General features: G+C 32.7%; 5 protein-coding genes and 2 long non-coding RNA genes across 9 annotated transcripts; 4 read left to right on the forward strand and 3 right to left on the reverse strand.

Moving 5' to 3' along the window:
- Positions 1-6,183: 6,183 nt before the first annotated feature.
- LOC107942409 (tubulin beta chain) lies at positions 6,184-8,072 on the reverse strand. Its single transcript, XM_016876070.2, has 3 exons — positions 7,625-8,072; positions 7,265-7,534; positions 6,184-7,177 (listed from the first exon to the last, which is right to left on the reverse strand). Exons 1-3 carry the CDS (start codon positions 8,016-8,018, stop codon positions 6,504-6,506), a joined length of 1,338 nt encoding a protein of 445 aa, XP_016731559.1. The 5' UTR covers positions 8,019-8,072; the 3' UTR covers positions 6,184-6,503.
- A 1,995-nt stretch (positions 8,073-10,067) lies between these two features.
- LOC107942412 (golgin candidate 2) lies at positions 10,068-18,996 on the forward strand. Of its 2 annotated transcripts, none has more exons than XM_016876073.2 (10): positions 10,068-10,555; positions 10,738-11,877; positions 12,951-13,061; positions 13,176-13,241; positions 13,711-13,768; positions 15,336-15,388; positions 15,535-15,627; positions 17,779-17,904; positions 18,432-18,479; positions 18,566-18,996. In XM_016876073.2, exons 1-10 carry the CDS (start codon positions 10,502-10,504, stop codon positions 18,908-18,910), a joined length of 2,094 nt encoding a protein of 697 aa, XP_016731562.1. In that variant the 5' UTR covers positions 10,068-10,501; the 3' UTR covers positions 18,911-18,996. The 2 variants fall into 2 exon arrangements, with proteins under 2 accessions (XP_016731562.1, XP_016731563.1); XM_016876074.2 differs by having other exon boundaries at positions 13,182-13,241.
- A 1,668-nt stretch (positions 18,997-20,664) lies between these two features.
- On the forward strand, positions 20,665-27,495 carry LOC107942410 (V-type proton ATPase subunit B 1). Its single transcript, XM_016876071.2, has 15 exons — positions 20,665-20,816; positions 22,133-22,199; positions 22,408-22,463; positions 22,563-22,661; positions 22,823-22,882; positions 24,240-24,351; positions 24,453-24,661; positions 24,998-25,126; positions 25,264-25,401; positions 25,689-25,839; positions 25,938-26,020; positions 26,395-26,442; positions 26,536-26,589; positions 26,686-26,769; positions 26,870-27,495. Exons 2-15 carry the CDS (start codon positions 22,142-22,144, stop codon positions 27,053-27,055), a joined length of 1,467 nt encoding a protein of 488 aa, XP_016731560.1. The 5' UTR covers positions 20,665-20,816; positions 22,133-22,141; the 3' UTR covers positions 27,056-27,495.
- An 802-nt stretch (positions 27,496-28,297) lies between these two features.
- On the forward strand, positions 28,298-29,143 carry LOC121206244 (uncharacterized). 2 transcript variants are annotated; one of them, XR_005901303.1, is made up of 2 exons: positions 28,298-28,587; positions 28,756-29,143. It is a non-coding gene; the product is annotated as an uncharacterized lncRNA (long non-coding RNA). The 2 variants fall into 2 exon arrangements; XR_005901302.1 differs by having other exon boundaries at positions 28,836-29,143.
- A 1,242-nt stretch (positions 29,144-30,385) lies between these two features.
- LOC107942405 (uncharacterized) lies at positions 30,386-31,627 on the reverse strand. The gene is made up of 2 exons (XR_001695837.2): positions 30,959-31,627; positions 30,386-30,647 (listed from the first exon to the last, which is right to left on the reverse strand). It is a non-coding gene; the product is annotated as an uncharacterized lncRNA (long non-coding RNA).
- Positions 31,628-37,198: 5,571 nt separating this feature from the next.
- Positions 37,199-39,376, forward strand: LOC107942406 (protein MOTHER of FT and TFL1). Its single transcript, XM_016876068.2, has 4 exons — positions 37,199-37,494; positions 37,659-37,720; positions 37,823-37,863; positions 38,925-39,376. The coding sequence occupies exons 1-4, from the start codon at positions 37,300-37,302 to the stop codon at positions 39,143-39,145; spliced, it is 519 nt and encodes a 172-aa protein (XP_016731557.1). The 5' UTR covers positions 37,199-37,299; the 3' UTR covers positions 39,146-39,376.
- Positions 39,377-66,818: 27,442 nt separating this feature from the next.
- LOC121206245 (myb-related protein Zm38) lies at positions 66,819-67,761 on the reverse strand. The gene is made up of 3 exons (XM_041076928.1): positions 67,562-67,761; positions 67,337-67,466; positions 66,819-67,143 (listed from the first exon to the last, which is right to left on the reverse strand). Exons 1-3 carry the CDS (start codon positions 67,689-67,691, stop codon positions 66,849-66,851), a joined length of 555 nt encoding a protein of 184 aa, XP_040932862.1. The 5' UTR covers positions 67,692-67,761; the 3' UTR covers positions 66,819-66,848.
- Positions 67,762-72,089: the final 4,328 nt, after the last annotated feature.

The raw sequence follows: 72,089 nt of genomic DNA on the forward strand, positions 1-72,089 counted from the left end.
TTTTTGAAGTTTTAAAGTTGAATACTTTTGAATTTTGTGAAAATATTGAAAGATGATAGACTTTTAAGTAGGTTTTATGTTGAACTAATGATGAAATTAGGAGTTTAATTGATAGAAATTTTGATTTAAATTGATTAAAGGATTGAATTGTAAACAAGGTCATAAGTTTTGTATTGTAGGGACTAAATTGATAGAAATTCAAAATTATGGAAAAATAATAAAATTTTGATGGTTATGTTAAAGTTTTGATGGAAATTGAATAAGTAATATGAATTATAAAAAAGGAAGAAGATGAAAATAGTTAGGACAAATTTGGGATTTAGGTTAAAGTTGCATGGAAAGTTATTATTTTCTATAAGATAAGTGTGTTATTAATTAATTATAATTATGCTAATTTTAGTAGCAAAAAAAGAAACCGAGACGTTGAATGAGAAGGGAAAGGAAAAAGTGATCGATGAGTAGCTTAATTCAAGTTATTTATTATTAAATGTTTAATTTCAATATATGTGCATGAAAAATGAAATTGAGGTAAGTAGTGATATTTGAATTGAATGAGAATAGGATTTGATTGATGAATGTATTCATGTGTGAAATTGAATTTTATAATGATTTGTGGTGAATTTGAAATTATGATTGAATTGTTATTGTGACTGATTTGAATTCGAATTATTTCGATACCCTATTAACTAGTCGGGCTAGGGTGGATATAGTTAGCATGCCATAAGATAGGAAGAATTCAGGGATTCTTCGACCTCGAGTCGATAAGACACTTGGTGTGTCAAATTTACTTCGGATAGATTCGATGAGGTGTTGGTCGCCACTTTGTTTCGGCTTAGCCAATGAGACGTTGATCGTCACTTATTTGCTTCGAACTATCCGAGGAGGCGTTGTCCGCCACTCTGGTGTGTTTGGTTGGATCGTGTATCCTCCAAAGTCCGAGTGATGTTAATAGGGGAAATATATGTGAAGAGAAAAATCAAATGAAATTGATAAATTGAATTATTGAATGAAATGAGAAAGTGATATTGTAAGATGAATTGAGAAATGCAATTTATGCTATGAGATTGAATGCATAAAACCAAGATTCATGAATTATTCATATTTGAATGTGAATTGGATATTTATATGTGATTGAGAGATGAACCAAAGGTTCATGATTAGTTGGTAATCTTATTGATGATATATTGAATCAAATAATGAAAATGATACAATGGAAATATGATAACTTAGTATGAATTATATGTATGATTTGTTAATTATTTATGCATGTTTATAATATTTTATATTTGCTATAGTTTGAATTATGGTAATACCACTGAGTATTTCCAATATTCAGTGTACGGTTTGTTTCCGTGCGCAGGCTAGGTAAAGTTGAAGTTCGGTACACATCCGAGTCAATCCCAACCTTAACTTAATTTTTGGTGATGAGTCTATCTTTTAGAAGTGTGGCATGTATTAGGTTTTGTTTAGTCACCTTAATATATTTATGTTTTGGGTGTAAGTAATTTATAACTTTTATGAAGTATTTGAAATGAATAGATGAATGTTATTTGATCAAGATTTATAAGTCAATGTCTTGGGCATTAAATTAGGTGTGTTTGATATGTGAAAATAGCTTTAAAATGGTGAAAAATCATGTTTTCACACGGCCAAGTCACATGGGCATGTGCCCAGGCCGTGTGGTAAAGTCAGAATTGGCCACAGGTTAGTCCCACGGCCGTGTGAGAAAGTTAGATCTGTCCACGGGCTGGCCCCACGACTATGGGAGCCCCACAGGCAGGCCACATGGGCAAGTCCTAGGCCACACGGGCGTGTGCCCCTATTCTCAAAGAAAAGTTTCTAAAGTTCCCGGTTTAATCCCAAAACACTTTTTAAGTATATTTTGGGCCTTGTAGGTCCATATTAGGGACTTAAAGGTGGAATTTGAGAAATTTTAAATTAAAATATAGATTTATGACTCGGTGTAGTTCGTTATTAGCGTCTAATTTTGGTAATGCCTCGTAACCCTATTTCGACAACGGGTTAGGGTTAAGGGGTGTTACAAAAAAATTTAAAAAATTATTTTTAAAAATTAAAAACATAAAACATATAAAAAATATTTTTAAATTTTTTTAAAAAATAAGTAATTGCTGACATGATATATATGTGGCAATAAGTCAGCAAAGTTCAAACGTTAATTTTTCCATCCATTTTGGGGTGATGTGACAAAAAACACATATTCAATGGTTAAAAGAGGCAAAAAAAAAATGATAGCTAAAATGACTTTTTTTTTATAAAATTGAAAAGTTAAAAAGGTCATTATAGCTTTTGTGAACTATATTAAAAGAATTGTTTTCTCATACATTAAATATTAGAAAAGATCTAATTATCATGACTTGAACTTTAGACTTTAAATATCAATACAGAGCACTTAATCACCTGCAAATTAAAAGTTTTATTATATATGTATTTATTCAATTTTTAATATTTTTAGTAGAGAAAATAATTGTTACACTGCGAGTGAAGCTTGTAGACTTCAAAAGTAGGGTCATTAGGTTGACAAGTTTCCTATAAAAACATAGTAAAATAATAAAAAATAAATATTTTAAAAAGAGATACATAACATAATTTTAAAATTACTTGTGAAATAAAAAAAATACATTGTGAATATACTAAAAACTTAACACTTTTTAATAAATTAAATATGATCAATCAAACTAATTCCAAAAGTATACTTTTTAATTTTTACTATGTTGCTTTTTACAGATGCCTATACAAGGTATACTTGGCTCTACTCCTTGAAAAACAAGTCTGAAGTTCTTTATGTGTTCCCTCACTTTCAAAGACAAACTGAAAGAGTCATTGAGCATAAACTTAAAACACTACAGACAGATGGTGGTGGGGAGTTTCAAGCTTTGAAAAGGTACCTAGCTCAACAAGGGATCATGCATCGCCTCACATGCCTCTATACTTCAGCCCAAAATGGCTTGGTTGAACGAAAACATAGGCAAATTGTCGAAACAGGGCTTTCCATGCTGGCTCATGCCTCTATGCCTCTAGTCTACTGGAGTGATGCTTTTGCTAGTGCAGTATACTTGCTTAACAGATAACCCTCCCATCCTATAAACCATGCTTCACCACATGAAAAGTTGTTCAAAACCACACCACACTATACCTTCTTATGTGTATTTGGGTGCCTGTGCTTTCCTAACCTTAGGCCTTATAATAACCACAAGTTGCAGTTCAGGTCCACTCCATGCACCTTTTTAGGCTATTCTCCATCTCATAAAGGATACCGCTGCCTAGACTCTTTTGGAAAGGTGTATGTTACACGACATGTCACTTTCAATGAAAAAGTGTTCCCTTTTCACATTAACCATCTTAAGCCTACTAGCTCTCTACTACAACCAAAGTCCAGCTCTAAGCTTCTTGTCCTATTGGCAACCTGTATTGAACCTACTCCTTGTGTTCAAACATCAAATCACTCACCCACCACACTTATCACTTCACACAATAGTAGACCTCTTTCACCTATATCCTCACTTAATCTTAACCCTCAACCTCAATATACAAACCCATCTATTTCTTCTTCTACTTCATCCGTCTCTCCACAAGTTAACTCCATACCCGATCATCCACCTTTATTACCTGTTCCATGTAACACTCATCCTATGGCCACACGTGGCAAAACCGATGTATTTAAACCAAAAGCTTATATAACCATTGCACCTTCTTCCCTTGGTGATGTCCCCACCAACATTCATGCTGCAATGTCACATGACTCTTGGAAGGCTGCTATGTACAGTGAATTACATGCGCTCATTAACAATAACACATGGAGGTTGTGCTCCTTACCAGCAAACAGACGAGCTGTTGGTTGCAAGTGGCTTTTTAAAGTGAAGTCAAGGGCAGATGGTACTGTTGAACAATACAAAACACCTCTAGTAGCAAAGAGGTTTTCACAGAATGCTGGCTTAGATTACCAAGACACTTTCAGTCCGGTAGTTCGTGCTACTACCATTCGCATAGTTCTTACTATCTCAGTCATGAAAAACTGGTCGTTAAGACAAGTTGATGTCAACAATGCTTTTCTTAACGGGGAGCTGGCTCAAGATATCTACATGGAACAACCACCAGGGTTTGAAGAATCTGGTCCTAATGGAGAGAAGCTTGTTTGTAAGCTGAACAAAGCCCTCTATGGGCTGCGCCAAGACCCTCGCGCATGGTTCCAAACACTCAAACAGTATCTCGTTGATCAACTTGGTTTTCGTGCTGCCAAGGCGGATCTGTAGCTATTCATACGTACTGCATCCGACAATATTCTGTTACTCATGGTCTATGTTGACGATATTGTTCACACAGGTAGTTCTAATTCAGAGATTGACAGAGTTGTTCAACTACTTCATACAAAGTTTGCTCTCAAAGATATGGGACCCCTTACTTTTTTCTTGGGCATCACTGTTGAACGATCCTCTAAAGGACTGTTTCTTAGCCAACAGAAGTATATTCATGAGATTTTGGCCCTAACAGGCATGACTGCTTCAGCGCCCACACCAACACCTATGGTGAGTTTCCCGAAATTGGTGGCGGATGATGAGAGTCTACTTCTAGCTGATGGCTCTCTATGTAGAAGTATAATTGGCAAGCTGCAATACATGTGTATCGCTCGACCTGACCTGACCTACTGTGTCAACAAACTAAGTCAATACATGAATGCTCCAAGAGAGGTTCATTAGAGAGTAGTCAAGCGAGCTCTACGCTACCTCATTGGCATCATTAATCATGGACTCTTCTACTGAAAAAGTTAGTTTCAGCTCACTTGCTATTCAAATGCTGACTGGGCTTATTCAATTGAAGACATACGCTCCACAACTGGCTATGTGGTTTATCTAAGATCCAATCCCGTTGCATGGTGCTCTAAGAAGCAGGTCGTTGTATCTAGATCAAAATCCGAGGCAGAATATAGAAGTCTCGCCAATTGTGTGTCTGAGCTCTTATGGATCAAACAGTTGTTAGAAGAGGTTGGAGTGATCACCTGTCAAACCCCTGTAATTTGGTGTGATAACACGTCTACTGTGTCCGTGGCTGCCAATCCTACGCATCATGCTAAGGTAAAACATGTCGAAATTGATCATCACTTTGTCTGAGAGAAAGTGCTTGATGGCACATTACAGGTCAACTATGTCCCTTCTGACAAACAGATTGCTGATGCCCTCACAAAACCAGTCACACCCAAGACATTTGGCTCTGTTCGACAGGCGCTTCGTGTGTTGTCCAACGATACTGCATCTGCTCTCAAAGAACAAGAGAAAAGCCAGGAGAATGTTAGAGTAACTAATAAAACTAATAAGTTAGTTAATTGCAGTTAGCAGTTAAGACTCTGTTAAGCAGTTGACAGTTATCTCTATATAACGTGCATATACTGCATACATGGAAGTAAGGTTTTTACAACAGTTTTGTATCTCATAATTCACTTCTTAATTCAATATAGAAGTTATAGTGAATGTTTAACACTGTTATATAGCTACTTTTCAATCGACTTATTAAATTTTTTAATATATTAAATATGTTTAGCTTTTTTTAGAGAATCATAAATAAAAAGCAAGCACTAAATTGATAAAGTTGAGAGAAATATTAGAACTTAAGCCAACAGACTTACCTTATGTGCAATTCGCCGAGCGAAGACACCATCAAGATTAATATTGATGCGGCTTGGAATAGAGAGGCAGAGACAGCTACTTGTAGAGCGATTTTGTGACGTAATGAGGGAATGGTGCTTACCAGCTTTGTTAGTTAGATCAAGGGTGCCTTTAATGCTCCTTCCCCCGAGGCTCTTACTATGTCATGCGCCATTTAGAACGCCCTTCAGAGGGGTTATTCTAGAGTTGTCTTAGGGCCTTGTTGTGCCTTTAATGGACTTATCATTTTATGGTCGTATTGTTAGGGAGGCCTTGATACTTAGTGACATGTTTGATTGTATTTGCTTTACTTTTACTCATATGTCGGCCAATTGTGTTGCACACTTTTTGACACATTAGATGATGAATAGGAGTATTACCTTATATTTTAGTTTGAATTATTCAAATTTCATCCACCTATTAATGTTAGATAACATTATTTGATCAATGTAATTCTCGCCTATGGTTTACAATAGTTGTAACTATGATTTACGAAATGTTAAATTGAGTGGGGAAAAAAATCAATGAGCAAATGTTTGTAAGCATTGCAATTAATAGTTTGAGAAGTTTCAGTACTACTATTAGTAACACACACATCAAAAGCAGGAACTGAATAAAGCCATAAATTAAGGGGCTTCCCCTTCAGATAAGTAACAAAAGTTATACCAATAAATGGATAACAAAGTGAAACATTGCTAACTTCCTAGTGCTGAATTAAAGAGAGGAAGCCTTTAGGGAAATACTAAAAAATCATAGGCATCCGTCACTGGTAGTGGCAATTCATTTGATTTTCAGCAACATTTTCAGTACCAATTTATTGCTGCACGTAACTTCACTAGAGCATCTTCAATTCTCAGCACCACCATCATCATCTTCGTACTCGACATCTTCATCAGCTGAGGCATCTTGGTATTGCTGATACTCTGCAACAAGGTCAGTCATGTTACTTTCTGCTTCAGTGAACTCCATTTCATCCATTCCTTCTCCAGTGTACCAATGCAAGAAGGCTTTCCTTCTAAACATGGCTGTAAACTGCTCACTAACTCTCCTGAACATCTCCTGTATTGAAGTTGAATTCCCGATAAAAGTCGAAGCCATCGAAACCCCTTCAGGAGGGATGTCACAAACACTGGATTTCACATTGTTTGGGATCCACTCAACAAAGTAGGAAGAGTTTTTGTTTTGCACATTCAGAATTTGTTCATCAACTTCTTTGGTGCTCATTTTGCCTCTAAACAAGGCTGATGCAGTAAGATAACGACCATGGCGTGGATCAGCGGCGCACATCATGTTCTTGGCATCCCACATTTGTTGTGTCAGCTCAGGGACCGTGAGTGCACGGTATTGCTGTGATCCTCTAGATGTTAATGGAGCAAATCCCACCATGAAAAAGTGAAGCCTTGGGAAGGGGATTAAGTTTACTGCTAATTTTCGAAGGTCTGAGTTAAGCTGACCCGGGAATCGCAAACAGCAGGTTACACCACTCATTGTTGCAGATATTAAATGGTTCAAGTCTCCGACTGAAAAAATTAAACATCTATCAGATGGGGTTTCACATAACATAAATTAAGGAAAGATGAGATGATTGAGTTAATTCAGTTAGTTACAGCTTGGGGTAGTGAGCTTTAGAGTCCTGAGGCAGATATCATAGAGTGCTTCATTGTCGAGAACCATGCATTCATCAGCATTTTCCACCAGCTGGTGGACTGAAAGAGTGGCATTGTAAGGTTCAACCACAGTGTCCGACACTTTTGGAGATGGGAAAACGGAAAATGTGAGCATCATACGATCAGGGTATTCTTCTCTTATCTTTGAAATAAGCAGGGTCCCCATTCCAGATCCTGTTCCTCCTCCAAGTGAATGGCACACTTGAAACCCTGCAAAAGGCTCAAGAGAAGTTGCCAAATGAGCAAATAGGTAAAAAGGATAATATGAATGAACCAAAGGTAGAGTCTAATAAAAGAAACCTTGTAGACAGTCACAATTCTCAGCTTCCTTCCTAACAACATCAAGTACTGAATCAATCAACTCGGCTCCCTCAGTGTAATGACCCTTAGCCCAATTGTTTCCAGCCCCGGACTGGCCGAAAACAAAGTTATCAGGCCTGAAAATCTGCCCATAGGGGCCGGTTCGAATACTGTCCATCGTTCCAGGTTCAAGATCCATGAGAACGGCTCGTGGCACGTACCGGCCACCACTTGCCTCATTGTAGTACACATTCATTCTTTCTAGTTGCAACTCTGAATTTCCGATGTACTTACCAATTGGATCAATCCCATGTTCACCACAAACAACTTCCCAAAACTTAGATCCAATTTGGTTCCCACATTGCCCTCCTTGAATGTGTAGTATTTCACGCATTTTGACTTAGGGTGAAATGGGAATTTAAAAAAAAAAGTTTTTTGTTTACTAAAAAGAACTGCTTCCCTTAGAGGGCTTGAAAATAGCAAGCGAATGGAGCAGCTATTAATAAAGACGTATTTCACCTTTCAGTTGTAAATGAAGGGTTAAGATGGGGTTGGGAAATTATGATCCGACGGCTAAGAGGTGTCCGACCACCGAGAGAGAAAGTATGTCAATTAGTGAGATGGCTTGGTTCGGGGATGACTAAAAGTTGCCATTTGGAGTTGGTTAAGTGAGCGTCGCCGGCTATTTATAAATGTAAGGCCTGTTTCTATTAGTTAATTAATGATGGGCAGTCGTCTAGACGAAACTGACATGACATTGACGCCCCTAATATCTCCTAAAATTTTATTGTGGGCAGTGATTAGAGTAATAAAATATAAAGGAAGTCAGACAATCCTTCAACTGGAATCCGATTATAACTAGATTGATTAAGACAAAAATAATATAATTTAATTTGATAAAGGTCAAAGGTAATTAAATTTATGGTTGACCAAAAAGGCAATCTTGCCCCCTGTAAGCTACATATGCACAACCTGATTGAAAAAGTAAGCTATATGATGTCATGGAAAATTATTCTGCTTCCAAGCATAGGTATTGGGCTACCCTAGAACTAAAACATAAAAATCTACAAGTCAACACCATCCTAGACTTTATTAGATCCTGCATCAAACATCTTATTCATTCCTTTTATCATATCAGTGTTATAAATGTTATCTTCTTCATTCCTTTTATCATATCAATGAAAGAAGGAAAACATGGCGATGGAGTTGGAGTGAAGAAGATGAAAGAAGGAAAAAATAAAATAAATTATGGAAGGTGGGGAGTTTGATTGGTGTAAGGGGATGATAAAAAGGAAAAAAATGGAGAGAGATGTCAAAATGGAAAAGTATATGCCATGTGGCACATTTTTATTTGCTAAACTTTTTTTAACGTCTATAAACCATAAGTTTTCATACTTTAGATATTTAAATCTTCCCAATATTTGAGCAAATCTTCAACAAGTCTGGTCATGAATATGTAACTTTTTTTCTTTTTTTTAGTATTATAATGCTCATATTTGATATTTAATTTTTACATTTTAATTCAATTTAGCCATTATATTATAATGGTTAAATTGTATCATACTTCTCCAAATTATGGTTTAAATATCAAATTAACCCTTAAACTTTACAATATTTTAATTAAGTAATCAAAGTATTAATATTATATCAACTAAATTATTTTGTTAACCTAGTTGTAAGCTTAAGCATTAAAATGTTAGCTTAGATTTGACATAGAGCATATGTGGTTAAGAAATAAACAATGTCATTCAATTTTAAGAGGGTTTTTTTGTTTTTCTTAGCACAGTACACCCAAATTGTTCTTTAGATACGTACACATGTTTAAAATTTGATCATTGTATTTTAAATATGTTTCACGTCATATTCAAGTCAGCATTTAATACTCAAGTTGATGAATAAGTTAATGAAAAATCTTGATTGATACGACACTAACACTACGAAGACTCAATTACAACATTTTAAAATTCTGATGTTAATTTAAAATATCAATCATAGCTTAGGGACAAAATGAATTAACCCTAAATATTAATATACAAATACTTTAAAAAATATATAATGCAGTTTCAAAAAAAATATTTAATACCAATAAAACTTTTGTATTATTGACAAAGGTTAATACAATAAACTTTGAATATTCAAGTTTGAGTCTTATCATGCGTGATTATCATATGTAATATTTTAATTTTATCGTGAGTAATTATTATGTGAGAATTTCTACTTAAATAGAGCTAAATAAAACTTGATTTGATTTGAAAAAAATTATTTAAAATTTAAAGTTAATTGAATTAAATTATTTAATTTTTTATTAAATCAAATAAATAATTTTATTTTTTAAAATAAAATAAAATTAAATTTTACAATTCAAATAATTTAAATAATAAATAAGAATAAAATCACTAGTTGATAATTTAAAAAAAATGTGAAAATTGATGAATTTCAACAACAAAAAATACAAAAATTTCAGCGGGCGAACTCGGGATAAGCCCTGCCAATTTTGGATCGTGGCATTTAACACCTTTTAAAACGATAACAGTCCATCCTACTAGAGGAGCGGTCGGCCCGGTGCCGGAAGTCAGTCACAGTCGCGCACGTGAGATCAGTCGTTGGTGTAGAGCTTTCACGTGCAATTCATTTTTCGATAAACTCAGGCCTTCACCATCACATACTGACATACACCCATTACGCTGGCATTTATAGCCTTCGACCGTTCAAACTTCAAACCTACGTAACGACGTTACCCGCGCTGCTCCTCTGTTTCTGCAATAACCCACGCTCTCACTAATTTGTTCCTTCAGCATTTACTCCCCTTCACCTCCTTCCCTACTCCAAAACGGGCGTTATGCTAATCTAATCTTAAGAAAAAGGAACAAGCTTTATATGGCAAATTGGATCTCTTCCAAGCTCAAAGTCGCTGAAACTCTCCTTCAACAGGCAAGTTTTTCCTTCCTTTTCATAGTTCTTTTTCTTAATTTCATTTTTAGTGTTCATTTTGAATTTTATTGATTTGGTTTCATTTCATTGCCCCCCCCCATTTTTATTTTTAATAAAAAAAATATGGGCTTGATTTAGAGTAGTTGTAACTTGAAACTTGCATTATGTGATGGACTATTCAGATCGATCAGCAAGCGGCGGAGTCGCTTGGGAAGAATGAAAAGCAATTATCCGATGAGATTACATTGGACACTCCAACGAAACCCAATGGGGGTGTATCTTTAAAGGATCAGTTAAAAAGGAAACCACAAGATAATAATGATTATCAAGGCAAATTGTTCAGTGATCCCATTTCTAATATGCCTAGTAATAATAATGATAGTAAAAGTTACAATTCAGTTAATATTACGAGTCGGGAAAAAGAAATTTCAAGAACAAGAGCTTCATCGAAACCTAATACCAAGCTTACGGATAGTGATTGGACTGAACTTCTTAGTACACCTAGTCAGGGGACGAGTTCTAGTACTAATGGGGTATTTGGGATTCGAAGATTGAAGAAAGATGGCGGGACCAAAGGACATTTAGGGTCTCATTTGTCACTGCTGGAAGAGAAGTGGAAACAAAAGAGGAATGTTAATGGCAGTAAGTCTGTAAGGAGATCAGATATAGTTTTGGGAAATAAGTTGAATGGTAAGCGGAGCAATGGTGAAGAATCAAGTGCTTCAGTGAGGCCATCTAGTGTTGATAAACAGAATGATGGTAAGAATTCGGAGGAGTTGGAGTTGGATCACAAGGACACTCCCGCAAGCTTTATGGTGAAAATGAAAGATTCAAGGGATGAAGAAAATGATAGGAAATTGGATTCTAAAGAGCTTCTGATCAATTTGGAAGGGTTTTCACTGTCTGCGAACAAGAACCAGTCAACCCAAAAGGTGTTGGATTTGGGAGAAGTTGATGGGGTACCTGATGCGCTGATAGGAATTGCTGATGCTCATGGTCAGTTCAGAACAACTGTAAGTGGGAAATCCAAGTCCATTGGCTCATCCAGAAGTTCAGGCTTTGATGGTGTAAAAGGGGCCTCTCAGCCATCAAGTGATGCAAGCTCTGATTTGGATCCAGATTCTGGCTCAGCATCTGACTCTGAAAGTGAACATGAGAGGGAGGAAAGGAGGAAGAGGAAGGAGAGGCTTATGGCTGAGCGAGCAGCAGTTAAAGCTGTGGATGCTATCAAAGAACGAGAGAATACGGTTGCCAGATTGGAAGGAGAGAAACAGAGCCTGGAGAAAATACTTGAGGAAGGAGCCAAGCAACATGCACAAGAGGTAATATTTCATGGCTTTTTTCAATATTATATGCACGCATTCATTTTTATTTCTTTTTTTGTTGAGTTTGATATGGAAATATTTTGTTCTGACCATCAGGATTCTTTTCTCCGAAAATATCCAGGTTATACACTTTGAAAATGAAATACTACCAGAAATTTGTTGTTCACAAGAAAAATATGATGCATTAAGCTTTGTTTTGTAATAGAGGGTTGGGTGATTAGGGGCTGACCGTAGTGGCATGCAATTGGAAACAAACAAAACTAGGGCTGCGGGTGCCACCAAACAAATTCTTTATATTGTTAGTAATAGAGTGTTTGACTTCTCTAGAGGTTACTCACCCCATTTGCTTCAATGCCTTTAAGATTTGAATCTACAATGTAGCAGGAATAGAAAAGCCTGGAAGTATAGCCAGTTCTAGATTCTTCTTTTCCTCTTTCTTTCATTAAGATTAGCAGCTCTATCTGAGCTACATAAAAATTGTGATGCCTTCTGTTTTCCTTTCTTAATTTGATGTGTGCCTTCAGTTTTCCTCTCATAAGTTTATGCTTGCAAGTTCTAAATGCCTACCAAGTTGAAGTGGAAAAAAATCATGCTTATCCACGGATTTTATCATCTTCGTATATTGCTTTATAATTATTTTTACTATTTAAGGAATTATTATAGTTAGATCATGGTTTTATTTTGTATTTGGTATCCATGTTATGGTTCGGAGAGTAGTCTATTTTGTATTAAGTACATAATTCAATTTTTTTTCTTTTTTTGGGTACAATTACAATATGGGGGAGGGGGATGACAATACCAGGGTTTGAACCCTAGTCCCTGGGTGCCAACAGAAGCCTCAACCTCTGCTCCAAAAAAGTGTTGGCAGTATATTTGGTTTATGAATATTGAGATTTGAGCATTGAATTCTATCCTTAGTTTTTTCCTTTTGTCCTTTTACTTGATTTTCATTCCTTATTTCCCTTTATCCTCTACTTCTTTCTATTCCCTTCCCTTGCTCTGTGGTTGAAGTTGTCTGTCCAATGTTCAATTCTAGCATTAATGGCTTGTAATCTTCTTACTTCCGTCAGGCTTCAGAGCTGCAGACTACTACAATGGAAATGATGGATGCTGTTGAGCTAGAAAAGCAGAAACATAATGATACTAGAATGGAAGCTCTTCAGCGATTAGCTAAGCTAGAGGTGCTGCAACAATGGTTTTAGATCGCGACTTCACGTTTCTTAAACAATTTTCTCCATATTTTTGTTGGTCTATTGCATTTGGACAGAAATTCATGTTTCTAATATTGCTAGTAGTTGCAGACCACTAATGCTGATCTTGCAAGATCACTTGCTACTGCACAGAAGAGACTTGAAGTAGAGGTATGATACTTTTAAATATCAATTGTCTGGTTGGATTGACCCCCTTTCTTCATTCTTTCAATTTTTATTTGTCAGAAAATTTCTTTGCTCTCTTTACGATATGTCATTAGTGCCTGGGTTCTAAAGTCTGGTTTTTATCCATATGTTAATTTGTTTTTGAACCATGCTTGTTAAGATAACAGGTTAGAAAGACAGCACATAAAGGAGAAATATAAAGAAAACCAGTGCTGTTGTTTTGTATATCAGTCTCGATGCTGTTGCTTTGATATCAGGATTAATTTTAGAGTGATCGATCTAGTAGTGTCTTGTACTGGCTTGGTTCTTAGGCCTGACCAATTTACTAATTGATGACTTCAGGAATTGATAGATATATTTTAAATGTAACTAACACCACAATGGAAGCATTTCTAGCCTCATCCTGCCATAACCTTATATATGGTGCTCATTGCATTTTAGCCTTTTGGACCAGATTAATCGGGTAGCAGATCTCCGGCGACAAATTGAGCTGGAAGAAGCAGCTCATGAAGGTATCTTTTATCTTGATCTGAGAGTTTCTTTAAAGTGTGTGTGGAAGAACCTCTTCTCTTTTCCAACATCAACCCCAATAAAGAGGACAAAGAAGAAAATATAAAACCACTTGCCTTAAATGAGTTTATGGAGGAAAAAAGAACAAAAAAGAATTAAATATTTATTGTTGCATCTAGAGTTGTGATAACATTTTGGCTACTAATCCTCTTATGGTTGATGGGAATTGGCACAGTGAAAAGTTATTTTTTGAAGCTAACTGATCATTAAAAATTAAAAATTAATGGAACTTCATACAGACCTGAAACTTTAGGTTTCAGGTGCTTTTGGTGTAAGACTAAGCTATTTTTTAGAGTTCTTTCCAAAGTGTCAATTGCCAAGCATTAAATTAAAACCAATCACTGTTACAAAAAGGATCTTCAAGGTAGAAATCATTTTTCTTTTTCTTAAAAAAAAAAAAGAACAAGGGGAGACATATCAGGTTTAGTTTTGACATCTGAGGGTGTCTTTTTGCTTATTAGGGGGTGGGAGCCCTCCAAAATGCTGTTTTTTTCCTTCTTACCAATTGTAACTTGGAACTCTATTTTCTTTCCTGCATCATCTTTTCCCTTTTTATTAAATTAATTTTAATTTATTTTACAATTAAGCACCTTGTGGTTTGTGGTGGAATAAACTACCACTTGAGGTTTGAGAAGCAGTATTTAACTATGAGTTACTACTTGAACCTACCAATCTAACACAATTAACTTGTTCACCCCATTTCTTTGTTGTGTTGTGGCTGATCCTTTTCTCTTTTCCTTGATCTGATCTTTCTTTTCTATCTCAATAATGCCCCAATCTTGGATTTAATTGCTCCCTTGCAACCAATCTTTGTCCTCGCTTTTGCTACTACCCAACTGAAGAGACTAGATTTGATTGTTACCCAATAGCTCTTCCCTGATCTGTTTTCACTTTTCACCTTCTCTCTCGAGAATATAATTCGCTCACATAAGAATCTTCAAGTCCTTTGAGAGTGGTTAACTGTTGGTTCTTAAATGATGGGATGCAAAATCTTTTAAGCCTCACTGCAGTTTTCTCTTTTCTTTTTTGGGCAAAATTTAATTTTAATTAGATTTTCTGGCTTTTTTGGTATTCAATAGTAGTGTCTTTTCAATAACTTGAATAGATGGAAATGTTTTAAATGCATTTTATTTTTCATATTGACAATGATGATGTTGCTTACATCTAATTGTTATAATTTAGGGCAACAACTCTTGGATATATCGTATACTCGCTGAGAACAAGATAATTATCTTGTTGAGATGAGAGCTCCATTCTTTTGTGCTGTCAATAGAATCAATTATAACAAGTCACACATTCATATTCTGGAAATACAGACACATAAATTTTGCGATTGAACTACCAAAATAGTATGGGCTAAGAGGTTAAAGGGCTTGTGTGGTGCATGAGACTCCTGCTTTTTGGGCCTAGGGAATGTCATAAGCAGTCTCTTGACTAATAGTATGCTGAAATAAGGACCTATTTCTATTGGACTTTACAAGTTACTTATACTTCTTTTTCACCTTGTAGAACTAAAGAGGAGGATTGCCAGTAATCATCAGAGTGGAACTAATCTGAACCAAGTTAAGTAGTTCCTCGTATCATATTGGATCTATAAAATACTGACTACAGAGACTGCTATAATCTAGCATTTTCAGCAAAAATACTTTGTATCAAAGGATTCTTTGGATAATCTTATCTGTTAACTTTTAATTTTAAAATGTTGTAGTTAGCAGCATCAAAGGGAATTGAATTTGGATGTGAAATCCTCGAGGCAGAGTACTCTCTTGTCGCTGATAAAATTGGACAGTTGCAAGACAAGGCTAGCTTTCTTTCTTATTCTCTCTCTTTTTGCCCTCTCTAGATGTTCACATTCAGTTATATAAATTGCAATGATATGGCAAGTTACATAAAGTTCAATTACGCCATTCAGCCATTGTTAGCTGCATGTTCCTTTTTTTACTAGGATGGACAAGTAGTAATATGGATATAAAGATCAACATCTCTCAACTTAATAGTGCTCAGTCATGCATTTGTATCCATTTAGTTACTAAAATTATATGAAAAATCTAGCATATAGAATTAAGGTCATATTAGTCATTCCTGTTCCTACATTGTAGGAGTGAGGCCCATTTTTAAATTGATTTTTGGGCGCTTAAAAGTAGCAAAATACCTGTTCTTTTTTAAGCCATATCATCTTTCCCACTTTTCCTTTTAAACCCACTTTGGGAAAATTAAGCATTGCATATCCTTGTAGCGAACAACTCCAAAAAGCTAGAAGATGATGTTGAATGTTGATGTATAAATTAAAGTCAAAGCTTAAAACTTATATAGGACAACAGAGAGGATTCTTTTTGTACCTGTAGGAGAAAGGAAGTGGTAATAGTTGTAGAACTTGGGACACGAGGGAAGGTGTGCAAGTAGCCTTTAGTTTATGCATACAAAAAATCCATGTTGACTTTTAACTAGTGGTTATGTTAGAAAAGTCATTTCTCTAAGAAAGACATAGATGGGTCAAAACTCAGATGCAAGAGGCAGAGAGAACATCAATTTTGATAAGGTGTGCCCAGATAAATATATCTTGTTTATTATATTTTTATTATCATTTGTGGTGTCTTTATAATTCACAAATTAATTTCGAGAACTTGGCTGTAAGTCTTTGCTTGGTATGTAGGATGAAAAGGAGTGAGGATGGAAAATTTGTTAATTTAATGGTTAAGCTTCAAAGTAAGAAAGTGGTTTTGAATCTTAACCATTTGGTTAACAAATTTTCTATCACCACTCATTTCTATCCTTGATAATTAGCAAAGCTTTAGAGGCAAACTCACTCAATCCTTTATGTATTGGCTAAAGTATTAAAAGTCTAGATGCATTCCAAGTGGTATCAAGGGTGAATGGTGCACTTAGGTGCTAGAAACCTTATATTGCTTGAGGTGTAATATGCAAAAAATGTGCTGACTTGAGTGAAGGCATAATATAGACATGTGTGTGTTTTTGTGTGCATATATATAATAAGCATAAGATATATAATTATGATAATAAACTCTAAAGAATGATTCAGTTTATCTACTAAACATGCAAAATTTTCATTTTCTTTCTTTTGTTGGGCCATATCCATGATTTCCTTACAGTTTTGTGTTTGTTGCTGAATACATAAATATTGAGAAGTAGAGATTTTGATATTATCACCTATCTTACTGGTAAAGTAAAGCTAATGAAAGTAAAAGACATTAAATAGAATTTCGATTGGGTAAGCTTTTTTTTTTTTTTGCTCTTGCATTAGGAAAAAATGTGCACCCACCAGAACTTAGGTGCACCAGGTGTGCGCCTCCCTCAAAAGGGTTTGAAGTGCTTTTGATGTTTGGTGCTAAGGCACAATGCCTTGACAACACTGTACATTCCCCAATTTCCCAGATAAATTCCTAATCTTCCTTGTAGCCTTTTAAGACCTTAAGGCATTATTATGTTCAATTAGGTCTGTATTGTTGATAAAGTTGTTTAAGTACTTTATTTTTGCAGATCAGCTATCTACATGGTCATTGTCTTCGCTACATACGCATCTACATGGCAACATATGAAAATTCATCCTAAGTTGGCATTTATTTGGCTTATAGCCCTAGCTTATATGGCATGCAGATGCCACAACAGTATCTTTAAATCCCTTATTTAGCCACATATGTTGCCTTTGTAAATGCTGATATGGCAAGGTAAATGGTGTCATAGATGCTGATATGGCTAAGATAACAGATTTTTATTGGTTTCCATCCTGATCAGGGTTCTGTTAAACAAAAATAGTCCTTAAAGGGTTGAGTTTGGTACGGTAGAAATACAAATGTAGGGGTTTATCTAAGAAATTTAATAAGGTACAATGACCTTTTTCTTCTGAAAAGAAATATAGCCTATTATTACTCTATTAGCATGGAATGGTTTTAGGTGTTTTTGTACTTCAATTTGATTTGCTTGTTACAAACAGGCAAGACAACTGGAGGCAAGCATTGAATTGACAAGGAAAGCTGTGGAGGACCCAACAGAAGTAGAAGTTGAGCTGAAACGAAGGCTTGGACTGCTGACTGATCATTTAATTCAGAAACAAGCTCAGGTCTGTCCTTCAAATTTTGTGCTTGTGAATGATTCTGCTTAATAAGTGTAACATTGATGTTTTTCCTGTCTAGTAAGCATTAGGTGCTTAAAGTGCAAGGACAGAGTGAACCTTAGCAACCTAATAAGTAATATATCTGTTTGTGTGTCTGTATATTATATCGTACATAAAATGTTTTCAGCTTTAAGGCAAAGATGTGAATTACTATTTTATTTTGCTTTACTTTAGCTTAAATTTGTTGACTTTATAGCATGCAGGATGACAAACATTAGCAGAGAAACAATTAATTTTGGCTCCAAATATTAATTGGTCACTTGCCAAAATCTGTGGAATGATTAACCCAAGCATCTTTCTGCAATAACTCAATTCTGCAACACCGATGCCAAATGGTGAAATGCATGCATTTATTGAATAACATGAATAAACAAATTGATATTGAAGAGTTACTTCATTTGTTAAGCTCCTCGCTAGATTAAATAGCAATCTTTCTTTTAGACTCATTCGTCCACTCTGTTTTTCTTCTGCAGGTTGAGGCACTATCCTCGGAAAAGGCGACATTGTCATTTAGAATTGAGGTACCTAGTTTATGAATTAATTAGCATTACTGTTTTTTCAGAACTGATCCACTGATCTTGTAATTTGTACTTGTGAACTTCTTTAGGCAGTTTCAAGGATACTGGAAGAGGGCAAGTCCACGAATATGAATAATGCCACATCAAGTGATTTGGAATTAGGAACATGGGGTCTCTCAAGTTCAAAGTTGAATCCTGTTCTCAAAGACAAAATTCGTTCCGGAAAACGGCAACTTGGATCAACGATTAAGCAGTTGGATGCTATATTTTTGGCAGGTGCAATATTCTTAAGAAGAAATGCAACAGCAAAAGTTTGGTCTTTGGTATACCTCATTTGCCTTCACGTTTGGGTCATATATATTCTAATGTCACATTCCCGACCATCAGATGAGGAAAGATCTGGTGCTGTAATGTCCCTTGGTAAATATCAATAGAAGTGTAGGTGTGTATTTTGTAATTTCTGTATTTCTTGACACTACTTTCAAGAGATCTATGTGTAGGGTGTAATAAATTTTTAATTTGTGCAGTTTTTGGCAACATTAAATCTACACAAGAACCACGTTTGAGTATAGACGATTACTAGCAATCAATTAACCAATCAATGAAGTCAAATACTTGCATGGGAATGAATTTTTCATTGCCTGAATCAAGTAGTCAACTGAGCCACATGTAGACTGTCAAAGATATTAACTTTTTAGTCGATATTAATCTCGGGATTAATATATTATTAGAAAAAAAAAATTGTTAAATTTTAACAACATTTGTATTTATGTAGGTCAAGTGTCTGAACCAAATCTTTCTCCTTTACTCCCTACAAATGGATTGAGTGCCCTATCATCGAGTCCTGGGTCGTCTTCATCTTAATCTAAAAAAAAATGTTTGATTATTTGAATACGAATTTAAATTAATTTAAACTTTTTTTAAATTCGAATTAAAGAGAAGTACTCGAAATTAAATTGATTTAATTGAAAGGTTAATATATTTTAAACTAATATACCTTTTTAAACAAGTTCTTATGCTTAACTTTTTACCCATAAAAGTTGTTTACTTTAATATTAACGTAAAATATTTTGAATTTTTAAATTAATTTGCATTTTATATTAATGTGGATTTGATGAAATTAGTTTATTAAATTAAAGCAAAATAATATTTTTAAAGTAAAATAAAATAGTATTATAAAACTTCTTGAAAATGCTTATATGCATAATACACAAAATCATTTTTTTGTTTGAAAATACTAATTAGTTCTCCTAAAATATATTTTAATTTATACGTACAGCAAAATACAATTAAAAAATAGTTAACTCTAAATCTAATTACTCGTTGTTATTAGTTGCTTTCCAAACCCACCTTAAAAAAATAGTACACCCCAGTGGTTTTTTCTTTTGATTAAAATGTGTCATAAGCTCATATATTGTTTATAAATTTAAATTTAAATTTTTACATTTTTATTTTTAAGAATTTAGTTATTTTATATTTTATATTTTAAAATTTAGGTTTAATTAGTAATGTTATTATTATTTTTTATTAAAATTATTTTTTTAATTAAAAAAATTAAATTTGATAGAATTAAAAAATAACATTATAATAAATTTAAATTTAACAAAATATTTTTAACACTTTTAACAGTTAAAACTAAATTTTAAAACTTAAAAATTAAAAAATTAAATTCTTAAAAATAGATATATAGGGATTAAGTTATAATTTCATGAAGAGTAGAGAGACTTTCTGTTAACCTTTTCTTTTCGTTAGATTATTACCATTTATATCGCCGTAAGCAATAAATAAATATATTTAATGATTATTTACTATTATTTAGTAAAAAAATACACTTATGGCTATCCTATTTTCATCACTTTAGTTTTTTATTATATTTAATCACTCAAAATAAGATAATTATATGAATTAGTCACTGCTGTTAAAATTTTTGTTCTTGAGTGACTAACATGTTTCATTTTTTGTTGACTTTTGACTAAAGTTTAGAGACCTCTTTATAGTTAGTCTAAAATTTTCCCCTAAACTTTATAAAAAGCCCTTAATCTTTTGACTCAACAAAAACTGAAATATATTAGTCACTCAACGGGCTAACGTGCCACATCTCTAATCCGATAAAAGAGAACTAAATTTTAACGGTAGTGGCTAATTCGTACAAATATCTTATTTAGAGGGACTAAATTGAGAAAAAAACCTATTTTAGAGTCACAGGGTATAGTTTACCAAACAAAAAAAATTCATATTTGATTTTATGGTCCGCAAATTGCAGTAGATCTCACTTTGTAGTTTATCCCCTTCTGTCTCTTTCTTTCCCTGCTTCTTGTGAAACAGAAAAACACAAAAAATGTAAGTTCCTTTTGTTTTTTATTTTCAATTTTTTGCTTTTCTTTTTGTTTCAAATATCATTTTCCATTCAATTAATTACAATTTCCTTCAATTCAATTCCTTTAAATGAATCGTACTGGATTCAGTTCCATTCTAATTCGATCTGTTCGTCCTACCGATTTACATTTTTTACGTTGTTTAATTTTCCTTTCTGTTTAATTTTTTTTTCTAATTTTGATCTATTTTTAATATGAGAAGTTTTTATTTTTCTTGTTTCTTAATTATATTTGCAAAGGACGTTTCATTCGGTGCTTAGTTTCTCTCTGGACACGGGAATTAAATATAAAAGGAACTCTAGTTTTCAATTCTAATTGGTTTGAACCATTTCTGATAACTGAGGTTTCATGATCTATAGTTTATCTCAGTAGTTTAGTCAAGTCCGCTTTATATGGAAGCACTGGTTTGATTTTTGTGAATTTAGAATGACGTGATTACTGCATTTTGATAAATAATAGACTCCAGATTCTGATTAGTATTAACAGTGTATTTGGAATAACTAAAGATTAAAGGAAGCCATTTTATTGAATGGATTTCAAGTGTAGCAAACTATGTAATTGAGATGAATTTGAAAATTAATGAAATCCATTTCTTCTACATAAATAGGGAACCTTTTTTTTTCTTAAGCAATGCTTCCATTAGTAATTTTCTTCTACATGAAGATTAGTGGAATCCATTTACTTTTAAGGTGCGGCTTGATTTGTTACTTGTACTACTTAATCTTCAGGTTGTGAATTCTCTGTCGTGCTCCTTTATTTTTGTCATTCGTGATTTATTTTATGATAATCCCCACCCCCCCCCCAAAAAAAAAGGAAAATGTGTTTAGATACAAATGGAAACAGTATTTTTGAAGATTTTGAAATGACAATGAATCTTTAGGAGAATAAAATGCTTTTTTACTTGTATCGTATAAAGAACCTTAATCTATAGCTGCTGTTATATTTAGACATTTAATAGTTTTAAATCAATTGCAACTTTGCTTTCTACTGATTCATTTGCTGTTATACTCAAAGAAATAGCAAAAAGCCCAAGTATAAAAATCAATAATCCAACAAATCCCCACTGTTTAACTACTTTTCAAGCTTATGGAATTCGCTAGAGTGGTTTAGAGAATGAAGCTTGATACGTTTAACAAAATTTCAAGCTTAAAGCTTCTATATTTTCTTTCTGAAGCAGTTGAGAATGAAATTACAATTACTTTTTTAATTATTTTCTTTACTTTTTGCATTTCCTGCCCAGAAATGAATTTTCTGTCTCATTGTGGCTTTCTTTCTTGACAGAACTACAAAATGGGTATGGCAGAAAACACTAACGGTATGGAGGAGGGGACACTGGAGATTGGCATGGGTAAACTACTTGCTTTAAACTAGTTGCATGATCATCATAGGAAACTTTGTTTGCTTTTCTTTGAGTGGTTTATGTTTTAACTATGTATTGAATGCTCTGTCTAATCTTGAGAACTGCCATATGCATTGTGACAAGCAGGATTTATTGCATGAAAGAAACTGGTAAAGTTAAAAGAATAATTATATTACTTTTCTTGAGTTGATTACAGAATATAGAACTGTTTCTGGAGTTGCTGGGCCTTTAGTAATCCTTGATAAAGTGAAGGCAAGTTCTGTTTTCCTCACTCATTATCCGGTATCATTCTCAAGCTTGTTTAGTTTCAATTTCAACTTCTTACTGTTTGAGGTTTCATGCTTTTTCTAGGGACCAAAATATCAAGAAATTGTTAATATTCGTTTAGGGGATGGGACAACCAGACGTGGTCAAGTCCTTGAAGTTGATGGAGAAAAAGCTGTTGTTCAGGTATTTTCTGTCTAAAATTCTCTACCTTTCCTTTGTAACTATGAATTCCTATTATATGCACCTTTATATCATGCAAAAAGGAATAATGTCTGGTGCTGCAACTTCACTAATAGCATATTCTTTTATCCTTCATAGCTCTAATTATATGTCACCTTGGCTAGGTTTTTGAAGGAACATCTGGAATTGACAACAAATATACAACTGTGCAATTTACAGGAGAGGTATGTGACGGCCTAATTTTCTCTTTTACGTTCAATCCTATTCTTGCATCTCCTAATTTGATTTGAAAATAGCTTACCTTCAACACACCTGGAAATTAATTGAAGTAGCTGCTTCTTTCTGTTGGGAAATTTTTAATTAAGATGGCCGATTGGCATCATTTGTCTGATTGTATGCATTTAGACATTAAACAGGCATGCTTACACGTTTCTTGAATCTTGATATATCTGGTTCTTTAGTAGACCAAAGGGAATTAAGTCCTGCAATTACTAGACCTTGTCGACGTTTTCTGTCTTGTGGTGAGCTAAGGTTCTCTTTTGGCATTACACTGGCTTTTATATTGTAATATTTTTTCTTCTAAAGGTTATGACATCAGGCCATGTATTTCTCTAGAATAAAATTAATGTTTGGCATTTACTTCTAATTAGAGGTTTAGTATATAGTTAGGTTAGCTATCTAATTTCTGCTTAGAACCATGGTTTGTAATCCTTAAAAAGAATGGAACACTGAGCATGTGATATCCATTGAGGAATCATTGATTGTAATTGGCACATCCTCTGTAAATGTTAATAAGTAGCAGGCTGTTACTTATTTGCTATGTTTCTCCAACTCTTGTCAAATAACAATGTCTGGCTCATATTTAGGCATGAGTAAGGGGATATCTTAGATGTACATTAAAAACTTAGAAAAAAATTGGAAATACCCATGTCAGAAGCTTACCCCATAACCAACACTTATATCCGAGTTTGACTAACATAGCTTATTCGGGCTTCTTGGGAATGTTTTTGTTTTCCACTTCCAACCATTCTAGTTATAAGGTTAAGTTTATGCAATCAAGCCTTTAGACCATTGTTTATGTTTATTGGTTTTTTGGACATGATAATCATTAGGAATTGGCAGCTTATACTAACATTTGTTTGCTTTCTTGTTCTTATGCCCATAGAGAAACAAGCCCCTTGGCATCATGATGTGTGTAATTTAGTTGCCATGCCCTGTAGAGGTTTTACTAGTTATTTGTTAGTTTGTAAATGAGGAATATGCCCAAATGTATTGAGGCAAGCACGTACAACAAGTAGGGGAAAAAAAGAATAAAGGAAGGAAAAGAGCAACTGCATTTTGCAATGTCTTTTGAGCTTATTTTAGAATTGGTGTCTGCTACTTCCTGGTTCTTGTGAGTTGTGAATCAATTATTGTGTCTAATGTTTGTATTAACCAGTAGGAAGCTAAGGTAGAAAAAACTTGGGAAGGCAAGTGCCTGTTTTGAGTGCATTTTGAAAACTATTTATTTTACCCCCTTTGAATTTTTCTGCTTTTTTGAACTTATTTGTCTGTATCCCTTCTCCTGACTCTATTTTGTAGGTGTTGAAAACTCCTGTCTCTTTGGATATGCTTGGGCGCATTTTCAATGGGTCTGGAAAGCCTATAGATAATGGTCCACCTATCTTGCCTGAGGCATATTTGGATATCTCTGGTAGGAGCGTTGTGGACCAAATGATAATTGAACAGTATAAGTTGCTTGCAACCGGTAGTTTGTTAGCTACATTACTTATCCTTTAATCTTTTACTTTGTAGGGAGTTCTATTAATCCTAGTGAGAGAACCTATCCTGAGGAAATGATACAGACGGGGATTTCAACAATTGATGTCATGAATTCAATTGCTAGAGGGCAAAAAATCCCTCTCTTCTCAGCTGCTGGACTTCCCCATAATGAAATCGCTGCTCAGATTTGTCGTCAGGCTGGTTTGGTGAAACGTTTGGAGAAGACTGGAGATCTGCTTGAGGTAAGGTTCACGTTCTAATATTGCTTGCCTAGTAATAAGGTGACATACTTGATGGTTTGATTGAGTTAATGTGCTAATTGTAAATCAACTATGAAATTTTAATGAAGTTCTTTTCAAGTCTCATTTTAATTTTGTAATATGTCACAACCGGTTGCTTGTCCCTTCAGAATGAACTCAAAATTGAAGATACATACAAAAATAAAAAATTTCATGTTGTGTTAGTTGCTATCAGTTGCCTCTAATATTTCTCAATACTGAAAACATGAGGCCTTTGTCCTATACATGGCTGTTTCTTTCTACCTTCTGATAAGTTCACAGGAAGCTGATTGATTTCAGGATGGTGAAGAAGATAATTTTGCAATTGTGTTTGCGGCTATGGGTGTAAACATGGAGACTGCACAGTTTTTCAAACGTGACTTTGAGGAAAATGGCTCAATGGAGAGGGTGACCCTTTTCCTAAACCTGGTATAATTCAATTTGAGATACAAAGGCCTTATTCATTTCCTTTTAAAATGAGAAGAGTGGGTTGGTTAAGAGGTTGCATCTACTTCAAAAATCAATTTATAGCTGGAAATTAGCTTCTTCTACTTTCTTCTCTACAGGCTAATGATCCCACAATTGAACGTATTATTACTCCTCGTATAGCTCTCACTACTGCAGAATACTTGGCATATGAATGTGGGAAGCATGTTCTTGTGATCCTTACAGACATGAGTTCTTATGCTGATGCTCTCCGTGAGGTAACAAAAAACAACCATGTCTCATTAGTGCAATCTCTTTGGTGCGCAGTACTACTACTAGCTGTTGATAGCAGAGATGCTTGAAAGCATATATCATTTTTTCACTATCTCTGATTCTGATTGCTCATACATTCTGGACATCTAATACATGCATTTCAGAAATTTATGCAGCTCCCAAAGCTTTTATTTGAATGTTGAAAGTTTATTGTCTCTAATTATCTTAATTTCATCTTGTTCTATAGAATGTTATGCCATATGTTTGAGACAAACTACTATTGCTAATGCAGGTCTCTGCTGCCCGAGAAGAAGTACCTGGAAGACGTGGATATCCTGGGTACATGTATACAGATTTGGCCACAATATACGAGCGTGCTGGACGAATTGAAGGGAGAAAGGGTTCTATCACACAGATTCCAATTCTTACTATGCCAAATGATGGTAATGCTTTTTGTAGCTATGTCTACTTTTTGCACTGCCATGCTTGCTTTAATGGTAATTCTGATTCACAACTTGATTCTATTTATCTCTTTTGGCAGATATTACACATCCCACTCCGGATCTTACTGGATATATCACAGAGGGGCAAATATACATTGACAGACAGCTCCATAATAGACAGGTAATGTCAAAACTAGCCTGTACGAGCTATCAACCTATTTATCTAGGATGCGTGAAGGTTCACAAATTATCACCTTGATTTTTGTCAATTTATGCATAAATTTCGTTGTTAATATGGTCTTTTATGTTGGAACTGTTTTTTCTCTATCTTTCCATTTCCTTGGCAAATTTCTCAGGGTGACTTCGGTTGAATTTGGCTCATCATAGTGTGTGATTGATGGCTCTGTACCTTGTTTGCTTTACCGGTTGATATCAAGTCAACAATATTCCTCTGTTTTCAAAATGGATTTTGATGTATATGTTTTTCTTCTTTGTATGAATAACAATTAAGTTGATTTCTGTCAATTAATATTTTCTTCTTTCCTAAATGGACAGATATACCCACCAATCAATGTGCTTCCATCGCTGTCTCGTTTGATGAAGGTGAGGATAGCATCCATCAACATGGAAATTATACAAATCTTAACTTACTATGAAGAGTAACCAATTTTCTTTTATATGTATATATTTTCTCAGAGTGCCATTGGTGAGGGCATGACACGCAGGGATCATGCTGATGTGTCTAACCAGGTCTGATTGCATCGTTGTTGTGGTATAATTTCAATCCTCAATTTGATGTTAAGGAATCTAACCTTTGCTTTTGTTTCCCAATCATTTCACCTTCAGCTGTATGCAAATTATGCTATCGGTAAGGATGTGCAGGCCATGAAAGCTGTGGTCGGAGAAGAAGCACTTTCTTCTGAGGATCTGGTTTGCTCTCTTTTCCAGTTTCTCTTCAATTTTCACGCATCAGTTTTTGGTAAAGTACTTGCTTAGAAAGAACCTAATGTGATGTCCCTGAATATAACAGCTATACTTGGAGTTCTTGGATAAATTTGAGAGGAAGTTTGTTACCCAAGGAGCATATGACACCCGCAACATCTTTCAGTCACTCGATCTGGCGTGGACTCTGCTTCGCATATTTCCTCGTGAACTTCTCCACCGTATACCAGCGAAAACTCTTGACCAGTACTACAGTCGAGATGCAGGTAATTGAAGGAGGCAAAGTGATGCCCTTAGATTGCCTCCTCCTTGGTAGTGTTTAAAAGAAGTTTATTTACCATCCGCTTCATCTGCTCGAATAATAATGGTTGAATTCCAGTTAGGTTTCCCCATGAAAGCTCTTGGGCTAGTAAAACAAGTGATCAAATATGACTTCTTTTATCTAGAGGAAACCAGGGTGGCCTAAGAGGAGGAACTGTAAAGCCCCCCTTGTGTTACTTGTTATTCTATATTCCTATTTATTTTTTCAACATTTTGTAATTCAGTAGATTTGGATTTCTATATCCATATCCAAACACTGACCGAGACCAGTGCGTCTCAACTGCATTAGCTGCTTTTCTTCTCTTCTATTTATTTTCATAGTTTTGCTTTGTATTGTATTGGTTTTTATGTGAAGATGAAAATAAGGGAGACAGTAGACGACTTGTGCTGTTATTTTGAATAATGTTTTTTTTTTGTCTTTTTGGGCAATCATAGAAACATTGTTTCATTTATCAAAGACTCGGGCCCATCGATTGCAGTACAGATGGAAAACAAGAGACAAAGCAGCCTAAGCAACTATATACATACAAAATGGCTGCAGCACTGTATAGGTCAACTCGACCTCCAAAGGCAGCATTTGTTTAATCAGAACAATGATTAGACAAATCAAAAGCCTACCTTATGGTTATGCCATGATTTAGGCTCAACCATCAAATGACCAACGATGCATTGAAAGTGGTGAGACGTTGGTCAACCGGAAGGATGATCCTTCCGAAAGGATTATAATATATAAGCAATGACTCTCAACCAATGATATAAGCAATAAGTACCATACAACCATGGCTTAAGATTCACTTCATTATTTTATTATCCATTAATATCCAATAATTACCATTCAAATGTGTAGGATTCATTTATTAAATATTATAGAAATCAATTTGTGAATGATGATTAAATATGCATTGGATATTATCGAATCTTATCCGAGACATTCGCGCCAGCTATCCTCTCTGGCTCCTTTCCATCGGATTGCATTAATGCTTTCTCAGGTCATTTTGAATGTCTACCTCACTAGCTCCTTCCATTTTTAATGTGCAAAAGATTTTCCAGTCCTGATATTTCGTTTCTCTCACATTTCCTTCTCGTGCGTGAACTTCATTTCCCACCGGCATTTTCACTTCATCATCCTCGTCATCATCTTCGCTATGGCTAAGGTTTGCTTGATCACCAAACCCCTTTTTGCTGATGGGTAAGGCACGAATCTAGTCACCATAAATCTTTTCCACCTTGATTTTTTTGTGGTGGACCTCCAACTTTTAAAGGCGTGACCTAACCTTCCACATGCATAACACAAACCTTTCATGTTCAAAGACTACCGTAATAAGATCGTTATCAGTTTTGCGAAGCTTGAAGTTGTTGTTGGGTTGAGGATTTTCAACTTTAAGACCCACATTTGGTCCCATGAGCCTTTGGTTCTTTGCTAGATGTAGATGTTGAAAGATGAACCTCCTTGATGCTTCCTCTCTTTGAGGATCAAGTGATCAGGTGGCTGACCCAGTTAGCTTCTTTTGTTCCCTCTCTCTATTAAACACAAACAGTAACATGTTTCTAATTTCAAGGTCCCGCATTTCGCAAGGATCTTCAACCGCCCATAGCCATACCTATGTTTTATTTATTTATTTATTTATTTCACAATCATATAACACTTTGCAGATCAACGAAATTCCCCTGATTCGACCATCGACTTTAACGTATGATTCCAACTCAAGTGTGATCAATGTTTCATTTTCTAGGTCACCCGGCACTGTCTTTTTATGGCTTCTTTGCTGTCGTTGTCCAAGGTCATGCAAACCAACGCAAGAAAGATGAGGAAACTAAAAAACGCTTTAGAGAAAGAGAAGCCAAATGTAGGTGACGGAAAGAGGATTATAAAATGTTGTGAAAAGGGAGGGTCATTCAAAGTATGAGAAGGTCTTAGAAAGTTCCACTCAAGGACGAAAGCTTGATGGAAAGGAAAATTGCTTTATCAGGAAAGCAATTTTTCTCCTTCTAAAAAGTAAGTACTTGAGTGTTATGTTGAATAAAATTTGATTAAAGAGAACAGAAGTGATTTATTCCAATTATGTTACAATCCCAAACAAAATACAAATTGAATCTCGCAAGCATGCACATCTACATTTGATTCAAACCTCTTTCCATATATTCCATTCTAAGTATTCTTTTCTTTTTAGAATTAGGATGAGTGTAATTGCTGGCCTGCTTTTAAAAAGTTGTTCACCGAATCATTTATATTAGAATTATTTTTTTTAAATTAATTTTTATACACTAATAAAAATATTGACACATCATAAATAACTTAAATATGGATAAATGCATAAAAATATTTCTGTAAAATTTTAGACAATCTAAAAAAGAACCATTTAAGTTAATTTTTTAATTTTGCAAGATTTGATCTAAGAAACTAAAATTCAAGTTAATTAAAGTAAAAAATAATTAAAAATATCAAAGTAAAGAAATATAGTCTATTGTATAAACTTTTCTGAAAGGGTCATGGATTTAGATATCATGAAAGTTACTTCTTTTTAGTTAGAAACTTTAACTCTATTTATTTAATTTATTATATTTAATTTTACATAATAAATGATGAGTAATTTTATGGAGAAAACCAATAAGTAATCAATTAAAAATTTGAAGTACAAAAAAAATTTGATATATTTAAAGTTGTTCACGTGTCAAAAGAAAAATTAATAAAAAAAATTATAACTTACCTAAAACGCACCAATACCTTACTATATATAAAATATATCTATTCTATTATTTAAAATCTTGATTAAGTTGATTTCTAAGAGAAATTACAAAAAATATATATATAATTAAAATACATTATATTATTTAAAGGTATTTTAGTCTATTCATTTTAATAAAAAATCAACAAAAATATATATATGATAAGATTTAAATCCACATCAATCTGATTAGTAAAAAATTTAATTTACTAGTCAACCAAAGCTTCATTTAATATATTTTACACATTTTTATTTTAATATAATAATTTATTATCTCTATTAATTGTATATATCATTTAAATTGCTTATTGAGTTAGATGTCACAAATCAACTCGACGTTAACTCAAAATTGATGACAAAATCATAATAAATAATTATAGTACATTTAATATTATTTATCCGATGTATTTATGTGTTTAAATTTCATTTTACTTATAATTTAATCTATTTTTTATTCTAATATCGTACATATTTGATGTGTTTTTATGATTAATTCGTTTCAAACCATATATGTACAGGCCCAAATTTACCCGGCCCGTTTAAACAAAAACCAAAAATAATAAAGATAGTCCATTTTACATAAAACCCAAACACAAGATCCTACCCATTTTACAAACAGACCCTAAACCCCTAACCCAATCGGCCCAATAGGCCCAATGTCCAAATTGGGTCTCAGCTAGCCGAAACCCTAGCTAGCCTCAGCGCCGCGCCTCCCCTCTACTGCCCATGTGCTTCAGCAGCGCATTCGACACTCGAGGATAGGCTTTGCCGGTCCTTTGCACCAAAACGGAAGCCTCTCTCGTTGACCCTCCTCCCAACCTGCAAACAGACCATAAAGGGGAACAGAAAGTGCAACACGCAAAGGCAAACAAAGAAAACATGCAGAGATAGACAATAGCAATAGGAAATCAATCGATTTTCGGCTATAAAGCCCAAACAAAAACAGATTGTATGGTTACGAAAAAAAACACAAAATATTGAAATAAAAAAGGCAGTCAAAAATCAAGAAGGTGATTTCGAGTGCCTCTCTTTTTTTCTTTTGAATCTGTTCTATTTGTTCCCTTTAGATTTGGCATGTATTTTTAGCATAATAGAATAAAAGAGAAACGAAAAAGAAAACGAAGCTTTACCTTCGTAAATATGCCATAAGACTTCTTCTTCTTCGTCGAAATCGGAGTAAAGAAAAGGTCTAAAACGGAAAAAAACGGGTCTGAGGCTCGGACGGTTTGGTCGCCGTTCATGGTGGCCGATCGGCTCCTAGGGGAATGTTGGATTTCGGCTGAAACGATGAAATAGAGAGGCTAGGGTTCTTTGGTGTCTGTTTGGCTGAATAAAGGCATGATTTGGCCTTTATGAGGAAGCAAAAAAACGGCACCGCATAAGCCAATTCCCATGGTATAAAAACGACGCCGTTTGGAACCCTGTGACCCGACCCGATCCGGTTCTTTGCCCCTGGGATCCGCGTGTTTCTGCGCTGAGGGTATAATTTCACGATGGGCCCTCCCCTTTTCGCATGAGCATTCAATTGCCCCCCGCCTATTTTGTTTCATTTTTTAATTTGGTTCTGAAGTTCGCATGCGTTTGCAAATGGGTCCGTGCCTTAACGCAGCGTTTTGGGACCCGACAAATTTCCAGCTTTGATCCCTCCGCTCCTCTGCGATTATCGACTTGATCCTTTTCTTCTTTTTTTTCGTTTTTTTTTTATTTTGCCCCAGGTTTTCGTGTCTGATTTTTTTCAGTCCTGCATGAAACGATGCGCAAAGGACTTGAGGAACAATTTCCTGATCAGTCCTCAAACCTTACTATTTTTATTTTCGACCCCGTTTTTTATTCAGTTTTAGTTTTTATCTCTAATTTCATTTTTATTTCAATTTAGCCCATGATTGGTTCGATTTTAATCCTTTTATTATTTATTTATTTATTCATTTTTCATATACTTTATTTATTATTATTTCTTTTGTTTGTTTCTCTTTTATACATATATATTGTTTTTTTAAATTGTCTTGCGAACTATGTGTTTAAATTCGTTTTCACTAATTGTATACAACTTATTATTTTAAGATTCATTTGATATTTTATATGTTGATTCACTTTAATGTTTTTGCTTCGTTTTTATTTGTACAATTATTTTAAAGTATTTTTTTCATATCATGTTAACGTTTTGTGCAATATCTCGTTTAAATATTTTATATATATTTATACATACATTATTTCAATGGAGTCTTTTGTTCATTATAACTTTAATATCCTTTTAGTTTCCTCCATGTGTGTGTTAAACCTTTTAATAATCTTACTTTGTTTTTTTATAAGAATTATTATTTTGAAGTTCTTTTTTACATCATATTGTTTTAATTATTTACATAATATTCCATTCAAATGTTTTTATGTTTGTACATGTATGATCTATAGTCAAACTAGTTTAATCCTATATACGTATTTAATCCCATGTTATTCTCGCATATATTTTTCCTCCTAAATTTATTTATGTATATATACATGTTTTTAAATCTATATATGTAAAAGTGTTTCCTAATCTCACATTTTACAATATGTTTTTACTCTCCTTTTATATTCTATGTACATTATTAATCTCACTATATTTTGCATACGTAATTTCTTTTAAATTTATTTACATAGTATGTATTGATGTTATTTAAAAAAAAAATCACACACATCCTATTTTTTTTACATTATTATTATATGTATATACATATATATATATATTGGTATTTATATTTGATTTATACATCATTTAAATTCGTGTGTTTATAGATATAGTTTTCTTACTATATATGTTATTATTTTTTTTATTTTTTTTAAATCTGTTACATATACGACTTATAGAAAAATTAACTTAGTCTTATATACATTATTAATTTCATGCAATTTTTTTTACGACTAATAACTCCCAAATCTATTTATATATATATATATATTTTGTGAACCTATTATGTGTATTTCTCTAAGTTATATCTTATTATGTATCATTGCTATACTTTCACATTCTACATATTATCAATTTTTTCTTTATTGAGTGTATTTTAATAAACATTTTTACATGCATATACTATTTGATTTAAAAAATTTCATTCTATAACGCATATTTTAATGAATGCATATATATCCTTAGCTTGTTTTTACAAATAGTTTCAAATTCAATAATCCATTTATAATATATTATGTGTTCACTCTTTTAAATTTGTCTCATACATTTTTAAATTCTCATTTTGTTTTGCATATTTGGCATTTAATTGTGTTGTATTAGGCTATGTATATTATCGTTGTGTATTATTTCCGTTTTGTATTTCTATTATATGGATCATTCTTTATTCATGCTTAGAAAATTGATAATATTTTCTTAGATTGGTTGAATTTAATTGTTTATTTTGTTAGTTGATTAAATGTATTATATTCATTCATCCATCATAGTACTTCATACATGCCTATTATCTTACGGTTTTTATTTTTCCTTTTGGGTTTACAAATATCACTTTATAGTTTCCAACTCTTTAAAATTAATTATTCCATACTTATTTCAAGTCAAATTAATGCATTCCAAGCTGGTTTTATAATTACTCGTTTAAAAATTCTCTAAAACAAAGGTAATGTTTGATATTTGAAAATTTGGGAATCGTGCCCTACCGTGCTAGGTTTCAATTTCCTGTTTATTCAAAATAATCAAACATTCCTTTAGAATTTCACTTTTTTTAAAATTCTAAAACAATGCAATGTTTGTTGCTTGAAAATTCGGGGAACCGTGCCCTATCGTGCTGGGTTTCGATTTCTCGCTTATCCAAAATCATCAAACATTCCTTTAGAATTTCATTCGTATTTTTTAAATTCTAAAACAAGGGGATGTTCTATGTTTGGGAATTCGAGGAATCGTGCCTTACCGTGCTGGGTTTCGATTTTTCGTTGGACTAAATGATTGGGCATCTTGTTGTAATTTTCAACGTATAAATTTTTGAAAGTCGAAAATTTATCGTGCTCTTGAGGGAATAAAGGATCGTGTCCTAGCATGTTGGATATGATGTTGCATTCCTTTGAAACAAAAGAATTTTGACGATCAACTTGAGCTATTCAAATGTTTTCGAGGAAACCATATTTCAAAAATAGTTTCAAATCTCAGACATAAGGACAGTACTTAATCAATTTGGTACCAATTTTGGGCTTAATGAGGGTGCTAATCCTTCCTCATACGTAACCGGCTCTCGAACCCATTTTCTCAAATTTATGTAGGCCAAAATTGATTTAAATGGAATAAAATGTTTTATCAGGTGTGCCAATCACATCTAAACAAAAATATTGGTGGAGACTCCACGTTCTGTTTTCAAAAAGTAGATCCCCATTTTTTAAAACAAAAAAATGGTTTCGACAATATGTTTTCTTGTTTATTGTGTTATTTTTAAGCACACATTTTTGTTCTAAATCTTTGGTTTTCACATGCATATGTGTGTGATAGCATTTCTAATATATATATTATTTTATTAGTGTCTAAAAACTAAGGTTTTTAGATTTTTTTTTTTAGTATTCTTCATGTTCATTTTATAGTCCATGTTCAAGGCTCGTTGCTATCCCTCCCAATAACATATCTTACCACTACATTCAACACTTGTTAATACTATGATTTTCAGATAATTCTAAGAAAAACTATTACACTTTTTAGTATTCTTCATGTTCATTGTGTAGGCGCGAGTGGAAAGTAATCTTTAAGCAAGTACTTAAAGAACCTGAATCTTGCTGCTGATACATTAGCTAATCTGATGAAAAATTCACCCTTTGACATGATGTTTTCGGTTATCCAACTCGAATCCTACTATTAATTTACAATTGATGCTGTTTTTTTCTTGTTTAAAAGAAATATTTAATTTTAACCTTTCCTAATATTAATAGTTGAATTTAAAAAAAAGTATTCTGAACTTTCAAAAAAAAATCAATTTAAACTATTTTCACACACAATATTTAACTTTAGGCCCTTAAATTGTTTAATTTCTATTTCGATCCCTTAGATCTTAACACAAAATTTCTGGCTGCATTCCATGTATGGAACAGTTGTCAATTTTTTTACGTTTGCGTTGAGTGGGAAAAAAGGAAAGAGGCAAAAGAAAAGGGAAAAAAAATGAAGAAAAAGAAAGGAAAAGAAAGTAAAGACAAATTTGAAAAAATATATTGTACGTTGATTTTCATATTTTTTCCACGTATTTTCATTTTAAAGTAATATGGATTTACTCATATTTTTTATTCAAACTATATTTAAAAAGTTTGACACGTGGGTTAATTTGAAAATAAAGTTATTGAAATAATAAATTTTAATTTTAAATAATTTATATTATTATTTAAATCACTAATTAAATTGATACCATGAGTAAATCAATTAGAAAAAAAATAAATTAGATTATTTGATATTATTTTAATTCTTTTTATTTATAAAAATCAATATATAATTGAATTTGTATTTCCTCTATCACGTTTATATCTATAATTACTATTATTTAAATCCTTAATTGAGTTGGTGAGATGAATTTTTGTAACGAAAAAAATTGACCATTAAATACATTGAATCAAAAAATTAAAATATATACATATACAATGAAAATTTCAATTTATTTTGTAAACTTACCAAATATTAAAAATTTATTAAATTTATATTATGGTATATAATAATTTTATTATTATTAATTAAAAATAAATAATATCAGATCATATTTTGTATTTATTTATATTATTTGTTTAATTAATTAGTAATAACCTTATAATGATAATATATATGTAACTATTAGATTGTACTAAAAAAATTAAATTTATGAGTATATAAAAGTTATTATGATTTTATTTTTAAATAAAATGGTTAAAATAAAGGGTCAAGATGATAAAAGAATTTTGTTAAATGGGAGTGTTTTCTCACTAGAGCTTAAGTTTTATATTTTAATTTTATATTTTTTAAAATTTAAAATAACAAAATAACATAGTATTATATTAAATTTATATTAAGATAGTATGTTTGTTACATTAGATTTTAGATATAGAAAATGTTAATTTAATGAATTTGGTAGTTACTGTTGTTTAGAATTGAAATTTTAAAATTCTAAAAACATATTGACTAAAAATAATCAAATTCAAATACAGAAATTAAACCTATAACTTACATATAGTACAAAATTAATAGTAGATTTTAATCAAATATTATATTTAAAATTTTCCTTTTAAGCTCATTGAATCTTAACCTGATTGGTATGAGTATTGTAGCCAATATGAGAGGATGTGAGTTCGAGTGCTTGAAGCGCATTATCTTCTTATCTATGGGTTGGGAATGGACTATGAGTAATTTTAAACATGCTGTCAAAAAAAGTAAATATAATCAATGAAGGATGATGACAGAGGCTAGCAGATGCCTGGTGAAAGAGTTGTGCACTTAAACCGGAGAATTGTAGGGCTTTTTGAAACTTTGAAGAATCTCAGTGGGTTGTGAGAATGGAAGATTCGAATAGTTAAGGATTTTAGATTGAGGGTTACCAGTTCTCACACTTTTCATCATCTGATGCAGAAAGGAGAGAATAAATTCGGAAAAGGCTAAACTGCTATTAGGACTGTTTTTTTTTTTGCTTTGCGTGTTTAGGACGTTTTAGTTCTCCATTTCTTAATGTATGTTTTTTAGGAATGTTGTTTATTGTTTTAAGAGCCCCAAGGCACCTCCCATTCGGACTGCTGGTAGTTTGACAGCTGGATGCGATGCAAGGTTTTAGGCTTTGTTTAGTCTTTTCAAATTTAATAAATGCATCGGGTACTTTGATAAAAAAAAATCCTTTCAACCTGATTGAATATTAACTCAATTGGTATAGACATTACAGCCAATATAAGAGGACGTAGGTTTGAGTGCACCGAAGTATTCATATCAATAGGTTGAGAAGAGATTATAAGTAATTTTAACTATGCTTTAAAAAAAAAATTAATCAGAACTTATAATCAACACTGCAAATTTTTTTTAATGAAAAATTATGTTATACAAAAATAAAATTTAAAATTCCATAAACGGTTATATATAGTAAAGAAAAAGTTTAATATATAAATAAATCACACATTTGTTACATTTTCAATTGCAGAGTACTCCAAACATATTTTATTCAAAAAAAATTATACTTTGAAATTTTACAAGCTTAAATTAGGAATATTTTAATAACAAATTTTTCCATTGAAAATTTGGGAATTATAAAAAAAAATAAATGTAGCAATTTGTTGCATAATTTGGTTGCTTTAGTAGGCTACAAAAAGAAAATGAAAAGCAGGGAGGTTTTTTTCACAGCTGGGAGGGAACGCACGTGGCAGTAACTGCCTGCAAGAACTTTTTAATGGCCTATGCATGCCACCTACGTCACACTAATCTAACCCCACCCTTCTCCCCCCTTTCACACCTCTTTATATACTCTCCCTTCTTTCTTCCACACTGCACCCCACCCCCACTCCTCTTTCTCCCATGGCTGCCTCCGTTGATCCTCTCGTTGTTGGTCGTGTCATTGGCGATGTTGTCGACATGTTCGTTCCCACCGTCACCATGTCCGTCTACTATGGTTCCAAGCACGTCTCTAACGGATGTGATATTAAGCCTTCTATGGCTATCAACCCTCCCAAAGTTGCCATCGATGGCCTTCCTGACCAGTTTTATACTTTGGTTCGTTTTTTTTTTTTACCAATTGGGAATTGGGTTCTCTTTCTGCACTGTTTTTAGTGTAATTTGTTTAAGAGAGAGGGAGGGTATGATTGTTTAATGCTTGTTGATATGTCTCTGAGTGAGGCTGACAATTAATGATGCATGCTGATGATGATTTAAACCAGGTGATGACTGACCCTGATGCGCCAAGTCCCAGCGAGCCAACCATGCGTGAATGGGTTCACTGGTACGTTGTTTTTTCCCCCCTTGTTTTTGAGAAAATATTTTGTAATCATGTTGCTGATCATTTCGTAAACCATCACGCAATTTGCTTTCATCGCTGTTTCAGGATCGTGTCTGACATTCCTGGAGGAACCAACCCCACTCGAGGTATAAACAACTCTCTATGTATTTATATTGTCTTATTATACCCTCTTCAGAATATTGCCGTATTTTTAACTTTATTATTTCGATTGATTCTGCTGTAAAGAAAATAAATTTTAGCAGAATTATTTATGATGATATTTACTGTGATTTTCTTTTCATTCTCTTTTATCTCAGCCAAGATTAAACCAATTCTTGCATGCATGCATGCATCCCGAGGGAAAATTTTCCGAGACAATTATAATCTGGTTTTCTTATTAAATCAAAGTGGGTTATATCTATTTTTAGAAAATTATGAGTACAAAATTAAACAACAAAGTTGTTTGAAAAATCATCTCATACTAGGTTAAATGACACAAGAAAATGTGTATGTGTTTACTAGAATAATTAATAAAAAAGAAAAAAATGGGTGTTGAAAATACATCTAGCATAGAGCTTAGATAAACAATTTGCAATGTGCAGCAGTAGAATTTGAGTTGAATTCATTGTTAAATCTGTCAAAGATCCAATACAACCCTAACAAATGTTGTCCGCCCCCAAAATTCCTTTTACTATGTAATCTATATATCACTGACACTCACTGCAATCTGCATCTGCATCTGCATGTAATTAATATAATTAAATATCTTATTTTGGCTCTTTCTGCAACCCAATATTTTCCTATTTGTATTTGGGATTGCAATTGCATGCATCACACATCTGACACATGGTTAGTTGTTTCAACAACAAGTAGCAGCCCATCCATGCTTTGGATTCTCTTGTATATATGCCACATGCCATGTAACTACACTGTCCTCGTGGCTTCCATCGGGACACAATATTGACCCACCTTATATAATATACTCATAGTTGAGATGGGATATATAAGATATTTATAGTCTTAATAACTCTTATCAATAAAATAGGAAGATTTAATACGGACATGTTGTAAATTGAACATATAGTTTGCCCAACTCTAATTTGCATGATGTGTCAGGCTTGTGATGTTTAATCCTAAATTATAATGATATAAGGTTGGGGGTTTAAGCACATTAGTTTACTATGAGTGGGAGATTATTCAATTTCAGGGAAGGAAATCCTGGCATACATGGGTCCACGGCCTCCAGTAGGCATACATCGCTACATACTGGTGCTGTTCCAACAAAAGGGCCCGTTGGGTGCGGTGCAGCAACCGGCGACAAGAGCTAACTTCAGCACTCGATTTTTCGCTGACCACCTCAACTTGGGACTGCCTGTGGCTACTGTCTATTTCAACGCCCAAAAAGAGCCCGTCAGCCGAAGGCGTTGAATCTCCCACGCACACTTCTCACTCTACATATATATAAAAAATATATAAATATAAAACTGGTTCGACTCTTTAACTTTATAAATTAGCTTTGGCCAAGTGTAGTCCTAGTACGTACGTTTGAGAAGTGTATGTCTCTTTGTTGGGTTTATATTTGATGCTAAGTTATCGAACTTTTATGCCGATTAACTGAGCTTCCTTATTCTAATTTGAGTTAATCAAGTCCTTAAATTATACTCTCTCTTTTTTATTTGTCAACGTTTAATCTATAATATATAATATATTTGGTGCATTTGTTGTGATCAAGATGATGAAGACGATAGGATAATTAACATTCTTTAATCATGTTTCTGTCGCACGTAAAAAGGGATAGATATCTTTTTAGGATTTATATTTAATTCGCTCACCATTTATTCATTGTACAATATTTATCAATGGATTCCCGGATTAGATGATGGTACAAAAATTCATGTAATTAGATCACCGACTAAATGATGACACAAAAGTTTTTAAAAATAGTGATTTTATTTTACTTTTAATAACAACAAAATTATATTAATTTATTAATAATAGATGATAGAAAAAAAGAGATAAAATATTAAGGAAATCTTTGTATTTAGAGAACAATTGAATTTCGGCTCATTTATTAAAAGAATGAATAAATTAGTTTATATATATTTCGAAATGTATAAATTAATTTCTCCGTCCCATTAAAATGATTATGTGGAGCATTAATTTAAATGGTTAAATAAAAAATTTCTAAAACTTCAAAATATATATATGTAAAAGAATCTAAAAAATTTACAAAAAATGGTCATTATTTTACAAACTTTCAAGTCCAAACCTAAAAATGGTCATTCTTTTACAAGATTTTCTTCCCTAATTTACAAAATTCAAAAAAAAATCCACATACTTGATTGAAGCCAAAAATAAATAAATAAAGAAAAACTTGGTTGAAGCAAAAAAAAAAAATCAACTATTACTCACTTTCAAATTTCTCGTGTTTATGTTTTTGTTAATGTTTAATTTAACTTTCATTGCCCATACTTCCAATTAAAAGGTAGATAAAAAAAATATTTAATGTTTACTTTCTTTTGCTTTAGTGAATACTTATTTTTGTATATCCATTGTTTTCGTATCTTCTAATGGCATGTAATCATCGTTATAAAATTTCGATTACTTATTTTCGCATCCCCTTCGTTGTTACAAACTTTCACATTTAAAGATCTTATTGTTAAATACCCTAAAAAGCTGTTTGAATGTTACAAAAAAAATTTAATTTAATATTTCTTATTTGGGTCTGTTATCTTATTCGGATCTGTTATTAAATCCGTAAGAGATGTTACATTACCAAAGAAATGACATGGGCTTGGTGATGGCTACATGTGTACAACAAGATTGGAAGATGGGTAATTCCTTTACAACAGAAGCACTAGCTTGTAATCGGGCGCTTCATTTGACCACTAACTTGGGGTTTCCAAGGCATAAAATTGAAGGAGATTTCTTAAGCATGTAATCAAGAAACTCAAAACTAGTACATTTGACAGATTAACAAGCGAGCCTCTGGTGGAAGATGGTAAAGCTCTACTTCGAAGGTTTTACCATTACTGACTCTCTCATGTCTTTAGATAAAGTAATATGGTGGCTCGCAAACTAGCGAAAGAGGGATCGATGCAGGACTATGGCCAACATTGATGGAAAAAGGAACTCAAATAGTTGCACCCATAGTTCTCAGCAAGTAAGTAACCCCGGAACCTAAGGAAAAGAGTGAAGTTGATGAGTGGATTAAAATTTATTAAATTAATTTCGTTAAAGTTGTTAATTTTTAAGTTTAAAAAATTAAACGATTTGTAATATATTTTTGGATGGATCCATGCATTTTTAATTTGAGATGTCTTCAATGAAAAAATTATCTCTTAGCTTCTAAACACACATTAAATTTCAAGCTTGAGAGCTCAAGATACAGCCGTTTTGGTGAAGAATACGCAAACAAAATTTTCTAGATGTAATTAAAGTGATAATAATGTGTTTTAGACTTTAGTTAGCTTTTAAATTGAGTTCAATTTTAAAAATTAAATTTAATTATATATAACCCAATAATATATTTATTAAGTTTCTATTTTAGAGATTTATTCATTTCAAATTTTTTAAATATTTCAAACTAATTTAGCTTTAAGGAAGGGTTGTTTCCTTATTTTTCAAGTAGTTTAGGTCTATACATATGGTATTATGTTTTCTATAGCCACCATAGATGTATTTGCTTGACTTTTTTGTTTTTAATAAAATACTCTAAGGGATCTTTTCATACAAACTAGTTTCTTTCATTTTTCTTGATAGAACTTTTGTTTCAATTCTTTAAGATTGTAGAGGAGGTTCATCATAATTCCAGCTTGCGTAATTCAAGTCAATTGGGAGGGTTGATTAAAGACCAATATAGTTCTTTCTTTGTTTGTGTAAGTCCAATAAAGGAGGCTAGGTTATCTATCCAACTATTTGTTATCAACTAGTGGTGAAGCCAGGGGTTGGCAAAGGCTTGGTCCGTCTAAAATGATTTTTTTTATTTAGGTCCTTTTATAATTTATAAAATTTTAAATTAGTAATAGTAAATTTCACTTTGGCCCCTCAAAAATGATAAAAATTGATTCAATCCTTAAAAATTATAAAGATATAGACTATTGAAATGGTAAAATACATTTTTACTATCATAAAAATATACAATTTAATTCTAACTCCCCCTAAAAATTTTTTTTGCCTTTGCCCTTGCGATCAACACTATTTATCTTCTTTCTTCTTTTCATCAATCATTCAATCATCTTTTGTTTCTTTTCTTTAGTTCTTTAATTATTTATTTTGTATTGATTTATTATCTGATTTTTGTTGGAAATTTTCATATTTGAACCCAATAACTTTGGTCTATAACTACTCTTGCAAAAAGTTACTTAGGTTGTAATAAAAAGTTATAAACTTCGAGTTGATTGTTCTGGCTCTTAAAGTTTAATCCCGAGTTTCTGCATCATTTGGTGTTAGAGTCTAGGTGTCGAAACCATTCTTTTGAAAACGGAGATCGACTTTGTTTGAAAGTGAAAATTAAAACGAGAGTCGCCACCAATCTTTTATCAGGTGTGATCGGATCACCTTTGTTTTAATAAATCGATTTTAGTTTACTAAAACAGGGCCTTTGGTCTACGAAACTTGAGAGAATGAGTTCGGGAGTCGGTTACGTGCGAGGAAAGATTAGCACCCTTGACACGCCCAAAAAATTGGTATCGAATTGATTATTTAGTGTCTTAATGTCGAAAATTAAAAATCGGGAAGGGACTTGAAATACGATCTTTTCTATTAATACTGATTTTAAAATTCTTGAATTAGCTTAAATCGATTTGTTTAAAGATTTCCTTATCTCGAGATATCGGAGTATCACATCCCGTAAGTTAGGACACAATACCATGAATTCCCGAGCACAAGGTCGTCTTTTAATTTAAATTGGAAATCCGTGCATTTCAAAACTCAAAAGGATATTTAGCTATTTAGAACCAACAAGAGACCCGAAACCCCGTAAGTTAGGGCACAATTCTTCGATGTTTCAGAATGCGAAACATTGCCTTATTTATTGAAATTAGTAAAAATATGAATAAAAATCTTTAAAGTAATGAACTACATAATGATATAAAATAGGCGGGAGACAAAAATAAACGAGTTGGAAATACATTGAAACAAATAATAAATATGACAACAATATTAAAACAATAACAATGCATGCGATATATTAAACGTAATAATAGTATCCAATGTGAAATAAAAACAACGAATATATACATAATACAGATATTAAGAGTATGTACGTAAAATATATATATATATATTTATAAATAGTAATAGTGTTAGAAATATACTATATATAGTGTTTGAAGTATATCCATAAAATAGTGAAAATATAACTAGTAATGTTAAGATATATATAATATATACATATGTATAAAATAGATATTAAAAAAAATATGTACATAACATATATGAATATATATAATAATATTAAAATAAAATAATAAGTGATAATAGTGAAAATAATAGGTATAGTAATAAATATGATAATGTATGAAAATAATGCTATATATAAAAGTATATATATACTCATATAATAAAATATATGTACTAGTATTAACAATAAATATAATAGGGATAAAAATAGATATAATAATAATACGTACAAAATATGGTATTAAAAAGCATATTACATATATGTATATAACATAATATTTATATATGTACATAAGATGATATAAAAAATATATACATGGAACAACATAAGAATTATATGTAAATAATAACATTAAAATATATATATAATATATAAAATAAATATAATATATATTAGAAATGATAATAATATAAAAACTATTGATACGCTATATAAATACATACATATATATAAATAATAATGATGTTAGAAATATACAATGATATTAGAAATATATATAAAATAGTATAAAAGATGTATAACTAATAATGTTAAAATATATACACAATAATATATATAACATACAATATTGAAAACATATATACATAATATATACGAAAAATATATAGATATACATAATATAATATTAAAATATTTACATAATACATAAATATTAGGGATAAAAACGACTAATAATAATGCTACATAAGTATATACATAAATATATTAAAAACATATACATATATATATAAAAAATATATATACACTAATATATAGTAATCATGATAATAATAATATTAAAATATAAAAAGTAAATATAATAAAGATATTAAAATAAAGTAATAAATTAACAACATATATAAATATATATATACATATACGTATGTAAAATATACATTACTACATAGTAATATTAATAATAGTAATAGATTGATATTAGTAACAATAATAATAATAGGAAACAACAGTATAAATAATAGCAAAAATGATAAAATTAACTAATTTAATGACAAAATAGCTAAACCATAAAAAAAGATTAAATCGAAATTAAAATAGAAAGTTTGGGGCGAATTCGCAATAAAAACAAAAAGAAAGGACTTGATTGGACGCGCACAAAATAGATGAGGGCTAAAAACACAATTATTTCTCCCCTCAAAACACAACACAACAAAAGGGACTAAATCACAAAGCGTTACATACTTTGTGGCCAAATTAAAAAAACTGAAAAAGTACTTGATTGTAGAAGCATGAAAAAGCGGAGGGGCTAAAAGTGCAATTAGCCCCTCTAATGAAAAACACCCGGATCCTTGGAGCGGGCCGGGTCAATAAACGAGTTAGGCCAAAACGGCGTCGTTTTGGGGTTTAAAGGCCAACCCCAAAACGACGTCGTTTTGGGGGGCTATAAAAGGGCTAAAATTTGCAAAAAAAAAATCATTTGGTGAGGAGAGAGAAAAAAAAGAGAAAGAAGGAAGAGAGAAGGGAGGGGGAAGGAGATTTTCGGCCATAGGCCGGTCACCGGTCGATCGTCGAACCACCTTCGCCGGCGTCGGTGCCGGCCACAGTACACGTGGCCGAAAAAGGTAATTTTTCCTCTCTTTTTTTATGTTTTAAAATATTATTTTTATTTCTATTTATGTATTTAGATAGGAAAGAAAAAAAAGATTCGAAAATGAACAAAAAATAAAAATAAAAAAATAGTAGATTCACCTCAAGGTTTGATCTGATTCGATGATATTGCACTGTTTTGGTATTTTGGAATTATTCTTGTATTTTAACCTACTAGTATTGATGCAAAAAAAAATTCTCTTTGTATTGATAGCCAAAAATTCTTTTTTTTTTCTTCTTTCTTTTACATGATTTTTGAATGGCTTTTTATGACCATCTTTTACATGATTTTATATTATTTCTTTTTCTATTTCTTTTGTAGGTGATGGTGGGAGACAATGGATATCAAAAATGGGAGGAAAATGGGGCAAGTGGGAAAGTGGCTAGGTGGTTAGGGTTTCTTCCTTTCTCTTTTTGCTGGAAAATGTTTAGTACTAGTGGGCTAGGTTTAGGGTTTGTGAGTTGGGTATGTAATGGACCATTAGGTTTGGGCTGTTTAACAATTAGGTTATTTGTAAATGGACTGGGCCAAAATTGGCCTATAACAGCTGCCCCTCTTTGCTCATTATCGTGTAACGGGAATAGAGCAAAGACATAAAGAAAGGCCAATTTTGCCCGGTCTTGCCAAGTATTGATTTCTCTAGTGCTCTTCTTGTTTAGGTAGTCTCATACTAGTCCACCGCATCTTGTAGCTTTGGTTCAATCCACTGCATCTTCTGACATATGCCTTGTAGCTTCAACCTACTCCGATGTAGTTTCAAGGGTATGAAATTTGTGGCTTCGATCTACTTCACTGTAACTTCTGAAAGGTGAGATCTACAACTTCAGTCTGCTCTTTTATCGCTTCAGTGAGATAAGGTTTGTGGTCTTTTCTTCTGCGACTTCAAGGGAACAAAATCTGATGTCTTCAATCAGCTCCAATCTTTATTCTTTACTCAGCATGTGATCCTGATCTCGACTCATTTCTCGCAATAGAATTGATTCCGTAGAAATAGTCATTAAAAACAGAAATTGAAAAAAATAGCTCAGCACGTGAGCAAAGGCTCAACTCACTTCTCGCAATATGAGTTGATTTTTGAAAACAGAATTTGCAAAACAGATTTTGAAAATACCTCGGCATGTGACCCGAGGCTCAACTCACCTCTCGTAATATGAGTTGATTTTTGAAAAGCATAAATTTAAAAAAAACATTAATTAAAAATATCTCAGCGTGCCCCGGGGCTCAACTCACCTCTCGCAATATAAGTTGATTTTTGAAAAACATAAATTGAACAGAAATTGAAAATACCTCAATGTGTCTTGAGGCTCAACTCATTTCTCGCAATATGAGTTGAGTTTTGAAACAAAAATTAACAATGCCTTAGCGTGTCCCGAGGCTCAACTCACCTCTCGCAATATGAGTTAATTTTTTTGAAAAGCATAAATTAAAAAACATTAATTGAAAATACCTCGGCATGTGATCCTGAGGCTCAATCCACCTCTAGCAATATGAATTGATTTTTGAAAAACATAAATTGAAAAACGGAAATTGTAAATACCTCGACATGTGACCTGAGGTTCAACTCACCTCTCGCAATATGAGTTGATTTTTTTGATGAACAAAAATTAAAACTGCCTCAGCGTGTCCTGAGGTTCAACTCACCTCTCGCAATATGAGTTGATTTTTTTGAAAAAATAGATTGAAAATACCTCAACGTGTCTTGAGGCTCAACTCACCTCTCGCAATATGAGTTGATTTTTTCCTTTGATTCAGTACAGCTATCATCACATCCTCTCGCTCTACTCGAGTACCTGTAAATGTCATGCATAACGTTATCATGATATGCATATGTTTGTCTTAAATGCCTTTATGACTACACGATTATGTTATGCGCCTTTAGCTGTTTGTCTTATGTCCTCTTTCGTCATGATTTTTGATGATCTGTATTCATTGCTTTGACTCTTGACTTTCTATTTAGGCCCTGTACCCATCCTCAAGCTTCATGAGTAATCTACATTTCTCAGATATCACTCTTTTGCCCTTGGTTGAACTTTATCCTTGCGTTGAGGCTCTTGTACTTATCAAGTTCTTATCCAGGTAATGCTTAACATTTCTTTTGTTTAGAGTATGTCATTTCACTATTTATCATGAAAATAAACGACATAATGAGATGCATGAAAATGGTCAGGTAGGGACAAAGGGATACCTCACATTTATTTCTTTCAAACGTGGCAAACAAAGAAAGTCAACTAATGATAATGAGAAAGTGTCATAAAGAGAAAACGGATCGCATTTTCTAGCATGGCTTCTTGCGTAGAAGATTTCGAGCTACTGAAAAATGCTTCAAATGCTGTAGTTTCGCTGTTTAACCCACCGTTCAACCGTCTTGCTCTTTAAGCCCGGGTTTGCTTCATTAGAATGCCCTTTCGGGTTTTCATCTTAATCTTTTGTGTTAATCAAGATGCCCTTTTTGGGTTTTCACCTTAATCCCTCTTTTTTTGTTTAGGCATAATATTTCTTCACAGCATCTGAATTCACTGGATTAGGTAACTCATTCCCATCCATCTCAATGAGAATCAAAGCTCCGCCCAAGAATGCCTTCTTTACGACATATGGTCCTTCCCAATTTGGTGCCCATTTTCCTCGTAAGTCCTTCTATATTGGAAGAATCTTTCTCAGCACGAGTTCTCCTTCGTGGAATTCTCTTGGCCGTATTTTCTTGTCATGGGCCGCGATCATTCTCTTCTGGTACATCTGTCCATGAAAAATTGCCTTTAAACGTTTTTCTTCGATGAGGTTTAACTGGTCATATCGAGCTCGAACCCATTTTGCCTCCTCTAGTTTCGAATCCATTAAGACTCGTAAAGAAGGGATCTCAACTTCGATAGGTAGCACAGCTTCTATTCCATAGACCAGAGAGAAAGGAATTGCCCCCGTAGATGTCTGTACAGATGTGCGATATGCATACAAAGCAAATAGTAGCTTCTCGTGCCAATCTTTATATGTCTCAGTCATTTTCTTAATAATCTTCTTAATATTCTTGTTGGCTGCTTCAACAGCTCTGTTCATTTTCGGGCGATAGGGTGACGAGTTATGATGCTTTATTTGGAACTGCTCACACACTTTCTTCATCATCTTGTTGTTCAGATTCAAGGCGTTATCTGAAATGATTCTCTCAGGCAAACCATATCGACAAATGATTTCCTTTTTCAAAAATCTGCAAACTGCAGTCTTTGTCACATTGGCAAACGAATCAGTTTCTATCCATTTTGTGAAGTAATCAATAACCACAAAAATGAACCGGTGTCCATTAGAAGCTTTTGGGGAAATTGGCCCTATAACATCCATGCCCCACATAGAAAAGGGCCACGGAGAAGTCATGACATGAAGGGGCGAAGGGGCTACATGAATCTTATCGCCATAAATTTGACATTTGTGGCATTTTCTTGCAAAACTAATGCAGTCGCTTTCCATCGTCAGCCAGTAGTAACCGAGTCTCATAATCTTCCTGGCCATAGTGAAACCATTGGCATGTGTCCCACAAATTCCCTCGTGGACATCTTCAAGTATTTTTCTAGCTTCAACAGCATCTACGCATCTCAAGAGCACCTGATCTTTTCCTTTTTTTGTACAGGATATCCCCATCAAGAACGAATCTCGCTGCTATTCTTCTGATTGTTCTTTTGTCTTTCTCATTTGCTTATTCGGGATACTTTTGATTCTTAATATATTCTAAGACATCATGGAACCATGGCCGTCTATCCAGCTCTTTTTCAATGCTGAAACAATGTGCAGGGACTTCATATATGCTCATTTGAAGAGGCATTATTTCTGTTTCTCTGTTTGCTTTGAACATTGAAGCCAAAGTGGCCAGGGCATCAGCCAATTGGTTTTCTTCTCGTGGGAGGTAATTAAAAGTTATTTCTTCAAATTCTTTAATCAGCTCTGCCACTAGATCACTGTATTTGACAGTTTCGAATCTCTCACTTCCCAATCTCTACGGATTTGGTATATCACCAAGGCTGAGTCTCCGTATACCTCTAAAGTTTTGATGTTTCATCCAATCGCTGCACGAAGTCACATGATACACGCCTCATATTCTGCTATGTTATTGGTACAGAAAAAGTTCAACCTGGATGTGAGTGGGTAATGGTTCCCTTCTGGCGATACTAATACTGCTCCAATCCTATGCCCCAATGCGTTCGATGCATCATCAAAGCTCATCTTCCATGACTTCTTTTTTGATGACTCATATTCTTTTTCTGCAATGCACATCAAGTTTTCATCCGGGAAATCAAATCTGAAGGGCTCATATTCCTTTGTCGTTCGAGCAGCTAAGAAATCAGCTATTGTGCTCCCTTTTATCGACTTCTGACTTATATAGGCAATGTCGTATTCCGATAGGAGGATCTGCCATCGTGCTATTCTTCCTGAGAGTGCCGGTGATTCCATCATATACTTTATTGGATCTAGCTTTGAAATTAACCATGTTGTATAATACAATATGTATTGCCTGAGTCTTCGAGCTACTCAAACCAGAGCGCAACAGTATTTTTCAATGGATGAATACTTTGCCTCATATTCAATGACTTTTTACTGAGGTAGTAGATCGCATTTTCTTTCTTTTCTGACTCGTCGTGTTGCCCCAGTATGCAACCCATTGAATTTTCGAACACAGTCAAATACAATATCAATGGTCTTCCCGGAGTTGGCGGTACTAGCACTGGAGGACTAGACAAATATTGTTTTATCTTATCAAAGGTCACTTGGCATTCCTCATTCCATTCTCCCGGGTTATGTTTTCGAAGAAGTCGAAAGATTGAGTCGCATTGGTTGGTAAGTTGAGCGATGAATCGGGCGATGTAGTTTAACCTCCCTAAAAATCCTCTGACTTCTTTTTGCGTGTGCGGAGGTGGTAACTCTTGAATAGCTTTTATTTTATCCAGATCAACCTCGATACCTCTTTCACTGACAATGAAGCCTAGCAACTTTCCCGAGGTATCCCAAAACGTACATTTGGCTGATTAAGTTTTAGCTGAAACTTTCTCAGCCTTCCGAACAGCTTCTTGAGGTTCACCACATGTTCTTCTTCCCCTTAGGACTTAGCGATCATATCGTGGACATAGACCTCTATTTCTTTATGCATCATGTCATGGAATAACGTCACCATAGCCCTCTGATATGTTGCCCTAGCATTTTTTAGCCCAAATGGCATCACCTTGTAGCAAAATGTTCCCCACATTGTTACGAAGGTAATTTTCTTCATATCCTCAGGGGCCATTTTGATCTGATTATACCCCGAGAATCTATCCATGAAAGAAAACAATGAATGTTTTGCTGTGTTATCTACCAACGTATCAATGTGCGGTAAGGGAAAATTATCTTTAGCACTTGCTCGATTCAGGTCACGATAATCCACGCACATTCGTACTTTGCCGTCTTTCTTTGGCACTAGGACTATGTTACCCACCCATTCTGGATATTTGGAAGCTTGTAAGAAACCCGCATCGAATTGCTTTTTGACCTCTTCTTTTATCTTCAACAGCATCTCAGGTCTCATCCGTCTTAGCTTTTGCTGAATGAGTTTGCATTCTGGTTTTAACGGGAGCTTATGAACCACTACATCTTCATCAAATCCTGGCATTTCTTGATATGACCATGCGAATACATCTTTATACTCGCGGAGCAAAGCAATAAAATTATGCCTGGTGCCCCCTGAAATAGAGGTCCCAATCTTCACTTCTTGCTTCATTTCTTCAGTTACCAAATTTATTGTTTCAACGGATTCTTGATGAGGCAAAATCTGTTTATCCTCTTATTCCACCATTCTTAGCAAGTCAGGAGACGAGACATAGTCTTCAGCATTTTCTTCGGCTTCGAATTCTCCTAAACAAGCAGCCTTCTCAAAATCAATTTTAGGACTCATAACGAGTTTGTTCATGCTGTTGACATCTGAGCACCTGAAAGTTGAATGAAAAATGAGACTATAGAGGGGCATCTAAGTATTGGAACCAACAAACGAAATGTTATGGCATGGCATGAGGCAAATGTGAGGACAGGCTATGAAATGAGAAAATGATTATGAAATTAGTGATAATGCGAAAGATCATGACAAAATGCATCTTCATTGATATTCATTTGAATGATAAAGAGCGAATGCAAGCTCTTACAAAAGAATTCTATTATATCTAAGGACACAATAGCATGTTAATGTTTGAGCATTACTCTGAAGACTTATAAACTACAAGAAGGTCCTCGGCAGTCCAATTGTTCAATATGAAACCCAGGGGACAAAGGCGTATCTTTGAGACATCTTTACTTGTGTCGGCTCCTTTGTCAATGACATTTATACTGATGTTCTGAAAACCCTTTTCGATCATTAACATTGTGCCTTGTGCATTGTCCTGCCTCGGGTATATCATTCCCGCAGACGTAAATGTTCTTGACAAATGAGGGAATTCCATATGCTCCCATTCTGGTTCTCGGCCTAAGGTTCTCGCGATCCTTCTTTCTTGATCTTTCTTCCACTGTCTTCTTCTTTGACGCATGTCCGGCTGGAACCCTAAATCGTATCGGGCCTTGTGGTGCATTGGTTTTAGAGCCCTGACTATTCCTTGCAGATATCTCCCTAAACCTCTTCTCGCTTAAGCTCCCCTTCCTACAGTCAACTTGACACCCATTCTGGTATTTCTCGACAGTTTTGGCACTGAAATTCTATTTCCCTCAGCGACAAAAGTGGCATTGACAAATTCAAGAGATCGGAAGGAACATTCCACTGTGTCTTTGCTTCTTCAAGATATGGCGCATCAGCAGAGATAGATGCGATAATGTCTTCTTCTCCCTCGACAGTGACCAAACAACCATCTATGATGAACTTTACTTTTTGATAAAGAGAGGATGGAACTGCTCCAGCAGAATGGATCCAGGGCCTTCCCAGAAGGTAGTTATACGAGGGTGTGATGTCCATGACTTGGAACTCGACATTGTAAATGTAAGGGCCCACTTCTAAAGGGATATCAATCTTTCCCATAACTTCACGCCTTGTCCCATCGAATGCCGTTACCGTGGAATGATAGAGCCTTAAATAGGACAGATCTATCAGAATTCTGGAAAGCATGGCCAAAGGCATGACATTGAGTGTCGAGCCATTATCGATAAGCACATTCGGTATTATATAGCCCTTGCAACGAGTCGTAACATGTAGTGCTTTCACGGAGCCTCTACCATTGGGTGGTATTTCGTCATCACTAAAAGAAATAAAATTATCCGTATTCAAGTTGTTCATCCATCTGTCCAGCTTCTCCACGGATATATTGTTTGCCACGTAAGCTTGATTCAACACCTTCAGCAAAGCGTTCCGGTGTGGCTCTAAATTTCGCAGCAGAGATAAAACCGAGATTCGTGCTGGTTGCTTATTCAATTGTTCCACCATATTGTATTCACTGTGTTTGATCAATTTCAAGAACTCCTGTACTTCTTCCTCATCCACAGGCTTTTTAGTTTCTTGCACGGGTGGAATTCCTTACTCGACTTCGGCCTCATGCATCACTGTTTTCCCTTTTTGCTTCCAGTCACTGTTCTTCTTCACTGGTTCGACCTCTTTCGAATAACATCTTCCACTTCGGGTAAAATGACCTACCTCTCCAACATCTCCAGTTATGGCTTTGAGCTTTTCATCTTCCGGTGTGACGATATTGATGTCATATTTCCATGGTACGACTTTATCGTCCTTGTACGAAAAAAGAGACGGTACTTCGATTATCATTTTTGGTTTCACCGACTCTTTCGTCGCGTCGTAATAAATTACTAACAGTCGATCCGCGCTATAATGGAGACCTGATGACTGGTTGTCAGAGGTGCATACTTCTCTTTCGTTGGTCTCTTCCCTCTTGTTAAGGACCTTAATCTCCTTATTATCCATCCGGTCTTGAAGCAACTTTTTAAATTCCTCACAAGACTGAATGTCGTGTCCTACAATTCCATGGAAATTGCAAAAACTTTGACCTTCTTCTCCGAGAATTCTATCAGGGTGACAAAGCAATCCTTTCTTAACCAGTACCTCCCAGATTTTCTGCAGAGGCATCTTTATTTCTGAAACACATCTTCTAACTTTCCATTCGTCCTCTTTCCCCACTGTGCTCACATTCCCTTTAGTATGGTTAGGGAACGGGTTCCCAGTTGTGTTACTAGCACTATCGAACCGTAGGATACCTGCGTCAATGAGTCCTTGAACTCTCCTCTTAAAGGCTAGGCAATTCTCCGTGGAATGCCCCTGGTTCCCCTCGTGGTATACACAACTAGCGTTTGGATCGTACCACTTTGGGTATGAAGGTTTAAGGGGTGCCATGTAATGGGGAGAAATCAGTTGTTTCTCCAAAAGTTTTGGGTACAATTCCCCATACGACATAGGGATAGGAGTAAATTACGTTCTCTCAGGATTAGGCCTTGTTGGTCTTGGTTCGTTTCTGGGCTGGCTTTGAGTGGGTACCAAGTTTTGTGGGAATATGGTGACGGGTTTTTGGTTGTTCGTGGCATATACGGGGTAGGAAGGAGGTGGTGCTTGGTAGTAAGGGGTTTGAGGGGGATAATAGAAATTTGGAGGTGGATAACTTCGAGGTCGGGGTTGGTTTGGATATGGATTAGGGGCATAACAGCTTTCTATTCCCACCATGTGGGCTTCTGGTTCTTTCTTCTTCATGGGCACTATCTTTTTTGAACCTTCTGAACCTTCCATTCTGCCGCTCTTGACGACATTCTCTATGAGCTCACCAGATATTACAATATCCGTAAAATCCTTCGTGGCACTTCCCACTAGTTTGTCATAAAATGGCATTTTTAAGGTGTTGATAAAGAGAACGTTTATCTCGGTTTTTGTTAGTGGGGGTTCCTCTTGGGCCGAGACGTCCCTCCATCTCTGTGCATACTGTCTAAAGGTCTGACGACTTTTTCTCCATCATTTGCAAGGTCATCCGGTCTGACACCATATCCGATACATGCTTGTACTGCTCACAGAACGCTGATGCCAAGTCTTTCCAGGATCGGATCTTTTTCCTACTAAGCTGGTTATACCATCGAAGAGCCGATCCTGTTAGACTATCTTGAAAACAATGTATGAGTAGCTTATCTTCGTTCACATAGCCGGTCATCTTTCGGAAGAACATGATAAGATGTGCTTTTGGGCATCTTGTCCCATCATACTTTTCAAAATCAGGCACCTGAACTTCAAAGGTAAAATTAGATCGGGTACCAAACTGGGTTCTTTGGCACCTAGTGCGGAGAAGACTTCAGTACCTTCTATCGCTTTGAGTCTTTCCTCTAGACTCCTATACTTCTCATTTGCGTCATGATTATCTAATTTCAACCTAGCTATCTCTGCTGGGTCGTCCAAATCTAGAACTAGTGGATCAGCAGGACTAGCCCCTGGGTTCGACACGAACATTCATTGTCCCAAGTTAACAGGTGGTACAGGTCGTTGCTTGAGCCTGTAGGTTCCCATTGAGTGTATCCTCTTTGTGTTGCATGGGCGTGCGGTGGAGTAAATCCTGGCGGATGGGGCGGATCTTGATCGAGATTACCCCTTGACCGTGGTTCCACAACGTCAGGGTTCATAAGTCCCTTTCCCTTAACTAAAGCTGACATCATTTCCATTATCTTGGCCATTTGATCCTTCTGTTCGAGTGATTCTTCTCGCGATCTCACCATTAAGTCTCTTGTCTCTTGCTGCGATTTGGCCAGTCGTTCTTGTAATTACTGTAGCGACGTAAAAATTTTAGCTTAGCTTGGTCGCTAATTGTGGCGATTTATTGAAAAAAAGTTTGAAATTTGACGTTTGATTTTTGAAATAAATAGGGAGTCGCCACCGATCCTTTTTCCTAGGTGTGATCGGACACCTATTAGATCTCTTATTAAAACAAATAAAAGGCTAAGTTTAGGTCTACGTTGAAATCCAGAGAAAATTTAGGGTTCGGGAGTCGGTTACGCACGAGGAAGGTATTAGCACCCTCGCGACGCCCAAAATTGGTATCTTATTAAACACATGTTGTCTTGATTTTCAAAAATACGAATTCAATTTGACATTTAAGTGTGATCCGATTGAAGGAAATGAGAAGTTGCAAGTTTTTTTTGTTTTTTAGAAGGACGTCCCGTTTTTAACACGAGCTGATTAATTTCACCCAACATAGCGATGAAATCGATGACTTAATGTTAAAATTGGTACATTGCCTTATTCTTAAAATTAAAATGTAAAAAGTTTTTAAAATGATAGTAAAAAAAATCCAAGAATATTATTGTCAAAAAATGCGAACAATGATGGGAATAATAAAATATATAAAATAGAAAATATCAAAATATCAAAATATTAGAATAATAATAATTAATATTGACAAATAAAAAATAAAATAGAAATAAAAAGATGTACATAATATATATTAGAAATAATAATGATGTTAAAAAAATACTATTAATAATACTACATCAATATGTACATATATAAAAATAAATACATGATAATATTAAAAATATGTACATAATATAGTGTTAAAAATACATACATAATATAGTTAAGATATATACATAAGATAACATGTAGAAAAAAAATATATAAATAATATAATTTTAAAGATATATAAATAAAATAGTATAAAATATATATATACGTAATATAAAATTTAAAATATACCTAATATATTAAAAGAATATATATAATATAATATTAAGAAATATAATAATAACAAAAAAAAGAGGGAGAGGGTGGGTGATTTTCGGCCACAAGGCCGGCCATCGTCCGGTCGCCGTACCGCCGCCGGCGCCACCGTACACGGCAGCCGGACCTCAAAAAAACTTTTTCGGTAAAAATGGGTAAGCTTCCTCCTTTTATTTTTTACTTTCATATAAAAGAAACAAAATAAGATTGAAAGGAAAACAATAAGTAAACAAAGAACTTAAAATGAGAATAGACAAAGAAACCTCTTTTGCTTTGATCTTTGATTAATCTCCAAAAAAACTAGCTTCTCCAAAAACTAGCATTCACAATAACTCTTCTCCTTAATTACTTTAAAAATAAACCTCTCCAAAAATCCCTTACAATAACTTTCTCTCCCAAAAACTCTCCAAAAAAATCCCCCTGGTTACAAAATATGAGAAGGCTTATATAACCATTTACAAAATATTTTTTTATTGTTTATATCTTCATTTGTAGGTACAAGTAGTGGTGGAGCAAGTGTGGTTAGTGAAGTAGGTAATGGAGCAAGTGTGGCTAGTGGATTTGGTGGTGGAGAAGGTGTGGCTAGTGGAGTTGGTGGTGGAAAAGGAGTAGCTAGTGGAGTTGGTGGTGGAAAAGGTGTGGCTAGTGGAGTTGGTGGTGGAAAAGGTGTGGCTAGTTGAGAAAAGTTTAAGTTGTGGGCTAGGTTTTTTTTATTTTGATTTGGGCTTAGGGTTTGGGCCATTGGGGTTTTGATGTAAATTGGGCTTTGGGTAGTTAAGATTTTGAGTTTTGGTTAGGTAAGGCTAAATTGGGTTTTGATGTAAATGGGCTAAAATTGGCCTACAACAATTACCTTTGAATTCTTTCCATCCTCTCAATCCTTTCGTTGAATTCGGCCTCCATTACTCCAGCTTGTCGGCGCGTTCTATACGAATGACGTGGTTCTACTCTTGTGGTATTACAACTGCAAATTGTATATTTTAACCTTAGCGAATAATTATGGGACATGTACATGCAATGAATGAATGCAAAAAGAGGCGTTGATTCCAATTCAATTTCATTAGAAGAACTTCACTAGAAGAAAAATTTCTTTCCATAGAACGGATGATTACATATACGACTTCGCCCTAATGCCCAAAGTCTTAACTTTCCTAAGAAGTCAAGCTAAGCTTCGGCCTCGGTCTGATTCTGACTCGTATTTTAAGCTCAATATATCAGCCTGAACTGCCAAGGTTTGCAAGTGATCAGCTGTCTCCGGAACCTGAGCTCTAGCTTCGCCCATGACATAGTGTCTATCTCTAATCTGGTTTTGAGAGTGGTGAAGCTGTTCTCTGTAATGGTCGTTGTTTGTCTCAAGAAGTTCCACTCGAATTTTGCTATCTCGCAGTGCGGTCTCGGGTTCTTCTATTTTCCCTTTCAACTCTTTAATCCTGCTCAGACTAGTCTTTAGCTTAATTATCGAATTATGGCTACGATGTTGCTGAAGTAATCTTTCCAATTCAGCCACCCGAGCTCGTAACTTCTCCTTTTCGTTTTGGGTTTCTAACAAACTCTTATTCAGAGTGTCCTCTCGTACTCGAGCATCTTGAAATCTTTTCTCCCAATGGTCGGCTCTAGTTTTTTCCTCTTTAATCTCTTGACGCCATTGTTCTGACGTTTTACCTAATCTGGTAGTTTTTATCGTTATACGAAGCTTCTTGTAATCGGTTTTCAAACTATCTAAATCTTCCTCGGCCTTGTTCTTTCCTTTCCTTAACTTCTCGGCCTCTAGCTTGTGGATATTGACGTCTAACCCCAACTTCATTTTATCTTCTTCTAGCTGCTCTATCTTCTTCCCTAACTCTGAGTTTCTTTTCTCAAAATCTTGCTTAATGATCTCTAACTCAGATGGGATGACCCGTAAATGCTCCTCTATCGGTTGTGTGTTCCCTTGATTCTGCCTAGGGATGTTGTCGTTGACTCTCCTACCCCACCACCATTCATACTCGGGGGTCGTCATCGGGCCTGCAGTGAATCCTTTCATTCTTCGAGTTTGGTTCCATGCATCTGATATCTCGCGAACCCTCTTTTTATAATTGCTGTCTTTATAGGGGAACTTACATTGTGCCAACCCTTGTGTCACCTGTATAAACTGCCTTGATCGATACTGCCTTAACACCATCAGTGGAGCGTATCCAATGGCTCCCCATATTCCAGCCAGAGGGACTCAGTCAAGATCACCGCACTTATATACGATCTCGTCAGGAATCAACCACGGAGCCTTCCATTCAACGTCTTCGGCCCGTAAATTTTGGAGAATAGTTATCCACCTCTCTTCGTAGATGTCGTCCCGCCTCGATGTGGCCATAATTATCTTAATGGGGAATAATCCTTAGAGAATACCCGATAGGAGACCTTCTCCACCTTCCAAAAAGACTGTGGAACCAAGCCAAAAGAAGCTGGGCACAACCAATAAATCTTCCCTCGCCCGCTCTCCGGCATGTATTCAAGGATCGGAAAGTTTCTGCTAGGATTGCCGGGACGGGTGTGGTACCTTTATCAAGTCGATCGAATAAATCTGAGACGACTTCATCTATGTGTCCAAGTGCTTTCGAAAAGACGATCAAACCGTAGAGACTTAAGGCAAAAACATCAACCCTTTTCTTCGAATCCGGGTGCGCAAGAATAAAATCCCTCAAACTTCTCCAAGGAATACATTTATTATCTCCTTTTTGCTTGATGCGGGCCGCAACCCATTGCTCGCTCATCCCCATGATATTCATCAATTTCTTCAAAAAGAGAAAGACATTAACAGGTCTTGAATAGGCCCTATCGGCTTGAATCTTCGGGCAATTAAGTAATGCCATGTATTCCTCCACCGTAGGTACTAAATCAACTCCTCCGAAAGTGAAGCAACTGTAAGCGGGGTTCTAAAATTGCGCGAGGGCCCGGAACAAGTACTTGTCCACATTTACATCGAGCAAATAGGGTAGGTCGCCGTAGTTACAGTAAAAGAGTTGTTTGACTTCGCCATTCCAACTATTCCATATATCCCTTAACTCTTGCAGGTCGTTCTGAGTTACACTGATGCGAATGAAATCCCACAACTCCGATTCATATCCCTCGGTCAAACTATCTCCTTTCTCCTGTTGCGTTCTCTCAGACCACACTCGGACGGCCGCATTATCCTCCATTCTATCAAGAAATCCTTTTTCCATGCTAAACTCTTCTAATTAGTAACCGAACGTAAATCAACACCCTTTTATGATGAAATGTCATGCGAAAATGATCAAAATACAACAAGTTAGTATTATATACAAAGAATAGAATTCAAAGCAAATAGTGAGTAAATAAGCACCTAATCAGGTAACCACTAGGGTTTGGTGTGGTTCTAGCTAGGGTAGGCTCCTAGGGCTCATTACATGTAGTTTGGTTCTAAAGTAAAAGTACCTGAACCAGCAGATTCCTCGATCCTCACCCATTATAGGTTCATATAGATCGAGTTCGATTCAGGGGAATACATTTCCCTACGGCTATACGGAGGTGAAAACCTCACGAAGACGCAGGTACGGATGTATCCCGAAAGCGATCCACTATCCTATACGGAGGTGAAGACCTCACGAATGAGTAGTTTTGTAACAGCCAAATTTTTCAGCGGTGTCGGAAACAGTGATTCAAGATCACTAAATCCGATGAGTAAGTTTGGAAATTTTAAAAAATAATAATTATAGGTCAAGCGCGAACTTAAAAGAATTATTTTTAATTTGTGAATTTTGCGATTTTAAAAGAATTAATCAGGTAAATTGGGTTGAAAACTAAGTATCGAGACCTCGGATTCATAAACCGAGCCATAAACATTTTTATAAATACTTATGGAGTGTTATTAAGTTAGTATTAAAGTTTCGTTAGAAAATTTTAACGTTTGGTTAGTCAATTAATTAAAAAGGACTAAATTGAAAATAGTGCAAAATTTATTAAATTGTGATTAAATAGTTTAAGTGATTAAAAAGGAGGGATTTAAAAGGAATTAGACCCAAATTGTATGGGCTGGACGGTTGGGCAAGAAAATCAGCAAAAAAAGACAATGAGAAACAAGGGCAAAATGGGAAATTTTGCAAATTAAACATATAAAACAAGACAAATTTGAAAAATCTAGAGATATCATCATTTTTCTTCAGCAAAAATGCCATAGGAGGTCTGAAAGCTGCTAGTTTTTCATACTTTGACATATGTGAGTTCAATTCTTGCCCTTTTCTTTGAGATTTTTATGTTTTTGTGACTTTTACAATTAGGTCCAAGTATTTAATTCATTAGTTTTTGATTTTATGAACAAAATTAAAAGCTATCATTGATAAGTGTTGGCTATTTATGATGAAATAAAATGAATTTGAAGCTTTGATTTTGTTTTTTTGATGATTTTATTAAGTAATTTCAATAGAAATTGATTTTAGGACCTAATTGTGAAAACGTTGTGAATTAAGGTTTAGTGTTAAAATTCTGATTTTCAAAGGTTGTGTAATAGTTTAGAATGATGGAATAAAATGTTAATTGAGAAAAATTAGCTTAATAGATGGGCTAATTGAGTAAGGACTGAATTGTATGACCTGTGAAATTTAGAGGAAAAATGGTAATAAATATCTTGAACTAAAACAGTTTTGGATAGCAGCAGTAAGTTTACTTTGAAAAATCACCATAAATTGTAAAAATTGAATTAGAGGATGAATAGTATATGAAATTAAAGCTTATTGAGTCTAGTTTCTCATAGAAGAAACGGTGTAAGCAATTGAACTGTAAATTATGAGATATAATGAATTTTGTGAGACAAGGTTAGAATGAATTCGGGTTCCCCTGTTTTGAATTTGAAAAATCACCAAAATTGGAGAAAATTAATTAGAGGCTAAAATTTATATTCTTAGAATCCTTAATGAGTCTATTTTCAATAGAAATCAACGGGAACATTATCCGAGTTCTGTAATGTGATATAATTAATTTTTACTGAAGAAAGGTCAGAACTGTCGGATAGTGAAAGAGGGAAAATTTAAATGAATAAACTGTACTAATTGACTAAACCAAAAATTCTGAAAACTTTATGATGGAATGATATGTGAGTCTAGTTTCAGGGAAAATTTACGGATCTTAATTTGGAGCTCTGTATCTCGAATTATAAATAATTGAGTGACTATGACTCGTATGAACAGCTTGATGTGAGCATTAATAAGTAACTTGTGAAATTGTACTCACAAGAATGTTATATACATTAAGGATGTGGAATGGAGAGGAGGAGGAGGAAAACAAATGGTCGTTATATATATATATGATCTCAGAAAGTGAATAGTAATGTTTCGATTAATCTGTAAATATTCTGTATGTACTGGTAACACTTTGTAACCCTGTTTCGGCGACGGATACGAATTAGGGGTGTTACAAGTTTTTCACTTCCACTTAAGAGGTTGAAATTGACCAATAATGCGATGCGATATGCAAAGATACCTCAAAGAATTAAACCACTTAAAGCAATCATATTATGAAGAGAGTTGCGAAAATAACAGACAACATACAATGTAGTAAATTTAAAATCGATTTTTGATTTTTGACAAAAGACAAAAAATAATCAATTTAAGGCTCGACTCTCTAGCTCCCCAGTGGAGTCGCCAAGCTGTCGAAACCATTCTTTTGAAAACGAGGATCGACTTTGTTTGAAAGTGAAAATTAAAACGAGAGTCACTACCAATCTTTTATCAGGTGCGATCGGATCACCTTTGTTTTAATAAATCAATTTTAGTTTACTAAAACAGGGCCTTTGGTCTACGAAACTTGAGAGAAAGAGTTCGGGAGTCGGTTATGTGCGAGGAAGGATTAGCACCCTTGACACGCCCAAAAAATTGGTACCGAATTGATTAGTTAGTGTCTTAATGTCGAAAATTAAAAATCGGGAAGGGACTTGAAATACGATCTTTTCTATCAATACTGGTTTTAAAATTCTTGAATTAGCTTAAATCTATTTGTTTAAAGATTTCCTTATCTCGAGATATCGGAGTATCACATCCCGTAAGTTAGGACACAATACCATGAATTCCCGAGCACAAGGTCGTCTTTTAATTTAAATTGGAAACCCGTGCATTTCAAAACTCAAAAGGATATTTAGCTATTTAGAACCAACAAGAGAATCGAAACCCCGTAAGTTAGGGCACAATTCTTCGATGTTCCAAAATGCGAAACATTGCCTTATTTATTGAAATTAGTAAAAACATGAATAAAAATCTTTAAAGTAATGAACAATATAATGATATAAAATAGGCGGGAGACAAAAATAAACGAGTTGGAAATACATTGAAACAAATAATAAATATGACAACAATATTAAAACAATAACAATGCATGCGATATATTAAACGTAATAATAGTATCCAATGTGAAATAAAAACAACGAATATATACATAATAAAGATATTAAGAGTATGTACGTAAAATATATATATATAGATATTTATAAATAGTAATAGTGTTAGAAATATACTATATATAGTGTTTGAAGTATATACATAAAATAGTGAAAATATAACTAGTAATGTTAAGATATATATAATATATACATATGTATAAAATAGATATTAAAAAAATATGTACATAACATATATGAATATATATAATAATATTAAAATAAAATAATAAGTGATAATAGTGAAAATAATTAATAGGTATAATAATAAATATGATAATGTATGAAAATAATACTATATATAAAAGTATATATATACTCATATAATAAAATATATGTACTAGTATTAACAATAAATATAATAGGGATAAAAATAGGTATAATAATACGTACAAAATATGGTATTAAAAAGCATATTACATATATGTATATAACATAATATTTATATATGTACATAAGATGATATAAAAATTATATACATGGAACAGCATAAGAATTATATGTAACTAATAACATTAAAATATATATAATATATAAAATACATATAATATATATTAGAAATGATAATAATATAAAAACTATTCATACGCTATATAAATACATACATATATATATAAATAATAATGATGTTAGAAATATACAATGATATTAGAAATATATATAAAATAGAATAAAAGATGTATAACTAATAATGTTAAAATATATACACAATAATATATATAACATACAATATTGAAAACATATATACATAATATATACGAAAAATATATAGATATACATAATATAATATTAAAATATTTACATAATACATAAATATTAGGGATAAAAACGACTAATAATAATGCTACATAAGTATATACATAAATATATTAAAAACATATATATATAAAAAAAATACACTAATATATAGTAATCATGATAATAATAATATTAAAATATAAAAAGTAAATATAATAAAGATATTAAAATAAAGTAATAAATTAACAACATATATAAATATATATATACATATACGTATGTAAAATATACATTACTACATGGTAATATTAATAATAGTAATAGATTGATATTAGTAACAATAATAATAATAATAGGAAACAGCAGTATAAATAATAGCAAAAATGATAAAATTAACTAATTTAATGACAAAATAGCTAAACCATAAAAAAAGATTAAATCGAAATTAAAACAGAAAGTTTGGGGCGAATTCGCAATAAAAACAAAAAGAAAGGACTTGATTGGACGCGCACAAAACAGATGAGGGCTAAAAACACAATTATTCCTCCCCTCAAAACACAACACAACAAAAGGGACTAAATCACAAAGCGTTGCATACTTTGTGGCCAAATTAAAAAAACTGAAAAAGTACTTGATTGTAGAAGCATGAAAAAGCGGAGTTATTCTTGTATTTTAACCTACTAGAATTGATGCAAAAAAAAAATCCTCTTTGTATTGATAGCCAAAAATTCTTTTTTTTTTCCTTCTTTCTTTTACATGATTTTTGAATGGCTTTTTATAGTTATCTTTTACATGATTTTCTATTATTTCTTTTTCTATTTCTTTTGTAAGTGATGGTGGCAGACAATGGATATCAAAAAATGGGAGAAAAATGAGGCAAGTGAGAAAGTGGCGAGGTGGCTAGGGTTTCTTCCTTTCTCTTTTTGCTGGAAAATGTTTAGTACTAGTGGGCTAGGTTTAGGGTTTGTGAGTTGGGTATGTAATGGACCATTGGGTTTGGGCTGTTTAACAATTGGGTTATTTGTAAATGGACTGGGCCAAAATTGGCCTATAACACTAGGTTTGATTGTTCAATCTCATCCTTAACTCGACATCAGCTCTTATCTAAGAAAAAGTACTTAAAGCTTTCTTGCACACCTTGAACCTAAAATCGACAAGGTTTTCTTTTTACCTTATTTATTTAATTTTTTGAATTTTGTTTTAATTTTTTTCAGATCTTTTAAATTTTATTATAATTATTTAGTAATTGGATTGAGCAAAATAAAAAGGAAAAAATAAAAAACAATTAAGTATGTTACTCACCTCTTCCTAAACTATCATCTCATTGTTCGAATTTGTCAAAAGTGACTGAAAATTTGTATGAGAAGTCGACAACTCTCTCTCTTTCATTCTCCATGAAAAGATAAAACTCATTGTTTCTTTTGCTTTTGAATCAAAATGGTTGAGAGAATTTTGTTTGCATGGAGGGATTTTCATGTTTGTTTGTTTTTTTTTTTTTTTTGCATGAGAGGTTTGGGTGTTAAAAATTGAAAGATTGTTAAAACAATTATTTTGGGTGTGGGTTTTGGTTTGGAAAAAGAAAAAAGGAAAAGGAGAGTAGTTTTGAAAACTATTTTTTGGGTTAGACTCTATATTTCAAAAGAGAAGAAAAAGATGAAATCTTGAAGAGAAACTAAAAAGATTTGTCTAAAAATTATTTTCCAAATTCCAATTACAAAAGTTTTGAAATGTTGAGTTTTTCTTTTTTGAGAAATTGAATTTGTCGGACTAGATTTCTAACAAGTGAATAACATAAAATGTTGTACACACTACATATATTGTTTTGGTCTTTAGTTAGAAATGATGTATCATTTAGAAATATTGATATGGCGTCAAAAATTTTGATATGAGCTATTGATGCTCACACACATAAAATTTTGATATACCAAAATATCTAATAATATCCTTGATAAATTTTGGCATAGGCTATTGATCTCATACACGGACGAAAAGGAAATTGATAGTCCAAAATATGTAATAGAAAATAGAGTTAAAAATTTTGATATTAACTTATTGTAACCAGTTGATTTTGGCAATTTCTTTTTAACGTAGAGAACCTCCACGTCCAATAAGGTTAGATTTTAGCCCAATATGGTGGTTGACAATGATGTTTGGCGGTGGTTCAAATTGTTCAAGTTGTTGGGCTCTAGTTGGTTTGACTATGAAGTCACGTGCAGCAACTACTCCCAATCAACAAATTACTGAATATAAGTTAACAGTATTATTTCATCCATAAATTGCATGAACCGGCTTTTGAGCGTTCGTTTGTGACTTTCATGCACCCGTACTCAAAACATAATAACCTTATCGTCTTTATATATCTGAATATCCACTGGTTAGCACTCTCAATGACAAGACAAAATATATACATTTGGAAGTTTCTAAATTTGCATCCCAATGGATAAATATCAAATCTTCTTACTTAATTATAATTATATTGATGTTACGAGTCAATTAAATATTAATTTAATTAATAAATAATTAAAAAAATATTATTATAATTTTTTTATCTTAAAATATTATAATTTTTAAATTTTTAATGTCATCACTTCAATCAAAAGTTAAAATTACCATTCAATTTGTAATGTTATACTTGAAGTTCGATTTTGTACAATTTTATACATAGAATTTTGACTTAATTCAATTCCACGAACCACCAACACTATTATTGATATAGTAGTGTTCTAAATTTACATACCGCATATAGGAATAATTATATTTTTCTAAATAAAAATAAATAGATGCATTTATTTAAATGTATATATTTGAACCATGATCAAAGTTTCATGTGTATAATTACATATTGGATCAAAATTTGTATATAATTTTGATATTTATCCATTTTATATAAACTTTTAATAAATATACTTTTTACATAATATTTTCATTTATATCGTAAATGTGTCGAGTAATTTTTTAAGCAATCAACTAAGACTTTAATTTAAAAACAATAGCTTTTTTTTACTAAAAGAAATTATAAGTTCTAAAAAAATAAATTGATAATATGAATAACAACATAAAAACTATTTCAACATAGTAATTCAACAAGTTATACTCTTATATGTTAAGAAAACTCACTTTTAAGTTAAATTTCAAAATTATTTATAAATTTTCATCTAATATTATATAAATTTTGGTTTAATTTAATATACATTAGATTTTGATTTTGATTCAAGAAACCATAATTTTAATTTAAGTATATACATTTAAAAAATTAAATTTAATTGTTTTCATTTTTGCTAAATAATATTTTACCAATGGTTGTATTTTTCTTGTTATGAAATAAAAATTTAAGCAAACAATTGAAAAATAATACTTGACCAAAAAAATTAATATAAAATTGTAACATTTAAGTGTATTTTCTAAAACTACTCATAACCCATCCTCAAACTTATAAATAAGCGGATAATGCAATTGAGAACACCTGAACTTATGTCCTCTCACATTGACAACAACCTCATGCCAATCAGGCTAAAACTCATTCAGTTAAATACTCAAAATTTTAATTATTTTTAATTTTTAATTTCAAACTTTATTTAAAAAAACTAAAGTGTTAAGCGTACATTTATTTAATTTAAAATATTAATTTGTCAAAATATTAAAACTACATTTATTCTATTAGTTTTTTCTGATACAACTCTGTTTTGAGTTTGACCCATAATTAGCTAATTCATTAACTGTGTCTTGCTTTTGGTGAGAAACCAAATATTTTTTCTGGATAAAAAATTAGAAAAATTAAAATCGGAAGGATAGGAATATGAAAATTATATATCTTATATTATATTTATATTCAAAAAATTTCAATTATTATTTTGATAATGCTAAAAGAATATTTCAACCGAGTTTTAGTGTGTTGATTAAGGCGCGCGGAGGCTTGTTCTGATTTTTAAATACTTAGTTTAAATTTCATCATATGTAATTATGATGTAATTATGATGTGTGGATTTTTTAATTATTTGTACATGCGTTTTTTAAGTTATATTTATAATAGTAAAAATTAAAAAAAAAGCTGAAAAATATAAGGGAAAGAAATGAAAAAGTATATTATTTATAGGACAAAATTTTAGAGATATAATCTAAATTTGTGGCTAGACTTGCAGTGTATCCCACTTAATTAAGTAGACTCCAGCAAGGATTTTTGAACTCTTAACTCACAAACATATATTCTAAACGGTTTATAAGCATAGAAAGTGTTATCGTGATAAAAAAAATGAAATTAATTAAACAGTAAAATAGTGATGGAAATATCACATTATAGACTTAAAATTAATTAAGTGCCAAGTTTTGATGGGAAAGGGGAGGGGCGATGGTAAGATCGAGATTGAGGTCGGGTAAACAAGTACAGCTGATAGCCTCCGAAGCAGTTGCAGGATTAAAGGGTTGGCATGCAGAACTGGAGTCGTTGGATGCATTGGATTTGGTTAACGTAGGAGAGAGAAGCGAACGACGATTGTTTGGGTCAATTCCCATCATCAAAAGTTTCTTTTTTAAGTGAATATTCCAGTGATTCTTCACTTCGTTGTCGGTCCTACCTGGCAATCTTCCTGCTATTAATGACCACCTAAACATTTCACAATGTCCATTATTAGTAAGCCTTTTTGCAGTCTAATTAATCAAAATAATGTAGTTTGTTAACTGTGTATAAATTTATCAAATAGAAATCCTTACAAAGAATGAAGGACTTGATTAACCTAAGGTTTCGAACAAGAAGAGAAAGCAATATACATGTAATATAAAATAAAATAAAAACCTACCTATTTCCAAGGAGAGCATGGAGTTTGATAATAAGGTCCTCTTCATCTTCACCAAATTTGCCTCGTTTAAGGTCAGGCCGCAGGTAGTTTACCCATCTCAGTCGACAACTTTTACCACAACGAAGCAGCCCTGCTCAGTCCAAAAAGATAATTTTTTTCATTATCTGCCTTAATAAAAATCCTCAAGACATATATATGAGAGGAAATGGTGTTAGAGAAATAGACCGGCAGCCTGAGGAAGAGAGCGCCAGCAACCTTCACCATGTTTTAGAATGTAATCCGTGAGCTTCTGGTCTTCTAATTTAGACCAAGCTCCTTTGTTTGTGTCTTTCTTTTCACAACAAGGCTTCCTCATTTGCAAACCCAAAGGCAATGAATTGAGGCATGCAAACGCCACAGACCAGAATAGAGGTAGCGGAGGAGAAATAAACAAAGAGACAAGTAGTATATATATATATATAAACAAGGGTTTGTGTTTGTCCCCAGCTGCCATGGCTTGACTTACGGCTACCAGCCGTTGGATTTGTCACGCTTTGCATGCCGTTGGATGCACGATTCCACGTGGATTTCAAGGAAAACAAGTTAAATCCACGATGGTCAAATGCTCAAGTAGCCTTTATTTTTTAACCCAATTCCTAGGGCTAGTTTAGCCCTACTATTAAAAAGTTTGGTTTACTATTTAGCATTGTTGGGGAAAGATGCTTTCCATAGAAGTTTTGGGTAAGGGTTGGTAAGTTTACATACACGTATAGTAAAAAAATTTAAAAACAGATATTCATATAAAAGAGATAAATAATAATATTAAAATATTATTTGTGAAATAAAAAATATATAAAAAAAATATTTGTTGAAGAATCGAACCTACGAGATTAAATGTCTCACTTAGCAAATATAGATTGAAATTATCTCTAATCTCATCATATATATAGAAGTGGAAAAAAATTTAAAACCCATAAAAATACATATTCTTTTCATGTTATTAAATTCACATTTTAAAATAAAATAGCCGAAGTAAAATAAAAGTTGTAGTAGTTATATATTTAAAAAATAATTATAATTTAATAGAAGTTATGATTATTATTACACATTTGAAAATAACATACTTTTGGCCAAAATGAGAGGACAGTTGTAATCTTATTTTTTTAATGCAAAAAGTCGTTTAGTTAATTTTGTTTAATTGGTTGTAATCTTATTTTTTTCACAAAAAAAAATATCATAACTTAATTGATAGTTATTAGTTAAAAAATTATTGTGTAAAATAGATTTATTATTTGAATAAAACTCTAAGCATAAAATATAGAGAAAAAAGTTGTGATAATTATAATTTAAATTACAACAATTATTTAAAAAATTGATAGTAAAAAAAAGTTTGCTAATTTTATTAACATAAAATAGAGTTATTACTTGAATAAGCTTCTAAGAATTTTAATTATCACTTAATTAAAATTTTAGATTTAATTATGTTAAACAACTATTGTTTTGAATATTATTACTTTACATTAATTATGTAAAGAAAAGCTATATTGTATGTTAATATGCTAAAAAATAATTTGAAGATTTTATATTATAATATTTGAATTGATAAGTTAATATATTTTAATTATATTCCACAATATAAATATAAAATATTATTTTACGTTGATTACTGCAATTTAAAATATAATATTTAAAAATTTGATTAAATATAAAACGTATAAAATCACATGCAACGCCTATGACATTCGAAGCTAGTATATATAAAAACACAAGTTTAGAAAAAAAATTTAATAGAGTTATTATAATTCAATAGAAGTTGTGATAATTATACATTCAAAAATAGTTAGAATTTAAATTATATTTATTAGTTAAAAAATTATGTTAATTTTAAAATAGAATTATTACTTGAATAAAACTTTAAGCATAAAATATAAAATAAAAAAAGTTGTGATAATAATAATAATAATAATAATAATATTAATATTAATATTAATTAATACGATAGTGGTCATATCTTTTAAAAGTCCTATTTAAAAAATAACATAATATATTATTAATTAATAAAATTATAAATCTATAAAAGCATAGAATATAATTGGATAAATTTAAAATAATAAAAATCTATTTTAAAAAAATTTATTAAATAAATATAATTTTTATATGTATGATTTTATTTTAAATATTACAATATTAATAATGTTAAAATCATTTTTTATAATTAACAAAATAAATGTGTGAGATTAACATTATATGTATACAAAAATAAAATCAATATATTATAATCTAATCAATACTGTATAAATTTATTTATTTATAAATAATATTTTCATTGTCAATGTAATAGTTAATATCATTTAATTAGCCTTTGGATTCATATTGAATCATAATTATATTATTTTAGATTAATTATCACTTAATTAGTGTTATAATTACTAGTATTTGATTTTAATAATATTTACATACTTTTATTATATATTAGACCAATTCTCATTTAATTAGAAAAAATATATATTTTAAAAAAATTTAAAAACATATTATTTAATAAAATTTAAAAATAAACACGTAAAATCACATACAACGCACTTGGCTTTTGAACTAATGAGTATGCCCTTTATTTTTCATCATATTACTAAATTCACATTTAATAATAATAATGTTTAATTTAGAATTGTTAGTTAAAGTTGAAATAAAATAGAATTTGTGATAATTATATGTTTTAAAATAATTGTAAGTTAATAGAAATCATGATAATTACACATTTAAAAATAATTAGAATTATTTAATTTAAAAAAATATTTTATACATCATCAATTTTACTAATAATTTATATTAATTACTTAAAAGTTATTTAAAATTTATAGTTCACGTATAATTATATTAAATTATTAAAATATCATATAACTAAATTTATTTTATTTTATTTTATACTATATGCCTAAAAATAACGTTTTAACTTTCAACCACAATTTTTTGCAGCAATAGAGTACAATAAAAATTAACAAATACATTTTTTTCATAGCACTCTTCAACCACACTTTTCTAAACACATTTTTAAATAGCATTTTCTAACCTCAACAACAATAGAGAACTAACCTTTTGTATCGATATTTAATTAAACTTATTATTTTAAATTGATTATGACTTAATTAGTGATATATTTACATACGAATTATACTAACTATAAAAAGATGAATTAGTAATATTTTTATTAAAAGTATTATTTATAGAATAATTGGAAAGAATATGCTTTTAGTATTATTTAGTAGGTTTTATTTTCGTCACTAATAGACATATATATCTTTATTATTTATTTATCGCTTTTAATAATATAAGAGAAAAAGATGAATTTATAATTTTTTTTAAATAGAGAAAATAGGGACTTTTTTATTATTATGTATTTTCACGTACTTCACTTTTTAAAAATGCAATTAATTGCATTACAAAGCAAACAAAAATTTATGTTGATCGATGATGATGATGATGATGATCCATTGAAGAAGAAGATTAAGATTGTGAACATTAAAATATTTTTTGTAATATTATCAGTATTTATTTTTAATTTAAATTTTATTTTGTTGTTAATGTAATTTCATTTTAATTTTTTTATGAAGTTAGGATTTTTTAATTTATATTTTAATTGTGAAATTTATTATTATTATAGTTTAATTACATTCAACAGCTCAAACAAGAAAATTGTGTTACATTAATTACAGTAATTAAATTATAACATTTAAAAAAATTAAAAATTAAATACATAAAATCACATGCATCACATGTTACATTAAGAAAATTTTTTTGGTGAATTATAATAACAAGACAAAACTTGAATAATTGACGCCAACTCAAACTCAAACCACACCTAAGACAGTAAACACATTTGACCATCAAACTATCACAACCTTATTACATTAAGAATTAAGAAAAATGAAAAGCAGTAATATATAATCAACTAAAAATTAGGGACGAAATTATAGACATATTATCAATGCAACCGATGATTAAGGGCCTAAAGAACTACAGCTAAACTAAATGGAAAGTAGATGTGACTAACGAGATGATCGACATACTAATATGACTTTAAATAACATGCAATAGTGTTATTATTGTATTCCAGAGTACTTCCTCGATACACTTCAAGTATAACGATTACCTCTAACTTTTAATTAGCTCTCGCAAAACTTGAGTAGCTAACCTCTCATTTTTCAATGCTGATGTGCTAATTCAATTGTTCTATTAAAGTTAGCTTTCGTAAATCTTTTCTAAATAAGTTATTATTTAGGATCCTCAATCTTAGTTCAACCAAATCAATTAAAACTTTATTATATTATTAGTTATGGCCTTTTTTTTAATAAAAATATCTAAAAGTTTTGATTATTTACGAAAATGATCTACTCTTAAAATTATATACGTAAATAACCCGTTTTGAACAATAAACTCCGGTGCCGCTATTGTCATTGGTGACATCACCCATCATTATCACCCAATGATTACTATTGGTGGCACCGATATAAATATATGTATACCTACCCGTTTAAAATACCCATATTCGCCGAAAAAAATATAATTTTTAATAGGTGCTGCCAACGTCAACGGCGCCACAAAAAAACATTAATTTTTTCTAACATTGGTGTTGTTGTTGCCATTGGTGCCACAAAAAGCACTATTGCCGCCATTGTCATTGATAGCACCTATTAAAATTTGTTTTTTAGGGTATACATGACTTATACTAATGCCGCCAATGTCAACGGCAACATCCAAAGAAATTATTTTTTAATGC

Source organism: Gossypium hirsutum, chromosome A09, assembly GCF_007990345.1.
Source record: "Gossypium hirsutum isolate 1008001.06 chromosome A09, Gossypium_hirsutum_v2.1, whole genome shotgun sequence".
Classification (NCBI taxonomy): domain Eukaryota; kingdom Viridiplantae; phylum Streptophyta; class Magnoliopsida; order Malvales; family Malvaceae; genus Gossypium; species Gossypium hirsutum.

Excerpts from the sequence above, each read along its gene's own strand:
- LOC107942406 (XM_016876068.2), top strand. The coding sequence starts at position 37,300 with ATGGCTGCCTCCGTTGATCCTCTCGTTGTTGGTCGTGTCATTGGCGAT. Across the intron at positions 37,495-37,658 it reads CTGACCAGTTTTATACTTTG|GTGATGACTGACCCTGATGC; the intron begins GTTCGTTTTTTT and ends GATTTAAACCAG. Across the intron at positions 37,721-37,822 it reads ATGCGTGAATGGGTTCACTG|GATCGTGTCTGACATTCCTG; the intron begins GTACGTTGTTTT and ends TCGCTGTTTCAG.
- LOC121206245 (XM_041076928.1), bottom strand. The coding sequence starts at position 67,691 with ATGAGGAAGCCTTGTTGTGAAAAGAAAGACACAAACAAAGGAGCTTGG. Across the intron at positions 67,467-67,561 it reads CTCTCTTCCTCAGGCTGCCG|GGCTGCTTCGTTGTGGTAAA; the intron begins GTCTATTTCTCT and ends TGGACTGAGCAG. Across the intron at positions 67,144-67,336 it reads CATGCTCTCCTTGGAAATAG|GTGGTCATTAATAGCAGGAA; the intron begins GTAGGTTTTTAT and ends TGAAATGTTTAG.
- LOC107942410 (XM_016876071.2), top strand. The coding sequence starts at position 22,142 with ATGGGTATGGCAGAAAACACTAACGGTATGGAGGAGGGGACACTGGAG. Across the intron at positions 22,200-22,407 it reads GACACTGGAGATTGGCATGG|AATATAGAACTGTTTCTGGA; the intron begins GTAAACTACTTG and ends AGTTGATTACAG. Across the intron at positions 24,352-24,452 it reads GGCATATTTGGATATCTCTG|GGAGTTCTATTAATCCTAGT; the intron begins GTAGGAGCGTTG and ends TTTACTTTGTAG.
- LOC107942409 (XM_016876070.2), bottom strand. The coding sequence starts at position 8,018 with ATGCGTGAAATACTACACATTCAAGGAGGGCAATGTGGGAACCAAATT. Across the intron at positions 7,535-7,624 it reads GAATTGTGACTGTCTACAAG|GGTTTCAAGTGTGCCATTCA; the intron begins GTTTCTTTTATT and ends AGCCTTTTGCAG. Across the intron at positions 7,178-7,264 it reads AAAGCTCACTACCCCAAGCT|TCGGAGACTTGAACCATTTA; the intron begins GTAACTAACTGA and ends TAATTTTTTCAG.
- LOC107942412 (XM_016876073.2), top strand. The coding sequence starts at position 10,502 with ATGGCAAATTGGATCTCTTCCAAGCTCAAAGTCGCTGAAACTCTCCTT. Across the intron at positions 13,062-13,175 it reads AGCGATTAGCTAAGCTAGAG|TTGCAGACCACTAATGCTGA; the intron begins GTGCTGCAACAA and ends TATTGCTAGTAG. Across the intron at positions 17,905-18,431 it reads TAATTCAGAAACAAGCTCAG|GTTGAGGCACTATCCTCGGA; the intron begins GTCTGTCCTTCA and ends TTTCTTCTGCAG.